This window comes from Zalophus californianus, chromosome 3 (genome assembly GCF_009762305.2).
Source record: "Zalophus californianus isolate mZalCal1 chromosome 3, mZalCal1.pri.v2, whole genome shotgun sequence".
NCBI classification, from domain to species: Eukaryota; Metazoa; Chordata; class Mammalia; order Carnivora; family Otariidae; genus Zalophus; species Zalophus californianus.
This window is the reverse complement of record NC_045597.1, coordinates 73861706-73932742: the sequence shown is the minus strand read 5'-3', so window position 1 is coordinate 73932742 and position 71037 is coordinate 73861706. Positions and strand designations below refer to the sequence as shown.

The 71037-nt window shown below is 45.2% G+C and overlaps 2 protein-coding genes and 1 long non-coding RNA gene across 5 annotated transcripts; 2 read left to right on the top strand and 1 right to left on the bottom strand.

Moving 5' to 3' along the window:
• Positions 1–20638: 20638 nt before the first annotated feature.
• Positions 20639–22400, top strand: LOC113920676. Its single transcript, XR_003519342.1, has 3 exons — positions 20639–20847; positions 20998–21120; positions 21564–22400. It is a non-coding gene; the product is annotated as an uncharacterized LOC113920676 (long non-coding RNA).
• Positions 22401–33272: 10872 nt separating this feature from the next.
• On the top strand, positions 33273–53707 carry GTF3A (general transcription factor IIIA). Its single transcript, XM_027589130.2, has 11 exons — positions 33273–33326; positions 40717–40894; positions 40943–41229; positions 43653–43753; positions 47463–47559; positions 47939–48027; positions 49490–49563; positions 50779–50859; positions 51644–51873; positions 53164–53223; positions 53448–53707. The coding sequence occupies exons 1-11, from the start codon at positions 33273–33275 to the stop codon at positions 53628–53630; spliced, it is 1434 nt and encodes a 477-aa protein (XP_027444931.2). The 3' UTR covers positions 53631–53707.
• MTIF3 (mitochondrial translational initiation factor 3) lies at positions 53658–67888 on the bottom strand. Of its 3 annotated transcripts, none has more exons than XM_027589128.2 (5): positions 67594–67888; positions 62272–62346; positions 57665–58128; positions 55055–55212; positions 53658–53910 (listed from the first exon to the last, which is right to left on the bottom strand). In XM_027589128.2, exons 3-5 carry the CDS (start codon positions 58125–58127, stop codon positions 53692–53694), a joined length of 840 nt encoding a protein of 279 aa, XP_027444929.1. In that variant the 5' UTR covers position 58128; positions 62272–62346; positions 67594–67888; the 3' UTR covers positions 53658–53691. The 3 variants fall into 3 exon arrangements, with proteins under 3 accessions (XP_027444929.1, XP_027444928.1, XP_027444930.1); XM_027589127.2 differs by having other exon boundaries at positions 67716–67887; XM_027589129.2 differs by lacking the exon at positions 67594–67888 and adding an exon at positions 63503–63648.
• Between the last annotated feature and the right edge of the window lie 3149 nt (positions 67889–71037).

Genomic DNA, 71037 nt, shown 5'->3' with positions numbered 1-71037 from the left:
TCATCCATGAGAAAATTTCACCGTCCCATATATTCTGAATGGAACTGGTTTGGGACGTTGGCACCCACCTTGTGCTAAGCACTGATATAGACAGTGGAGAAACAGAAACGCATGACATGGTTCCTAACCACAAGACAAATGAACACGGAAGCAAATATCTTTAAAGGCACAAAGGATTTTGGAGGAATGTGGCAGAGGAACATTTTTCTTTGCTTGAGGGTGAAACCGAGGAGGGGGGACTGGGGTTCCTGGTTAGGTGAATCTTCTCAAGAAAGTGGTGCCTCCCATGGAAAATAAATCTCTAGAATTTCAAGCTGTGTCAACCAATTTTAGGAATAGTTAATGGTAGATCGAATAGGAATTCTTTTCATTGGGCGTCTATTTTTAAAACTGCCCAGATGTGGAGATACAATGCAGAAAATAAATAAGAAGTGACCTCTTTCCCAAAGAAGCTTGAATTCTAATAAACAAGTGAAAAACTAACTATAACCCAAGCTGCTGACACTGTGCCTGGAGTACAGAAAAGGTATAACGAGAATGTATGGCTTTTCATTTACAAAGCTCCTAGTTTTTGAGCCCCTAAATTATTTTAGGGGCCACCCTCCTTTGCAGGCCAGTGTTCCTTTGCTGACCCTACATATGGACCATCAGGGCTACACCACTGGGCTTTGTGAGGAGGCAACGACATTTTTCTTGTGACGCACTTTGGACGCATGCTTATCAGAGCACTGAGGGTCTCTTCCTACAGAACTGACTGGGGAGTGGGTCCAGGATGAGCAGGTTGGGAGACAACTTTAGATATTCTTAAGGAGACTCGAGATCCAGAGGTGTTTCTTCAGGTTGGCCAGCTTTCTACCATGTTTTGCATGGTGATTTCTTTTCTTGAGCCTCCTCTGGGCAGGGTCCCAATCTGATGGTGCCTCAGCCCAAGATGAGCTCCAGGGGGAAGAGGGAAATGAAGAGATTCAGTATTCCGGGAGATTAATACTTACCTACCGCAAGCTGGATGTGATCCCGTTTAACTGTCCTGTGGACCCTGGAGATGGGTGCCGTCCCTCCTACAGTTGGGGAAGCTGGGGCTTGGAGAAGACCTGGTGTGTGAGGGGCAGCTCAGGAGTCAGCCCAGATCCCTCCTGCGGACTCTGCACAGCACCTGTCCTTTCTGAGCAGGGCACTGCCTACTCTTCAGGATATTTGCTCGATGGGGTGCTGTGCCAGGGACCCAGAACCCAGCTGGCACATAAGGGCTAAATTTCAGTGAAAGATCTGTAAAATTAACCTTGGATTCTCTTCATTCTGGCACATAATGTAAACCTAACTTTTATACTAAATCACACATGAATATGTTACGGATTAGAATGCAACATGAACGTGGATTTTATAAATGAAACATCATCTTCAAAGACATTTTACTTTTGCCTGGGGCCCTCTCAGTCTCTGTCCTTCCCTGCACCCAAAGCACCTTCGTGGTCTCAGCTCTGGGACCTCTGAGTCAGAGCCATCAGCCAACCCCCCCGCCCCCCACCCAGTGTGCCTCAAGCATCCCAGGACTCACACATCCGCAGAGATCAGACAGGGAAGTGACTTAATCAAGAGCTGTATGATGTGATCAGCATTAGCAATCCCCAGGGGGACTTCAGAGAGCAAGAGATCTGGCCGTCAGCACACCACAAGAGCATTTCCCAGGGGAGGTGTGTGTGATGGGCAGAGAGGAGCGGCGGGCGTTCTGGGTCCGAGTTGGTATTCTCATCATGTGGTGCATGCAAGGGACAGTAAGAAGCAGGCTGCAGTGGAGAAAGGACTGTTTTGCAAGGGACAGGGTGGGGGGAGAGGGACGGCTCAAGGCAAGGTGGGGAAGCTGGGCACGGAGTTTGGATTTGGTGAGGGCCGCAGTGGGGAGCCACGACGGGCCAAGTGTCGGGAACATGAACTCTGGAAAAAAGAGCTGGGTTCAAATCTTGGTTGGGCCACTTTCTGGCCATGCGACATTCCAGGACCTCACTGTGCCTTTGTTTCCTCAGGCATTAAATAGTCCCTAAGTGGCAGGTGTGTTGTGAGAGCAATGAGTGCCCCTTGCTCTGTGGGTTGGTAATTCAGTGTAGTAGTTACAGACGCAGGAGGGGGGCAGATAGCATGAGAGATGGGTGGTAGAAAGGCAGCCTGGAGGCTGTGTGGGGAGTTTACCAACTTTTCCAGTGGAGTCTAAACTACGTGACATACCACTTGCTTCATATCAACTTCCAAATCACGAGAACTTGGTCACCGTATTAGGCTGCTCGTGCTGCCATAACACAGCGCCACAGACCAGATGCCTTACACAACGGACACTTGCTTTCCGCGCCGTTCTGGAGGCTGCAAGTCCCAGATCAAGGCGCTGGCGTGCTCTGTTCACATGAGATCTGTCTCCTTGGCCTGTAGACGGTTGTCTTCTTGTTGTGTCCCATGTGGTCTGCCCACATCTGTGCCCACCCTCATCTCCCTATTAAGGAGACGAGTCACATGGGACTCATGACCTTGCTTATCTTAATCCCCTCTTTAAAGACTTACCCCCAAATACAGTCACATTGTGAGATACTGGGGGTTAAGACTTCAATGTATGGATTTCGGGGGGACACAAGTTAGCTCATGTAACCATAAGCTCTGTGGATTGCAGCCACCGGTGTATGAAGCCCAAGGAGCTGGGGCAGGAGGGCGGGGAGTGAAGTGCATTTGCAGTTGCTTTCTGCCCCTGTGCGGCCTGGCCAGGCTCCGTCTGCGTGGACGGCAGTGGGTGCCTGCGTCCCAGGAGCCAAGGGTGGTCGCAGGACCACATCCTCAAGGGCCTCACGCTGCTCCCTTGGAGCCCACACGGCTCCACTTCAAGTCTTGAAGCATCTCATGGTGGCTTTTCTGATCATTTGTAACATGCCCAGCCCAGCTGGAGTGACACCAGCAGCTTTATTTTTATTTTTTTTAAGATTTTATTTTATTCATTTGAGAGAGAGAACAGGAGCCGGGTGGGGCGGGCAGAGGGAGAAGCAGGCTCCCTGCTGAGCAGGGAGCCCCACGTGGGGCTTGATCCCAGGACCCTGAGATCGTGAGCCTGAGATCTTAACCAACTGAGCCACCCAGGAGCCCCCATAACACCAGCAGCTTTAAAAAGTAAAAGGAGGGGGCGCCTCGCTGGCTCAGTCAGAAGAGCGTGCCACTCTTGATCTCAGGGTTGTGAGTCCGAGCCCCACGGTGGGTGTAGAGATGACGAACACAAATACATAAACTTCAATAAATAAATAAATGAAAACAATAAAAAGGAAAAAGAAAGAAAAGGGAGAGCAGGGAACGAAGGAGATCGTGATTGTGCTGTGAGTTTGTTCGCACTGGAGCTTCAGTCTCCCACAGTCTAAGATATGTGTACAAGCGGACGCTGGAGCTCAGGGGTCTTCGTCAAATCATTCCTGACAGAAGAGTCCTTTCCTTTCATCTAGGATCCTCAGTGAAACATTCTAAGGAGAAACAGATACGCAGCAAGAAAATGACAGGCACTTGAACATTTTTCCCTGCTCCCACCTTGCTCAGGACCAGGATGTGGAAGAAGGAGGGGCGGGGGCTGGGCTATGGTGCCCTCCCTGCCATGGGGAAGGGGGTGTGACTAAAGAGTGGGGGGGGGGCCGGAGAGGGGAGAGGGGGACGTGAGGAGGAGGGAAGAGTGGGGGCAAGAAAGAGAAGGGGAAGGGGAGAGGGGAAGACTGCTATGGGTGGAGGGGGGAGGACTGAGGGGGGGAAGGGGAGAGGGGGGAATGGGGAGAGAGGTGGGGGGTGGGAAGCACAGCTGGGAGCAAAGGGAGAAAGTGCTATTTTTAGCAGATAAAAAATGAAACTGAGTTTTTGGCATCTCTTTATTCTTAAGGCAACTTTGACTTACTTTACCTCATCTCCAATCTGCTCTGGTTATCTAAATAATGTATCTCAGCTAAGCTAAGATTGTTATCCAGGTAGTTAACAATCTGTTATCTCCTGATCGGAATATGCTAAATGGGTTTCCCATCCCCCCCCCCCACCTCTCCCGTACCCTGGTACTTGGTCGTTCCTTCATCCAACTTACGCTTGTATGTGTATGGGCCGGGCTCCGTGCTGGGCCCCAGATAGCCACACAGCCTCCCTTTTGCAACCAAAAAAGGGAAGTAGATGCACCATCCTATTGTTCTGTCTGCCTTGCTTGAGTTATTGAGTCTTGAGGAGGAGGGCAGATTGGGTCTTCGCTGAACAAACTGGAATATTCTTAAGCACAGAGAATAGGATGATGACCCCCCTCTACCCATCCCCCAGCTTCCACATGGCCAAACTTGTTTTGTCTTCTTCGTCAACCCCTCCATGACCACCACCCAGATTGTTCTGAAGCGAGTCCCAGGTAGCCCATCATTTGTAAATATTTTAGTAAGTATTTCTAAATGATAAAGGCTCTCAAAAAATAAAGCTACAATAATATTGCACTCAAAATAATACTAATCCCTCAATATCCTTCAAATATACAGCCAACATTCACATTTCTCTGATTGCCTAATAATTATTTTACAGTTTGTTGTTTGATTTGGGATCCATGAGAGGTCAGTGCATTGACATATGTCTCTTGAGTATCTTTTAATCTATAGGTCCCGACAACCTCTCCTACCCCTCAGAAATTAAGTTGTTCCTTCTTTAGAGTTTCCTATAGGCTGAATCTTGCTGATGGTATTCTTATAATGTATTTTAACCTGCTCTCTATCTCTCATCTTTGCAGATCTAGAGGCTTGGTTGGGGCTGGTGGTGTTTGTGTGCAAGACTGCTTTATAGGCGGGGTGCATTTCTATTATCAAGTATATAATGTTGATTTTCCTCTCCTTGTGAAATGTTACTAACCATTGATGACCCCTATCCAAATGTATTTATTTACTTGGAGTTGCAAAATGGTGATATTCTAATTCTATCATTCCTTCTTCATCTATTAACTGGCATACTATAAAGTAAAACCTCCCTCATCAACTCTTTGGTTATCCTGAGGTCCAGATCATGTAGGAAACAATGGACCAAAAAAAATTAAATTAAATTAAATTAAAATAAAATAAAAGCGGGGTGGGGGGAGAATTAGCCAGTCCTGAAAGGGGGAAGTCTCTCTCCAGGTCTATAATGCCTTCCCGAGATGTTAAAACATCTTAAGATACAGAAAATAATAAATATGATTAATACAAACCTCAAAAAAAAAGGAAAGAAAGGATAAAGGCTTGGTTCTTTCTTTCTCATTTTTAAAGATTTGTTTATTTGAGAGAGAGAGAGCGAGGGCGAGGGGTGGGGAGGGGCAGAAGGAGAGGGAGAGAGAATCCCAAGCAGACTCCCCACTGAGCACAGAGCCCCATGTGGGGCTTGATGTGGGGCTCCATCTCACCCTGAGATCATAGCCTGAACCAAAATCAAGAGTCGGATGCTTAACCGACTGAGCCACCCAGGTGTCCCTGCTTGGTTCTTCCCCAGTTCAAAGGTGAATAGAGATTTGGTTCCTTAACATCACCCAAAGGTAATTATTTGAGTACTTCCTGCTCTGGTGGGCTTTTATATCTCTGTGAGCTCAGGGACTTAAACATATGGGACTTACTTCAATCCACTGCACTTTTCATGCTTACCAAAAATGTTTAAATGGTCTTATCTTTGGCCGATGAGAGCCTTCTCAAGCTTGGTTCCAAGAACTTTGAGGCCACCTGAGTAGACTGATAGCTTCCTTGTTTCCTGATAGGAGAAAACAGGCTATGTTTGAGCCCCCGACCCTGCAATGGACCATTTCTTCAAGGACTCCTGATTATTTTTCGAGGACGATGTTCCCTGGAGATCCTAGTCTCAGTGCTGGGAGTGCTAATTCCGAGTGGGAGGGTCATTGTGTCCAGGCCTTTCCCATGGACAGAGCTGGAAGACTTGTGCTTTTTATTGGAGATTAATCACAAGGTGATTTTCTGATACTTCAGTTCACATCAAGGATCACAGGGATTTGACTTCATCAACTACTGAGAAAAGTCTTCAAATACGCCAGCATAGTTACGCATTTGATTTAGCCCACAATACAGACACGAGTCTCAGAATGATATTACAAACACGACCACCAACAGCACGATTCCTGAAAGCCATTCATGGTTCTGTTTCCAGTTCTTTCTGTCCTGGGAGTAAGCCCACTGAGAATGTACCATCAAGTGGTAGCGCATCAGAGTCACCTGCAGGGGCACCTCTGGTCACAGGGGGGCACATCCTTTGGTCCATTTGTTTCCTTTTACTTGCAGTTTTCCGGCATTGCTTTTTGATTTAATTTTGTTTTGTAAAATTACCTAAAATATTTATGGCTCCAAAATAAATTCTGTAGAACTTGGTGTATGAAATAAGTCGACATTTATCCTTGCCTCCTATGGTTTATCCTCTCCCTTCCTCTACTTGTAAGCATTGAAAATTTATGGCTTATTCTTCCACTTTTATTTTTATTTTTTTTAAAGATTTTATATTTATTTGGCAGAGAGAGAGATAAAGAGAGAGCATGAGCAGGGGAAGCGGCAGGCCGAGGGAGAAGCAGGCTCCCCGCTGAGCAAGGAGCCCGACGTGGGGCTCGATCCCAGGACCCTGAGATCAGGACCTGAGCCAAAGGCAGATGCTTCACTGAGTAAGCCACCGAGGCGTCCCTAGTCTTCCATGTTTAAATGCTTGTATATATTTGTGTAAGAGCTGTATTGAGATATAATTTACAAACCACAAAATTCATTCTTTTATAATGTGTGTGTGTCATATTTTTTTTTAAAGATTTTATTTATTTATTTGACAGAGAGAGACACAGCGAGAGCAGGAACACAAGCAGGGGGAGTGGGAGAGGGAGAAGCAGGTCTCCTGCCGAGCAGGGAGCCTGATGTGGGACTCGATCCCAGGACCCTAGGATCATGACCTGAGCCGAAGGCAGACGCTTAACGACTGAGCCACCCAGGCGCCCGTGTGTCATATTTTCTTAAACAGCTGCATATAATAAACACTTCTCTCTGCCTGGTTTTTTGTGCTGACAGTATAGCCTAGGGATCCTTGCATGGGCATCCGTACAGAGCTTCCCTGCCCATTCGCACAGCTGCAGTGGCTACAAGTACCATATAATTCAGTCGACCAATCTCCCACGGGTGGACATCTCGGTCATGTTAGATTGTTGCTATTACAAATAATGCGTATGTATTTTCAGATTTTGGCCAGTCTACTCTTGGGATAGATTTGTAAAAGGGAAATTGCTGGGTCAAAGGGAAACACATACCATTTTTTTCTAGACATTCCCCTCCCGCCATACACATAGGAGAAGCTGTTTCCTCCCAGCCTTGCTAACATTGCATAGTGTCGAACGGCTGCATTTCCATGAACCTGTTAGCAGAGAAATTACACCTCAGCACAACATCGCTTTGAGTTTTTCTCCAGCTGAGTGAGGTTGAGGGCCTTTGGGTGACTGACAGCCACTCTCAGTTCTTGGGAACCATGTTCTCATTTCCCCTCCATTTTTCCATAGGTGGGGTGGCTTCTAGAACTCTCTGTGATAAGTGTGCCTTTTGTCTTTTGTCTTTTTACTTTATAATAGGGCTTTGTGCCATGTAAAAGGTATTTGTCGTCGTTATTTTATATAAGTAAGTTTATCAATACCTTATTACTTCTGGGTTTGAAACAGAGTTAGGGAACTTTGCCCCATTTCTGGTGCGTGCACGTCTCCCTAACAGTCTACTAAAGTCTTATATGTAGTTGGGTCTGTTTCTGAAGTTTCTTTCCTGGTTCTTTGGTCTGCCTATCTATACTTGGGCCCAAGTTAAACAGTTTTATTATAGAGGTTTTATAATATACTCTAACGCATGGTCAGGCTACCCTGTTTTCTCCCCAGTGTGGCTCCTTTCCAGGATTTTCCCAGTTATTATTGTTGGTGTACAAACCATATTTTTAAAGTTTTAACAAGGATTTACACTATCGCAATACGTGGATCTTCTTTAGATCCTCATTGAAACAAAAACATTATTTTAAAAAAAAAAAGTTGGTATCAAAACCAAGGAAATGCCCATATTGGGTATTTAATGAAATTTAAGGAGTTTTTGTTAATGTGTGTATGTGTGTGTACTTTTGATAATGGCATTGAGAAGTTGGTTTTTTCGAGTTCCTATCCTGTGATGACAGATTAAATCATGATTTTTATTTGCTTCCAAGTAATCCTGGCGGTGGTGAGAGGGGAGATAGATGGAATAAGATGGCCATAAATTGATAATTCTTGAAGCTGAGCGATGGGTACTTGGGGACTCATTTTATCAATCTATCGACTTTTATATATGTTTGAAATTGTCCATAACAAAAATTTTTGAAAAGATAAAGGGGCATCAGGTTCTAAATTTTTTGAAATGTGGAGCAATATGAGACTTTAAAAAAAATCAGATTTAGCAAAGAGTGGGTCCTTTGCCTAAGGAAATTTGCAGCCAGAGTGGGGACAGCAGAAGGCACAGGTAGGGAAAAAATGCTTTGCAGTGGGCAGAGTACTAGCGTGGCCCAGGGCCAGGTACTTTTGCTAATCCTTTTCTCCAGTAAACATTTACTTGTAACTGAACTACATCCTTCCCTGGGACTTAAAGTTCCCATGTAGGCGTGCCCGATTTATACACCAAGTGAGTTCCTGAAAACCTGGGTTGAAATATTCTGTTTTGTAACTGTTAGCCTAGCATATTGCCCAGAGTTTGCTTTGGACGGTCCCTGAAGTTCTTAAGCATTTCAAAAGGACAGAATAAATAAGATGTTATAAATGTCACTTTTATGGAGCTCCTTTTACTTTTGAACAATGAATTTTTTAGAAACAAACATTACAGACAGCAGACTACAGGCCCCCTCATTTGTCCTTTCCACACGTCAACACTTAGTAAGGTCATGTTTGTGCCATGTTTAAAACCAGCACTCGATCCTGCAACTTGGTACCCTCTATTGATAGCATAGCCTGAGGACGGGGAGATTGAGGTTTTGCTCACCAAAAGTTAGCACTTTCTCAGTCCTTCAAAACTGAAGAGATTGTGTGAGGAACAAAAAATACAGATGGAACTGGATCATTGGAATTAGGGAGGAGGGAAACAAATATATTCTCCTTGATTCCTTTTTTTTTTTAAGATTTATTTATTTATTTGAGAGAGTGAGAATGAGAGAGAGAGAGTACGTACATGAGAGGCGGGGAGGGTTAGCGGGAGAAGCAGGCTCCTCACTGAGCAGGGAGCCCGATGTGGGGCTCGATCCCGGGACTCCAGGATCATGACCTGAGCCGAAGGCAGTCGCTTAACCAACTGAGCCACCCAGGCGCCCCTCTCCTTGATTCCTTTTTAAATTTAATCCTGGCTACATATATTACCTGTTAAACATGAATAGATATAACTACTTTGAGAAATAGCTCTGTATTGACCGACAGTGAAGATATAGAAGCTATGATCCACACACCCCAGCTCTTGAGATATACTTCAGAGATATGAGCACCCGGGCACAAGTACAAAAGAATGTGCTAGCAAGATTGTTCACAACAGCCTAATACCAGAAACAATGCAAATGTTCATCAGCAGCAAACCAGTACCAGCCAAATACCGGAAGCAATGCAAATGTTCATCAGCAACGAAAAGGATAAATATGTAGTTGAATATTGACGTATTGGGTAATCATACAGCAATGAAGATGAATAAACCATGGCGATATTCTGTAACACGGATCAGTGGTACAACAGATCAGCGGTACGGGAGTAATGCTGATGGAGGAAGAAAGACAAATAAGATACAGTTATATTGTTTATAAATAAGTTGCTAAAGGATGCACACAGAGGTGTGTTAAACTCTACAATTCACTAAAAAGAATGCGGTCATCCTAGAAGACAGTGGTTATCTGATAGGGAGGGGGAAATAAATGAGAAGGGACACATAGACACATTTCGGGTTCTGGAAATGTTCTTTTGATCATCCTGGTTGGTAAATGCATGGGCAGACAACATTAAATGATTTAACAGCCTGAACATTTATTTACGTGCACCTTTCTGGATATGTTTTACATCTCTCAATTAAAAAGTTAAATAAAAAAGTTAAGCAGAGGAGTTTTAAAAAGGCATGGGAAACATAATAATAAACATGACAACATAACATAATAACCTAAACATTGTCTATACATAAAAATACATCACTTATCAAACAGTCACTGTGGACAGAATTATCTATAAAGTCACTTAACTGCTGAGTCATATCAATCATACTTACGTAAAGCATGTCAGAGAAACTAGAGATACATAAGGGATGCAAAACATCTAAATGTGTTAACAACAGTGCTTTTTGCTGAATTAGCAGTTTAGAAATATGCACCTGTGTGTCCAGGTTAAATAATGACTTATAAAGAGAAAACATACAAATGGAAAAAAAATAGTAGCTCACAGGGATAGATTGATATGTTTAGAGAAAAGAAAACCCTGAAATATACTGCTTTGTGGGGGGGGGGGCGGGGCATGAGGGCTTGGAATAAAACTGTTTTACTTTGGGGTGTGTATATGCAGGGCAGAGTGGAGGGGACTGTTTTGAGTCCCAGGAGGAAATGACCACTGTTCTTACCAGCTCAGCCTCTGGACGTCCTTATGGATTTGACATGCCGTCAGCAGCCAGCAGAACCCTTGCAAGAACCAAATTGTCCCAGCTATCTGCCAGCCAACAGCTCAGCTCAGGATGCATTTCTAGATTTTAACACTGATTAATACAGCACAGATTAGTGATGGATCATTACAAGAGTGGTGTATCCCTTCCCATGGCATCGGGTTTGAGAAATGAGAGCAAGGGGCAGATATAAGGGACAATTCCACAGACTATCAGCATAAGTAGCAGAATCACTCTGAGCAAAGAGAAAGGAGGATGGGAGCACGGAGTCTGCTGCATGCCTGGTCCCACGCTCGTTGCTCTTCACGTGACGTCATACAATCTGGCGGGCCGTGCCTCCCGCTAAGTATGTACAAACCGGGAAGGATGGACTGTTCTCCCCCATTTCACAGACAGGGACACTGGGATCCAGAGCGGTAAAGTAACTTGCACAAAGTAAGTGTCGGGACCTGGGGAAAAGTGTGAATTTCAATGAAAAAAAAAACACAAATTGTGATCATCCACAAGATGTCAAGAAAATGTAAATGTTTTAACTAATACATTTATTATGAATGAAGGCTAAGCATTTAGGGCTGTAAATAAATTTTCCAAAATGAAATTCATTGCAGGCTTCCTGATTTCAAGACTGATTATATAGCTACAATAATCAAGAGTGTGTGGGATTGGTGGAGGGACAAATACTGAGCTCCATGGACCAGAAGAGAGATCCCAGAAATAGACCCACGCGAATACACTCAACTAATTTTTGATAAAGGACCAACAGCAATTCAGTGGAGGAAGAGTAGCTTTTCAAACAATGGTGCTGGAGCAAATAGTCATCCTCTTAGAAAGATTAACTTCAAGTGGAAAATGAACTTAGATGTAAAAAGTAAAACTATGAAACTTTTAGAGAAAAAGTGAGAGAAAATCTTCAGGATCCAGGGCTAGACAGAGTTCTTAGACTTGATACCAAGAGCATGTTCCATAAAAAGAAAAACTGATACACTTGACTTCAAAATTTAAAATTTTGCCCGTGAAGGACCTCTGCTCTTAAGAGGATGAAAAAGCCAGCTACAAAGTGGGAGAAAATATTTATAAACCATATATCGTATAGAAGATTACTCTCTAGAATATATAAAGAACCCTTAAAACTCAACGGTAAAAAAAAGCAAACAATCTAATTAAAATATGGGCAAAAGACATTGTGCTGAAGAAGACATATAAATGTCGAATAAAAAAGATGCTCAACATCATTAGTCATTAGGGAAATGCAAATTAAAATCACAGTGAGATCCCACTCTGTATTTACCAGAGTGGCAAAAATAAAAAGCAGAGCCAACACCAAATGCTGATGAAGTTGCAGAGAAACTGGGTCAGTCATACGTTGCTGGTGGGAACACAGAATAGTACCACCACTCTGCAAACAGTCTGGCAGTTTCTTTAAAAAACTAAACACGTAACTAACATATGACCCAGCAATGGCACTCCTGGAAATGTATCCCCATGCAATAAAGACTTAGGTTCACACAAAAACCTGTATGCAAATGTTTATTTGTAATAGCCTCAAACTGCAGCTAACTTGGATGTCCTTCAATAAGAGAAGAGTCAAACGAGCCATGGTATGTCCACACCATGGAATCTACTCAGCAATAAGAAGGAACAAGCTACTGATAAACACAACTTGGACGGATCTCCAGAGATTCATCTTTTTTGCTAAGTGACATATCTCGCCTCTTTGCCATTTTCCTGGGCTCATGGGATTTCTGTGGTTCTTCGTTCCTTATACATCATGTGTCTCTGATCAAAGGCTAATTTAAGGCCCGGGCCTTCGTGTGCTCTAAGAGCAGTCTAAGTAAAATTCCTACTGTTTAGTCCTCAGTCAAAAATGGAGATTTAGAGCAATGAGCAATGTTTACAATGAAACATTCTCATGTCTTTGCAGTGCAGCAGTTCTGACACTTTTTGGTCTCAGGACCTCTTTAGATTCCTAAAAGTTACTGAGGACCCCAAAGACCTCTTGTTTATGTGGGTTCTATCTACCCATATTTACTGCATTGAAACAAAAACCAAGGAATTTTTAAAATATTTTACTAATTCACTTAAAAATAGCAGTAATAAATCCTTTACGTGTTAACATAAATATTTTTATCAGAAAGAGTTCCATTTTCTGAAACAACATAACATTTAGTGAAAAGAGTAGCATGGCTTTCCACTTTGCAAATCTCCTTCAGCACCTTGCTTTCTAGTTGGCGGATCTTGTCAACAGCTGATTCTCATGTCTGCTTCGATCTGTTCTCAGCTGTTAGTTGGGTTGAAATCTATAAGGAAGCCCAACCTCCCACAGCTCTGCAGCTGGAAAAGGGAGAACCAGGAGGACCCCCTGAAAGTGAGGGCTCCCCCAGGGATCCGTGGACCACGCTTTGAGAACTGCCGATCTAGTGGATTTCCTCAGATCTCATTTAAGTGCTTCTTTCCTCGAAGATGCAGAACGTGTGAAAAGCCTGACTTTTTGTCCAAGTCTTCAGAGGACTTTGTCCTTTTAGACAACCTAGGGAATAGTAAATGGAAAATAGGGTTTGAAGGAAAACGGCACCTCCAGAAGGCTTTTTGTGGGGAGAGGGTGTGATGTCTGTTTTTTTCTTAAAATGAATACTCGGGAGACGAGGTCTGAGTGAGCCCATGAGGCCCCAGCATTTGGCCGAACTGAACAATGAGAGGAAACCAGCCTGAGCCCCCGAGGATGCACAGGTGACCCAGTCCTGGGAAAACGGGGCGTTTTAAGCAGCTATGTAAAAGCAGCGTCCATCTTCGCTTTCCTTTTAACGAGATTAGTCTTGCTTTTCCCCTCCTCTTTATTTCACTGTCTGCAGGCCACCTCTTGGCTCTCATGGTAATGTGATTAGCTGGCCTGTGGCCCACACCGAGGCCACTGTCACAAAGATCTCTGCTTACTTGAGTGCACCTCTTTCCTGAATGCAACATCTTGTGTTTATAGTCACAGGGGTATTGTTAACTCTGGGATTCCAATAGAATGGGATATTTACGACCTCCTCTTACCTCCCCCACCCCCATAAAAGTTGATTCAGGGAGACATTTAGGGAAGAAATAGACAGAAGACAGATGTGTTTCCTTCCCCAGATGCTGAGGAGCTTCAATTGTTCTGCATATGTAATGACTTTTTATGGCTCCTTGCAAATGCCTCTTTTGACTTTTAAAAAGGTGCCAAAGTCAAATATAGGTAGTTACTGAAAACGTTTTAGTAATCTCACCGGACGCTCCAGCTGGCTAGAAACCCTCTCTCAGAGGATGTATAACAGGCACACATGCCTTTCCCATTTTAAGAATATAACCGTGATTTCTTTGCATTTATATTTAAGACTGGTAACATACATATAAAAGGCTATAGTGTCTTATTTGGGCACCAAATATCTTTCATAAACATTTAATGGTTCAATAAATCCTTTAAAAGCAGTTTATATAATTACAACAAGAAGGAGATGAAATTAATGGAGAATGTGGACCCTCACTTTTTTTTTTTTACAAATCTGTTATTATCATGTTTCTGATTTTGTATGGTGTTTTACAATTTACAAAACCTTTTGATGTACAATCAGCTCATGCGATCTTTACAACAACACTGTTTTGAAGAAACTTCTTTTCTTTTCATGTCAATCATTAAATCCGATCATCCCTGAAGGGAAGTGTGGTTTTAGTGATTTTGATAATTTAGGTTAAACTGAGCGGAAAATGTCCAGGATTGGGAGAATTTCTGTCCTCGGCACTGCATTTTTATCAGCTTTTTGCTGTGCTCCTCTCACTTAAAAGATGGTCTGCTCATAGTTGAAGGCACTTGGTTTGGTCCCAGCAAACAGGGTGTCAATGTACACTTCTGACTTGGTTTCAGAGGGATGCATATCAGAGTATTGGGTGCTCCACAGACCTGCTCCTCCTGTCATTTCTCCCTCAGAGCCTGGAGCTGAGATACAAATCCATGATTGATTAAAGAAAATGGCAAGAGAGAGCAGAGTCCATGGATTTCCCAAAGCACAGAAATCATTTTGCCTACAAGACACAGTTCAAGTATCTTCTCATCAGTCAAAGTCCTTGATATCCCCCAGTCCAAAAATGCTCTTTTTTGGGTTCTTCTTTCAGTCATGTGTGCTCAGCGGTAGGCTGGTAAATGTGCAACAACCAGCTCTTTGGGTGGAAAATGAGCCCTGATTTGTAGAGTTTGTGATTCCTGTGGTAGAAACACTCCCACCCTGGCTGACTTCGAAGCACCACCACGATGCACCCCACGGGCTCTTGCCCAGGTACCCCGGTTCTGGCACACCTCTGCGTGCCCGTCTGCATTTCTGCCCAAATGACGAGTCAGATGCCTACATGTTTGTCCCTCCAGGGAGATTTATAACCACGGTGAAGGCAAAGAGAGTGTCCTACAGGTTTTTACATCATCTACAGTGCCTGGCACAGTGTCCCACAATAAAAACTCCCTATAAATTGTCCCTGAATTGCATCATTACTGTTTTTATTGTTGCTCTTCTTATTGTTGGTTAATATTTATTGAATTTAAATGTACTCTTCTAAGAGCTTCATTTGTCTTATCTCATTTGCTGCTGATGAAAACAAGAATGTGTTAGAGACTATGGAAAACAGTATGGTGGTTCCTCAAAAAATTAGAAATGGATGAGCTCTTCTTCACTGTACACTTGGAAATTGTTAAGTGATAAATTTTATGTTATGTGGGGTTTCTCTTTTACCACAATTAAAAATTTAAAAAAATAGAATTACTCTATGATCCAGCAATTCTACTTCTGGGTATATCCCCCAGAAGAAGGAAAAACAGAGACTTGAACAGATATTTGTACACCCGTGTTCATAACAGCACTAGTCATAATAGCTAAAAACTGGAAGTAATTCAATTGTCCACTGACAGATGAACAAATAAACAAAACGCGGTGCATATACAATGGGATATCTATTATTCAGCCTTAAAAAGAGAATTCGGACATGTGGTACCTCATGGATGGACCTTGAGGACATGATGCTGAGTGAAATAAGCCAGTCGCAAAAGAACAAATTCTGTATGATTCCACCTAGCTAGGTGTCTGAATGAGTCAGAAATAGAATAGTGGCTGCCAGGGGCTGGAAGGAGGAGGGAATGGGGACTTAGTGTTCACTAGATAAGGGGTTTCAGTTTTGCGAGATGAGAAGAGTTCTGGAGCTGGATGGTGGGGATGATTGCACAACATCGAGAATGTGCGTAATGTCACTGAACTGTACAGCTGAAAATGATTAGGATTTAAGATGGTAAATTTTATTTGTATTTTCCCACAATTTTTAAACATAAAAAATGTTAAAAAAATGTATTAGAATAAATATATTTGTTGAAAGAGCTGTTACCAGAAATATACTTGTTCAGGGCGCCTGGGTGGCTCAGTCGGTTAAGCGTCTGCCTTCAGCTCAGGTCAGGATCCCAGGGTCCTGGGATCGAGCCCGGAATGTCCGGCTCCCTGCTGAGCAGGGAATCTGCTTCTCCCTCTCCCTCTGCGCCTCCCACCACTTGTGCTCTCTCTCTCTTTCAAATAAATAAATGAAATCTTAAAAAAACAGAGAAAACTCTCCACATCTGAACTTATTTATCTATAAACTGGGAATCATTCATTTTCTTATAGTTTTTTGGTGAGGTTCAAATGTATGAGGTTGTGTTTTAAAAGTACAAAGCATGATATATGCCCACGTGTGGAGAGTGTTAGAACCCAATAGTATATATTGCAGACACATTGATATGAAGTGTTAGATTTCTTTGGACCTTAGATCAGTGATCTCATGGCTAATATAGACCTATAGGCATCTTACCATACTGATCCAAATATAAAAACACTTATGGTTATCATTAGCATGAAAAATTTTTATTAAATATTTCTTAAATTTCCATTTTTGTTGTGTGTTGGTCCTTGTAGCCTGGGTGATTATTTGTCTTTGAAAATAGCAAAGAGTTATGTGACCAGGAATCCTAATCCTACTTAGGTACACCTATTGCTAATGTCTTAGGAAATGCTCTCAATGCCAGGTTCTGTAGGTGATAGCTCACTTTGCATCCCAAATTTCTGAATTCTGAAAAGTCACAGAAATTTGCAGTTTCCATTAAAGTTTTCACCTGTGCTTTGATTAATCAAGGCTGTTGTTAGTATAGTGCATAATTTTATCCTCAAAGGTGAAATCTGGCCAAAATATAGATGGGAATATTTCCGTAAGAATTTTATTCCAACTACTTTAGCCCTTTGTCTATAATTATCTGGGCCATATATTCAGAGGATGGTTTTCTACTTTGGGTTACGTATTATTGAGTCAGGGACTTCTTGTTAAATGAACGGTGTTTTGGGGTTCATGGCTAGTCCTCCCAAGGCACTGCTAGTAGACGGTTTCACTCAGTTCCACAGCTCAGAAAGGAGTTCCAGCTTCATCCCTTCCTCCTCCTTACCCACCAGCCCCAGAAGGGAACTTGGACTTCTGGTGTTTAAAGACAAATATACCAACTATGCTCCAATAATAGACACCTGCATAAAGACATACAAGAGTCCTTGGTTCAAAGAGTTAGTTTTACATTCTTGGCCAGTTGCAGAACCGCACCCCACCCCCCAGCCCCCAGGCTGGGGCGCGGGGGCTGGGGGAAATCGAGAAAGACTTGAGGTGATAGCACGGTTCAGATGAAGCATGCGCACGCAGCTTGTCTTACTGGGCTTACAACCTCTCCAGCAACAGGAGGGAAGTGACTGCTATGTTAGCGTACCCCTAAAACAGATGTGGAGATGGAGGTCCAGAGGGGCCAGACCCCAGATGGGTCGATACAAAGAGCCCCTGGGAGACGGGGGCACCCTGCAAAACCAGGCACTCCCTGTCCCCTGCTTCCTGCATCCTGGTCATTAACAATATGACCCGAGTGGAGAGCTAGATTTACTAGAAAAAAGGGGGACATTGAAACCTCATCAATTAAGCCCAACAAGGAATGCTTCCTCCTTCAAAAACTAAAATGCTTTTGTTGTCAAAAGACCTTTTCATTAAAGCAGTTATGTCAATACGCCATCTGGGCACAAAGAAAAGAGTTCATTCGAATGTACGCAAATGGCTATTGGTGTTACAGTTATTCGAACTGTAGGTGACAGTTGTGTTTCAGCCAATGCCGCCTGCATTCCTACTTCTCCAGGTGCCTCTTGGAAACCGGATCATTGTGGCTCAACATGGCCATTTCCCTAATGAAAAAGGAATTTATGAGGCTGCCTACTTTTGTCAGGCTTCTTAGTCAAGAAGGGTTGATCTTACTTTTGTCCTGTTCAACCTATTACTAAATATCGGTTCTGAATAGAAGGTGCTTCTAGAACAGAATTACTTACTAGTATGAGTTTTTAAATTTATTTTTCCTGTAGTGCCTTTCAAAGAGCAGATTTTAGCATTCAAAACTCTAGGATGGCTTCCAAATTAGTAATTTGTTTATTTGAACTCTTTCTCCTGAGAAGTTCACAGATGAGCGTTCTTCTGAGAAGAGAATAGTTTCAAAGTCTAGGATACTTCCTTACTGGAATGACGGTAGCAAGGGAGGCTGGGAGCCGGTCTCCGACGGTCCCGGATGGGATGAGGGCAAGGACGCAGCCTCCCCTGGGATCTGCAGGAGCCTGGTTCATTTCAGTAAAAATGCGGGACTGGAAGACTGAGAAATGCTTCTGTCTTGTTATCTTTTTAAACGAATGGACCCTTTTCGAAAGACAAGGAGACCTGTCATCATTGACAATTAGATATTGTGAAAAATAAAACTCAAAAAAAATCCCACACTTGACCAACAATCGCACGAATGCAGTTGTTCACACAGGGTAAAAAAAAAAAAAGAGCATTTTTAGTCATCTGATAAAGCATTACACAGTGTATGTCATCCATACATATCCTCGGACATGTCCTCTGACACTGGAATTTGAGTTTTATGATCTGCCTGTGTAATTGAAGAGTTTGGTTAAGTTTCTAAGGGAGAGAAAATTAAACACCTTAACAGCCAACACCTTGTTTCTCAAGACATAACCCGAGGCAGATTTTTATGGCTGCACTAGGCTTTTAGGCCCTGGCTGGCACTCTCTTCCTAATTCTCAAACTGCTCCTAGCACTTCCTCTTTATGGCGGGGGGCTGGGCTTCCGGCCACAAGTGCCGACCTGCCCAGCGCAGCTCCCCGCACACTGGCAGCCAGGGCCAGCCCCAGAGGGGGCACAGGGCCTCCAGGTGGCGGGCTGGTGCTGAAGGGGACGAGCCCAGGCCTAGCTGCCGGCCAAATTATAAACTGAAGGAAGTGACAATGGGAAATACAATCACCATGTCTGAAAAAATAACTAGTCTTTCTTGGTGCCTGACACTCAATGGTGGGCCAGGAACTGCTGCTACCAGCTTGCAAGAATCTCCCATACCTGTCATTAAACATACCCATTACTGGTAATTAAATTATGTAAAGACAAAGATAAGAATCCTCAAAGATGATCACGTCCTAATTTGCTTTTACTACATTTTACTATTATCTCTGTCCTGTAGGGTTTTTTTGTTTGTTTTGTTTTTGTTTTTGTTTTTTTAAGGATTTTATTTATTTACTTAAGAGAGAGTGAGAAAGAGCAGGGAGAGAGCGAGAGGGAGAAGCTCTCTGCTGAGCAGAGAGCCTGACATGGGACTCGATCCCAGGATCCCGGATCATGACCTGGGCTGAAAGCAGATGCCAAATGACTGAGCTACCCAGGCGCCCCAAGAATGCTGTATATTTTCTTATGTGTACGTTGTGTGTCACACATCTTCTACATCGGTAACATTTCTAATAAAGCTATATATATATGTGTGTATATATATATGAAACATATCTCACACACACACACACACACACACACACACACACACGGACACACACACACATACTACCCCTAAGAGCTGGTTGCTAAATATCTACTAGCACACCAATGCATACCTTGGTGCAGTGTAACTCCAGATTTCTAGGACAGTGAGTGGCTCGAGAAACTTTTTTGTATATGTGCTGCCGAAGCGAGCACTCGAGAAACTTTTTTGATGGCAGCCCACTTTCACAAGCTAAAAACCATGGCCTACCTACTTCAAACAGTTTCCATAGGGCATAAAAACAGACCTCCTCCAGTCCATTCAGCAGAATTATGCACATTTTGGATTTAGCAATAGGGGCACAGATGGATTACATTTGAACACAAGTGCATTTACGTGTTTACGTGTAATTACTGGGGAAGTAGAGGCAGATGCTTATACACACCACTGCACAGAGCAGGGCTAATCAAACAACCCACAGCAAACGAAATTGACAATAAAGAAGCAAAAGCAACGGCGAGTTCTAATTTAAAAGCCAGGGAATCCAGCAATTGTAAAGCATGACCAACTCAAGCCGGCACTGATAACAAAGTTCTCCTCCCCCAAACTGCAGGAATCCCAACCATGTGGCCTAGGCCACAGAGCTTAGCCCTGGCTCGGGCAGCCAGAGCTCTGGGAAGGAACCAAAGTGGAACCGTCAGGTTATTCCACTCCTGGGCTAATTTTGGTTCGAGAATAATAAACTGTACTGACTCCTAATGACTCACTGCTTAGGTCACAAATCATTAGGCATTAGTCATCTATAAAAATGTAAGTGTCTGGGGGCACCTGGGTGGCTCCGTCGGTTGGGCGTCTGCCTTCAGCTCGGGTCATGATCCCAGGGTCCTGGGATCGAGCCCTGCATCGGGCTCCCTGCTTGGTGGGGAGCCCGCTTCTCCCTCTGCTTGTGCTCTCTCTGACAAATAAATAAATAAAATCTATAAAATAAAATAAGTATCTGGAAGTGCCTGTCATTTACATGTGAGAAAGTTCTCTGTTCCTGGCTCAGCACGTGGGCTGTGCATCAAGGGAAGCCCAGGCATCCCACATCCTAGGGAGCTCTGTGGCATCCCGGACGTTTCACACACAGATGCTCTGTCCCCCAAACATGACTCAGACTTTGGAGTCTTTGTGCTAAATAAGATCCTTGCTGGTAGTTACTGGCAGTGAGGGAGGCATCTTCGTGCAAGCATCAGCTCCTTCGGGTCATCAGAGTCAGTTGGGGCTGGGGCCGAGTCAGCCACAGATCGTCTGCGGTCGGTCCGGGGCTTCCCTCCTCTGTAGGTGGATGGAAGGGCTTCGCTCGCTCTGGTCACTCCAAAGGCCTAGGTCGGTGCCAGGCACTTAGGCAGACAGGCCCCTATCATCCAAATGAGGGCGGAGCAGCCGGTTATCGCTGCTGGGGAAATCCTGGGTCTGCTTCGTGGTTTGCTTTAAAGAGCTTATCTTTCTGTTTATTTGTTCTCCTGATGGAAACAGCGTTGGCCCAGTGACAGACGGCACCCGGAACTGACCTGGCAGCCCGACCTCCTCCTCCTCGGTCCAGGCTTGATTTGGGGGTTAAAGGTGATACTTTTTGAGAACGGTAGTAAAACATTAATGGTGAGTAAAGTTCCTTCTCTTTTGCCCCTTAAGTTCACTGGGCGATCCTGTTTGCTCTATAAAGTGAACTGTATTTGCCAAGGGTAATTGGAACTCTGCGGCTCGAATGACCTTGATTTCCTCCTGCTGCTGGGCTGTTGTGTGGGGTGAGCGCTGCAAGGTGTTATCAGGCAGCTGGAAACAGCCCTGTGGTGCCCAAGACCACTCTCAATCAAGTCCCCCTGGCAGGACAGATGCTGCAGGTTTTGTGAGAACCACTGGCCTCAAGACCAGAGTACCCAAAATGTTAGCAAGGCACAGACTTCCCAGGGCCTGCCCCTCACCTGCAAACTCACCGACGGTGTGCATCACGTACAGAGGCGCCCAGTGACGTTGAAAGCTGGGGAGTCTGACTCACTTTCATCCTTGAAGGCTCTGATTTTATTCCCATCTCTTGCCCCCAGACTCTTGGGTGACCTTGGACTGTGCTTTGGATTCGACATCTAGAAATGTGATGTATTTCTTTGTTCGTTGTCTTCCCACTGGAGTCGAAGCTCTGTGAGAGCAGGACCTTGGCCCGTTTGTTCATTGCTGCCTTCCCAGGGCTTGGAGCAGAGCAGGTACTCAGTGCGTGTTTGTCAAATGACCAGATGGATCCCATCACCTGTCCTACACTTGTTGACCATTGCCTTTGAGGCACTTGCCATCTCCCCGGGCAGACGTGGGTGTTACGCAGCAGTCGTGAAATAATGAGGCAACAGCGTTAAGACCAACAGAGCCAGGAGCTAACACATGGGCAAGGCGGGCACGCCTCGGCAGGAAATCATCGGGCTCGGAGGCCCTCCTGGGCCAAGGGCTGAGGTCAGGCCGGCGCCTCTGTGTCTGCTGGGCAAAGATCAGGTTGGTGCAGGGTAGGGGCTGGGTGAGCATGAACGAGCAGAAAATACATTCTGGGTTGCCCTAAGGACATGGAGAAAACTGCTAGTTTTTAAAAATTGAACTCAATTCTGTCTTAGTTGACTTCAAGAGCATGGTCAAAGTCATTTCTAGCAGATCATACCCTATCTGGTTTGGGGCTGTTCCTTAGTGCCTGGAAACATCTATACCATGCTGGGGCTCTTACAGTTCCATTGTTTGTGGTCCTGAGACTTGGCTTTCCTAAACACAGCCCAGAAGTTCTCCTCTTCCCAACGCTGGGCAGGCTGCTGAGAAGTTGCCCATCTGCGGAAGCACATAGACAACGTGAGACAAACTTATCAGTCATCACATTTAAAAAAAAAAAATGTCTCTCAAGACGCCTGGGTGGCTATCCATGAAGCGTCCAACTCTTGGACGCTCAGGCCATGATCTCAGGGCCGTGAGATCGAGCCCCATGTGGGGCTCTGCACTCAGCACGGAGTCGGCTTGGGATTCGCTCTCTCCCTCTCTCTCCGCCCCTCCCCCTGCTCTCTCTCTGAAATAAACAAATAAAATCTTTAAAAATAAATAAACAAAATTTAAAAATGTCTCTCACAGTGAGTATCCAAGACGGGAGCGTGTCTTGAGCTTAGGCAGGAGGCCGTTTGCTTACATGGGGCCTGAGGTTCAAATGCAGAAAAGCACACGCACATCAGCAGTCACTGCTGATGCCTGGGCGAAACTCTTCATCACTGCACAGGCTGTTCAGAGGACTGGAGGCGCAGGGGAGACTGGGAACAGCCAGTGGCTGGGCTCAGACAGCAGCTGTTCCGCAGCACTCCGAAAGCCTGTCCGCAACGCCCTGTGTCACACTCTGCATGGTCTCAGAGGGCAGCGTGTGTCGCCGCTGTTTGCGGTGTGATAAAAGGCCCCCCGCGAAATGACTGAGGCTCCCAGGAGAGGCAACAGGAATCCATGAAGCAGACAAACTGATATTCCATGCCTTGCACCATCTCTGATGAGTTAGGTTTATCCTTGGCACAGAGAGGTGGCTGCACAGCATTTGGCAGCAATCGGGCCAATTTCTTATTTTCCAACAAGACAAAAATCAAAACCACATCATTGAAGCAAATAACAAATCTTTCAGGATCATGATTACCCAATTTGGCTGTTTACTTTAATCAAATCACAAACTAATGATCAAATTTGGATTGGATTATGTGCCTATAAAGATAACCAAGGATCCAACATAAGTGACTGTCAGTCAAAGCCTTTTCAGACAAAGCTAGCATTACAACATGCCAATTACATTTTTATCAGGTAGTTAAGATAATTACCTGTGGTAAATGTGTTAGTGGGACAAGTATAGATTGCTGTAAACATTTGCTGACCACTTTAAAATGCTGCCCGACCGTATGGGAGAAATCAAGGGTACAATAGTATGCAGATGTATTTACACCAGCTGATGTCATATAAAATCCAATAAAGTTTTTCCGCCCAAAGCCTGTGTGTCCTTTTGCCACCACAAGATGGCTCTGTACCGTTTCTTCTCAGAAGCAACATGGGCTCCAGAGCCAATTCCTCTTTGTGAAGCATCACAAGCCCTTGGGTGGGCTATCATCAAACCTGGACAGGCATCTTGAACCAGTGACTTCAGCCCCCTTCCTGGGCCAGTGAAGCCTCCTCGTCCCTCCCACTCTTTCAAGTCTCTGATGCCCTGGGCTTTCTTCCAAATGCTGGATCCATGTGTCATCAGCCTCCAAATGAGGGTGCATTGCCTGACATTCTCCCCCACATGCAATGCTGGTGAAACTGTATACAATTTTTAATATGCGACTTATCCCTTTGGCTCTTTGTGTTAAGATGATCATTTTCCCAACCCCCCAAACTTAATGTGATTCTATTCTTGCTTTGTCAGGAATGTTAGCCGCATCCCCATTCCTTCATCTCCTATTCCTAGATGGTACCAACTCCTGCTAGTCCTTTTTAAAGGAAGTCTGGGCATTTATTTCATTATCTCCAAAGCATCTTCTTTTTCTCTCAGCCTATGAGCCTCCAAAATGGTTTTACTGCATTTGATTGTTCTGAGTGTTTACCATGTATGAACTCATTAGGCTTCTTGACTCTGCTGAATCAGTTACCAGCCACATTTCTGCTTTGCAGTATCCAAAATTTTCTTGCTACAATCTTGTCTCTTCTTCTTTTGTCCTTCTGGGATAATAAACTTTTTGGGAAAATGTCCATTTAGTCTTTTTATTAGGGTTTCAGAAGCAAGCCATCAATGCTCATACTTCATCCACCATCTTAATTAAGAAGCCCAAAGTGAGCCCTCTGCATATAGGTGCTCATGTCCTTATGTACTTATCACAATAACCTTGTACTGTTAATGTCCCCATTTTTCGGATGAGAAGACTGAGGCACAGAAAAGTCAAATAACTTGCTCAAGTCCACACAGCTAGGAAGTGGAGAGGGAGCTAGAATCAACTCCAGGCAGCCTGACTTCGGCATTATGTCTGGAAGAAATAGAAGAACCGACTGACAGGCTGTTTAAGAATTGGTCAGACCGCAGGTACACTGAGGGTGTGCTCGTGCGTGTACAGGCATGCGTGCACATGCCCGCACGCACTGTACCCCATTGGGTACACTCCATTGGTGAGGGAAGAATCCGGCCAGTATGTGATAGCTGAACACATGACACTTGACACTGGACATGTGGGGTGATGGCAGTTGGTTTGTCACCTACAGTCACTGCATGGGGGAGGAAGACATAGCATGTCATGAAGGGCCGCACAGCGGTGCCCCCTGGTTCCCATGGCAGGATATGATTGGTTTGTTTAATTCATGGGCTGGCAAGGAGGGATCTAGTCAGGTGCGCTGTCCTTCTTGCTGGAGAACATATCTGGTCAGAGTAGGCGAACTTACAGTTAGGTCTTTGGGGCCCTGTGAGGCTCGGAGATGTCAAAGCAGCACATGAAATTTTAGGTATTACAACACACACACACACACACACACACACACACACACACACACACAATCCTTGCTGTGCACAGTTTCCCCTTGCCTCTCCCCATCAGAAGCTGAGAGTTATTCCCAGTGAAGAGGGTAAAACAGGAGGTCTCTGGATTGTTGGGGATCTAGCACAGTGGAGGGTAGGGGAGACGGAGAGAAAATGTATCTAACAAACGGGGAGGTTCCTAGTCTTGTCCTCCGTAAAGCTTCTGGGATTCTAGCAGCCAGAAGCATACCATCAGCAGAAATCTGGCACGTGTAACCAGCCTGAGAGAAAAGCCCTCACAACACTGGGGTTCCCAGTGACATGGTGCAGTTCTCAGTCAGCACCCATAGGCACAGGGATGCAACTGGTCTTGAATGAAATTTGAGCGGGCAGCCAAGGGTCACCACGCAGCCGAAGAAACTCTGTAACATAAGACAAGGCTCAACAGAAAGGGAAGAAAGCAGAGTAGAGACACTGGAATCTAGGCAGGGAGGTGAAGATTTCAAAACCACCATCATTAATATCCTCAAATAGAGAAGAGAAGATACCAGATGCATGAAACAGGAACAGGATGCTGGGTTTCTTTGTGTGTGTGTGTGTGTTTTTTTTTTTAACAAACCCAGAGAACAAATTTAAAAAATTTTAAAACCTGATAGCAGAAGATATAAAAACATACAGATAGTGTAGAATATTAAGAAAACTCAATAGATAGTTTAGAAAATAAAGGTAGGGAAATCTTCCAGAAAATCGTGCAAAAAGCAGAAGAAATGAAAAATAGGAATGAAAAGGTGAGCAATGAGGGCACTGGAGGGCATCATTTAAGAAGCAGTTAGGGAGAGGGACGCCGGGGTGCCTCAGCTGGTTAAGCGTCTGCCTTCAGCTCAGGTCATGATCTCGGGGTCCTGGGATCTAGTCCCGCACCGGGCTCCCTGCTCAGAGGAGAGCCTGCTTCTCCCTCTCCCACTCCTCCGCTTGTGCTCTCTCTCTGTCTCTCTGTCAAATAAATAAAGTAAAAAAAAAAAAAAAAAAAACCTTAAAAAAAGCAGTTAAGGAGAATCTTCCGACTACAGGACACAGGTTTCCAGAACATGTGAGCCCACTCTGCCTGGTCCAGTGGTCAAGTAGACCACACCAAGATGTAGCACTGCATATCCCTGGGAAATCTCAGGACAGCAAGGAGACGGAGAGGATGCTGAAAGCTTCTTGAGTCCTCGAGGAAAAAACAAAATCAATTCATAGAGGAGATCTCTATATAGATCTAGATGACATATAATATATAAAGGATCAGGAATCAAAATGTCTTCAGACTTTCTAGCACAATGCTAGAGGTGAGAAGTAAATGAAGCCATGTCTTCAAAATCCTGAGGAAAAAACATTTCAAACTTGGAATTCTATACTCAGCCAAACAATATAGTGGGAGGGTAGACAAAAGATCTTTTTTTAAAGATTTTATTCATTTATTTAACAGAGAGACACAGTGGGAGAGGGAACACAAGCCGGGGGAGTGAGAGAGGGAGAAGCAGGCTTCCGGCGGAGCGGGGAACCCGATGTGGGGCTCGATCCCCAGACCCTGGGATCATGACCTGAGCTGAAGGCAGACGCTTAACGACTGAGCCACCCAGGTGCTCCAGACAATAATTCCCAGAGTGCGGGCCTTCACGGGTCATGATCCGGACTCCTGGGATCGAGTCCCACATCAGGCTCCCCGCTCAGCAAGGAGCCTGCTTCTCCCGCTGACCCTACCCCCTCTCATGTACTTTCTCGCTCTCTCAAATAAATAAATAAATAAATAAGTAAATACTTCTTGAGTACTCTTTCCCAGGAAGCTACAGAGTGATCCAACAGGATGACAAGCAAACCAAGAAGGAAGACAACTTGGCTCCGGGGGACAAAGAGGGGTGAAGGGAGCCCCATGGATGACGAAGAGAAGGGACCCAGGACGATGGCCCTATAGCAGATCCTGGGAGCAGCCAGTATAGACGAGAGCAGGTTGCAAGTAGTCTGGGAGAAATTTCTCCAAGGAGGTAAACCTGACCGAATACCCGAGGTGCTTGAGCACATTGAGAGGACATTGTGATAACTGGGGGGAAGTTTAAGTTGAATTAGATGTAAGTACATAAGACACAAAAGACGAGGTACACCAGAAAAAACAGATAGTCTTTAAATTCTGGATAAAATTAAAAGCTTTGCAAGAAGGAAAGAGAAATCACAGTTTACCACCTGGGTCTGCCATTCATCGCATTGATACAATCATGTTAGTATAAATCCCAAAGACTGGTCTAACTAAAGTTCCCACTCAAGCCCAGCAGTAAGACGTGGTGGCTGAGAGCCAGACTGCCCACCTAATCTGTAACCCCCGCTTATTAGCCGTGTGATTGGGCCACTTGCTTAACCACTCTGACTCAGTTTCCTTATGGGTAAAATGAGGATCATAGCAGAACCTAGGGTTTGGGGGAGTATTAAATGAATTATACATGTGAAATGGGTAGAACAATACCTGGCATGTAATAAGTTCTACATAAGAATAACCTAGTATTTTATGATCGTTTAGGAGTGTGGAAGAAGTATGTGCACACATGTGCATGTTATGTATTCATCTCCATATTGTTTGGGAAAATCAATAGAAAAGGATACAACACTGTAAAAATGTGATTTGGGGATGGAAGTGAACATACCAAAAACAAAAACAAAAAAAAGCTAAGATGAACATAGAATAGTTGCTTCTGAAGAAGAAGAAATTGGAGGGAGCCTCGGGTGAAGGTGGGAAAGGCAGAGGTATGTTGTTTTTCGTAATAAGCCTTGTCAAATGATTTGACTCTCGGTTCCCCAGAAGCAGACCCTGAGACAAGGATTTGTGGGCAGGATTTAGCAAGGAAGCACTCCCAGGGGAGATAGGAGGGGAGGGCCGGACTCAGACTGACCCTGCTGCAGGCAAGGTTGCTGGGGCCGGCCTCTCCCACACCTCTGGCTGGGGGCCAGGCGCTCCCACAGGCCCACAGGCATGCCGCCTCTGGAGAGGGTCCTGGGTGCCGGCCCCCAGAAGGCTGGTGTCAGGCCTCAGACATGTAAAAGGACCTGGGTGGTGGCCTTTAGATAGCTAAAGGTCCTAAAAATAGAGTTCAAAATGCTCCAGTTTGTATCTCCAGCCAGACTCTTCCAGACCTCACTGGGTTGGGCAATAAACCCAATTTGTTCAACTACAGGGACTCTTAGAGGTCTGTGGCTGGAGGGTGCTCAGATAGCCTTCCAGGGGATTTTTTTTTCCTAAGGTACCTAAGTACCTCAGTGTGTACGTTTAAGCATGGGATGGAGTTCTTCCTTGAACCCCTGAAATCCTTCCACATAGACCCCACACCTGCCTTGTCAGTCTCAATGCTATGCTGCTCAAGAAATATAACATTATATACTGTCATCCCCCACAAAGCAATTTATTTTATTTTTTTATTCAAATTCAATTAAATAACATATAATGTATTATTTGTTTAAGGGTATAGGTCTGTGATTCATCAGTCTTATATAATGCCCAATGCTTATTATATCACATACCCTCTCCAATGCCCATCACCACGGTACCCCATGCCCCTAGCCCCCTCCCCTCCAGCAACCCTCAGTTTGTTTCCTATGATCAAGGATCTCTTATGGTTTTTCTCCCTCTCGGGTTTCATCTTGTTTCATTTTTTCTTCTCTTCCCCTATGATCCTCTGTCTTGTTTTTAAATTCCACCTATCAGGGAGATCATATATGATAACTGTCTTTCTCTGGTTGACTTATTTCACTTAGCATAACACCCTCTAGTTCCATCCATGTCGTTGCAAATAGCAAGATTTCATTCTTTTTGATGGCTGAGTAATATTCCATTATATATATATATATACACACCACATCTTCTTTATCTATTCATCTGTCCATGGACATCTGGGCTCTTTCCACAGTTTGGCTATTGTGGACATTGCTGCTATAAACACTGGGGTGCAGGTGCCCCTTCGGCTCACTATATTTGTATCTTTCCCCCAAAGCAATTTAGATAGAAACAATAGTGTTTAAGTAAATTTTAGTGCAATTATAATATTCAAACAGCATTTCTTGGCAAATACAACCAGCAACAAAAGATCACCAAAGATTCTTAATTGCTCAAAATAACTTTGAAAGAAAAAAAACAGTCCTTCAGTTTTCTCCAGAGGACACTGCCCTACATTTCTTCCAGATTTACATACTTTCATTGATTGCTAAATGGAAGCTTAATAAAAAGTTTGTATGTGATGACATGATTAAAATTCACAGAAAATCTTTTTTTTTTTCAGCAATCCTGCTGTAAACAAGCGGGCATTTCACACTCGTGTTTTTATATTTTTTACCACCAAAATGGCACTAGCCCAGGCATCCTGGTGGTCAGCGGGAAGGCTCTGTGGGACACACCCCAGCATCATGTGGGGCTGGCACAACATCTCACACAGAGACTCCCAATAAATATCTGAAGGAACCAACCTGAAGCCATTACATGCAGGCTCCCTCCCTTTATCACAGGTACCATAAACACATGTCGCTCTGTGGTAACCGCACCATAATAAATGGTAAATCGCTGTGGGAGGTGAATAAGCAAGCCACTGGTTTATGGACAAGATTTATTGTCATAAATGATCACACAGGAGAACACACTCCCTTCTAAATTGACAGTGCTTCCCCTCCTGGGCTCTCCACCCTTTGGGATGTTGGAGGACACCACTGAGCTGGAGACAACCCATTCAAAATCATCACTAACTCTAGGATTTAAAATGATAACAATAACCACAGCAAATCAACCGAAAGACCTAAAATTCCAAACCAAGTTGCTGGCTCCGTTTCATTTTAGCTGCCTTAAGCGTTACTTATGAAAAATCTTTTTCTACTCACCTTCTGGAGCAGGAATTCTTTCTTTCTTTCTTTTTTTTTTTTTTTCTTAGAGAGAGAGTGTGCGCACACAGGGGGAAGGTGGAGCAGAGAGAGTGGGAGGGAGAGAATCTTGAGCAGGCTTTACGCCCAGCACAGAGACCATCACTGGGGCTCGATCTCACAACGCTGAGACCATGCATGAGCCGAAACCAAGAGTCCGATGCTTAGCTGACTGAGCCACCCAGGCAGCTCTGGAGCAGGAATTCTTAACATGGGGTCCAAATCCATGAGATTGTTGGGCAGTTTTTTTTTTTGCTTACATGTGTATTTTCTGGGGAGAGGACCCTGGAGATGACCTCCCAGTTGTAGCGGTAGGCAGGAGAGTGACAAAGGGAGAGCTTCTGGTGTGCAGTTCAATATTTTTTTTTTTTTGTACATTTGGTAGAGGAAATACCTCCATTGGGGAAGGAATGACAAAAGGCTGGGAAAACAGAAAAGTCAAACAGAAAAAGAAAAGAGAAGAAAAGAAAAAAGTCAAACAGAACTGTTTCATTGGCTCTAGCTGCAAACAGATGAAGGCATTTCTCCTTTTATACAGGGGCAGGGGCCTAGATAAGAGGGGCAGCAGCTGCTCTTATACCTGCTCATATACCTGCTCTTATACCTGGTTTGGGAAGATTAACATTAAGACCAGCTATTTTCTCTTCTCCCTAGGTAAGTGAACATTAATAGAGGTCCCTTTGAGATTCCGGGCCAAGTTTATACCATCACAGACACTGGAATATTGGTTTTCCAGGATGCATCCTGCACATTCTCAAACACTCCTTGGGAACATTCCCAAATGTTCCAAGGAGTACAGAGACCCTCCCCTTCCCACCCCGATGTGCACAACCTTCCACCTGAAGAGAGATGGCTCCCATCTCCAAAGCTGGCCCAGAGACCCAGGAGAAGGGATGGAGTGAGAGCAACCCCATGCTTTTATCATTGGCTTGTGTCTTGTACTGCTGGTCAGATCAACATAGCAGCTGGGAATCCCTTGAACATGAACTTTGGAATAAGACAAGCCCAGTAGTTTGAAAGGTCCAAGAGAGAAAGAACCTGCCTCCACTTTAAAACCCTACTCCTCAGAGGCTGGAGGCCACGAGGCCATGAGGCTTCCTCATCCTCTGTAGGAGGGCTGCTTTGGAGAAGATACCTTGTCATATCATTGTTCTAGTGATGTCTTGTGTCTGCAGAATTTGGGGCTTTATGATTGAGGGCACGTCCAGGTAAAGCATCTGCAGTTGGCCAACTTCATTTACCCATCTGTCCTCCATTTCTCTTCTTTCTTTAATTAACCCACTCATGCAGCAGCTATTCAGAAAGGGCTGTATAACAGGCCCCCCTTGGCATTTTTAGCAACTGGATTATAGAATTTCCCTTTGCCAAGGTCTCACCAGGAAGAAGGACTTAGTGATGTAAAGAGAAAAGAGGCCATCAGATCTGCATGTGACTCATATGGCCAGGGTGAAGAGGCAGTGGTGTTTGTGGAAGGTCGGATAGGCTGGACGTCATTGTTCACATACCCCAGTGAATCTAAGGAAAGTGCCAGTCATGACCCCACCGTGGAGGAAATAAAAACACAAAATCTTGAGTTCAGAAACACAAGAGAGAGCCTGGAGCGCTGGCCTCAGACAGAGCACCGTACCCACAGTTGTGCCCAACTATCTCGGCTGTTCCCCATCTCTGTAATGGGGCTGCTCTAGCCCCTGGAACCTCACTTTCCAGGGAGATTTAATCAATCTTTTTTGAGTAAATGAATGTCACAAAGAATATTTTAAAAGTTGCCACCTGCTCTGTGCCGAGGTAAGAAGTACAAATGATTCTCCAGCCTCAAGAAGGGTGCAGGTGTCACTCTAAAATGTAGGTGATAAATAAACATCTCCACTATTAGTAAAAGGGCTATTTGACAGGACTGTATGGAACCCACGGGTGTGGGGACAAGAAAAGGTCATATAGTGTGGGGACCACAGGGATGAATGGGCAGGCGTGCGGCCATCACACTGCCTGCTGATGCAGAACCCTGGGGACATGGAGCTTCTGCACTGGTGAGTTCGAATAACAATGTCTGCCTCACCAACATAGGGGAAGGATGAAAGAGATAGTGTATTTAGAGTTTTGTAGAGTTTTTGACTATTTCTATGGGTCAAAAATTGACCTCAGTGATTCAGAAGGAAAGGGGGGAATGGTATTTCAAAGTCAATTCATAGGATACAGGGACCCCATGAAGCATGTGAGAGAAAGAAAGGTAGAAAGGAAAAACATCATCAGCATGCTAGAAGGCGACAGTTATATCCTTTGTTCAAGGCAAAAATTCATGTTTTATATAAAATGTTTTCAGGACCAATAAATGTTTGACAAAGTGGAATGTCATAAAAACATCCACTGTTATTTCCACTACTTCTTGGCGGTAGTAGGAAATGTGCTGATCTAACCAAGAAATATTTATTGGCACCTACTATGTGCCAGGCCTTGTGCTAGATGCTGGGGTTACAGTGGTGAACAAGATCCATGGAGCCTGCCCTACAGAGGTGGCATGCTACCAGGGAAGATGAATTGAAGAATTTCAGTGAGGCGCATCCAGTGCCAAGAGTGGGGACATGCCAAGTACTGTGGGGTCCGAAGCAAGGCCACTTGGCCAACTGGAGCAGGTCTGGCAAACTCTTGGGAGGAATTGACCCTAAGCTGCCACCTGATGGATGAGTTGACATTTGCTAGTTTTGAAGGACAGGAGGGAGCAAGAAGGAATGATACAAACTAAGGGAAGAGTATCCGGGGAGGTCTAAAGGGAAGTGAGAGCTGGGCAAGTGTGAGGAATGAAGGAAGCGGACATTTGGGGACAGAGCGGAACTGGCGAGGAATGAGGCTGGAGATAATACCAGCTTCTCTGAGGCCTTGCAAGGGTATTACTAAAGAGTTGGGACTTTGTCCTAAAGGCTATGGGGCACTGTTGTGATCCCTAGCATTTGGGAAGGACCCCTTGGTGGTCATGTGGAGAAAGGATTGGAGAGAGTGAGCCTGGATGCAGGATGCACCTGGAGAGCAGGTGATATGATGGGCTGGACCGCGATGCTGGCGGTGGGGGTGAAGGGAAAGGGGTGGATTCTGCCCCTCATGGAAACCAAAAATCCATTCAGAAATGGGGCAAGGACTCCCTAAAGGTGCCTGCTCACCTCTGCCAGTGGTGGTGTCTGGTGGCTCAGTGAAAAAAGCTAGCGGAGGAAATTATCAAACACAAAAATCTCGTACGGGCTGTGGATAGAAACTGCGCATTCAAGCACCTGCCCCTGTGGGTAATCAGAGGGTAATTAGGCCTTGCTCACTAGATGGAATCTGGCCACTCCAGACTAAAATGAATTTGAAGTGGGAGGGAATGACCGAAGTCCAGGCCTGTGGCGGTGCCCTGGTGGGGCAGTTACAGCTGCAGGTAAATGTGATGGTCAGACCGAAGCTAGAGAAGGGCTAATTTGAGAAGCCAGGATGGAACTGCATGGTGAGTAGACAACCAAGAAGGAGAATGGTACTGGTCTAAGCACAGTGCACTGGATGATTCCAGGGGAAGTCATGGGGGACATTCAAAGAACAGGTGCTGAGAGAGGGCAAGAAATCTGCTGACACAGCACAGCTGGGAGCAAGAACAAAGATACAGGTGACAGCCTGGGGGACATCCTTTAACTGGACAATTAGACAATCAGTGACTCCTCAAGGCTCCTTGAGAGATGGGCAGTATAGTGAGAATGTGGCCGAGGGGTGGAATCTCTCTTGCTCAATCTGAAGGCAAAGTGGAGGGAACTTTGCCTAACCATTGTCTTCCAGCTCACTTTGGGCTGACCTTGGCCAATGTAATTTTGCTCTGCCATTCATTCATTCATTTTTTTTTTTTTTTGGTTTGAGCCAATATTTGAGAACCCAGCGTCAGTAACAGTTTACAAATGTATAGCACTTCATGATGTTCATGCACATCACAGTAATGATGGCGACAAGAGCTAACATTAACCAAGCAGTTCCTCTGAGCCATGCACATTGCTACATGCTTTACATGTGTCTTCTTATTTAGTCCTCACAACCTGTGAGGTAGGTACTAATGTCCTAAACTGACTGATAAAGAAACTGAGGTATAGAGAGTTTAACGAGCTTACCAATTTCCTACATGATGCCCACAACAACTCTGTGAGGGAGGTAGGGCAGGGTCTCCTCTGTTTTACAGATGAGGCGAAGCAGGTTGGGAAGATTTGCCCAAAGTCATCCTCAAGCAGTGGTGATTGGGTCCCAATCCCAAGCTCTTTCTATCACATGCCTATAAAAGAAGAAAGAGCATGTGGTTCTGCTTCTTTTTTTTTTTTAAGATTTTATTTATTTATTTGAGAGAGAGAATGAGAGATAGAGAGCACGAGAGGGAAGAGGGTCAGAGGGAGAAGCAGACTCCCCGCCGAGCAGGGAGCCCGATGTGGGACTCGATCCCGGGACTCCAGGATCATGACCCGAGCCGAAGGCAGTCGTTTAACCAACTGAGCCACCCAGGCACCCCGGTTCTGCTTCTTTAAGTTAAAGGTGTGTTTTGGGGATGATGTCCTGGTTCCTTGCCCGATTCTGAAGGGCAAAGGCTCTAGCTAACCACCTTGCTTGTGCTGGACCAACCCAAGAGAAGTAAACATTGGAGATAAGAGTAAAATCGGGATGAAAGGAACCACATGTTGAAGGTCTTCCAGAGCTGTACACATTGGAGCTATTTTGTCCAGTTATCAGCATAACTGCACTGATTCTTGTCACACTGTGCATCTGACTTGGTTAGGAAGAGACTTGCATAATGGCTGGATGCTGTGTCAGGGTCCCCTCTCTTGTTAGAACACTCCTTGTTCAGATGCTCTCCCCTTACTGTGAGTTCAGGATCACCAGGTCTAGAGTTAACTTTGTGTAATGAAAGATACTGACTCTATGTATTGCTTATACTGCATAACAAATTACCCCCAGACTTAATGGATTAAACCAACACATGTTTGTTATCTTACAATTTCTGTGGGTCAGGAATCTAGGCATAGCTTTACTAGGTTGGCTGCTTCAGGGTCTCTACCTGGCTGTGATAAAGGAGTCAGTCAGGGTTAGGATCTCATCTGAAGGTTCATCTGGAGAAGGATCCACTTCTAAGCCCATATGGTGGTTGGCAGGATTCAGTTCTTATTCAGTCCTGCTGGAGTGAGGGCCTCAGCTTCTAGTTGGCTGTTGGCCAGAGGCCACCCTCAACTGTTTGCTGTGGGCTTCTCCAATATGGCAGCTTGTTTCATCAAAGTGTACAAGCCAAGAAGAGGAAGGGAGTCTGCTAGGAAGATGGGGAAATCCCAATATTTTGTAACCTTATCATAGCCCATCACCTTTGTCTTATTCTATGAGTTAGAAGCAACTCACAAGGTCCAGTCCACACCCAAGGAGAGAGGTAATTACACAAGGACACGAATACCAGGAAGTAGTGATTACTGGGGGCTATCACAGAAGCCTGCCAACCACAACTCTATAGCTTGAGAATGAAAGGCATAAGGCAGCAGCAAATGGGGAAAAAAATAAAGGCTACTATTTTTTGATTATTATTATGTCCTGAGCCTTGTGCTGAGCATCACACAAGAATTAATTGTCTCATGTAATTCTCACAACAATCTTGTGGCATACATATTATTATTCCCATTGTACAGATAACACAAAGTTCGGAGGGATTAAGTAACTATCTCAAGGTCAAATAGTAAATGGTAGAGCCAGGATTCAAAGTTAGATCTGCCAGACTACAAAGCCAATCCAATACCTGTGCATTCAAATGTCTCCTACTTGCCTCCTTCTCTCTGGTCCCATGGTCACCCCCTTGAGCCTGGACCTCCCACTCTGTTGACAATAATGTACCTTACTGTGCCTCTCTGACTTTAGGATCTGCCCTTCTAATACTATTCTCTACATTCTTTTTCTTCAGTACCATATTTGTTAGTGTTAGAAGGTCTAAGTGGGGGAGGACTGGGGGGATCTGGAGCAATTTTGGGGAGGATCACTCTGAGCAGAATTCTCTCCAAATGGCTGGGGAGTGGCCTAATTTGAACACTGCTTTTCTGATGGGATCACAGCCCACAATGGCACCTGGAAGGATCAGGGCCTTCCTCGGGTGTAACAGAAGACGGGGAGGTGAAATCAAATGCAGGAGGTGAAAGAAGGGAAGAAGCCATGGGTTCAGTCAGCTGGGTGGATGGCGGCCACACTCATTGGGACCAGAAAGCCCTGGAGGAGGAGAGGGAAAGAGGAGGGAAGTTTTAAATGTGCTGAGTTTAAGTGTCTGTGGGTGTTAGGGGATTTTAAGGATCTACCGTTCATTTTGCGGGGTCTGATAATAGAATGAAGATATGATTATAGAATTAGAATCAGCAGTTAGAGCTAATTCTCAAAATGAGATGATGTAGGAGACTGCTTTAAAATACTCTTTAAAGGAGGGGCTCCTGGGTGGCTCAGTCAGTTAAGCATCGGCTCAGGTCATGATCCCGGGGTCCAGGGATCGAGCCCTGCATTGGGCTCCCCGCTCAGTGGGGAGCCTGCTTCTCCTTCTCCCTCTGCTGCTCCCCCTGCTTGTGCTCTCTCTCTGTCAAATAAATAAATAAAATCTTTAAAAAAAATACTCTTTAAAGGAGTATTTTGCTGGACTTTAAAATAGTCCAGCAAAAAAAAAAAAAAAAAAAAAAAAAACATGGGGAAAGTTGGGGATGGAGGCATTTAGAATGAAAACAAATTGATGGTTGTCACAGTGGAGTGATGGGTCCATGGGGTTTCTCTGTACTATTCACTCTATTTTTAAGTAGCCCTAAAATTTTGAAGATGATGATGGTGGTGATGATAAGAGCAAGAAGAGGCAAAGAGGAAGAAGGGCACAGACTATTCCTCTCAGACTTGGCTGGGAAGGGAAGAAGTGAAACCATGCAATGGATAGCAGAAGCACAGAGACATAAAGGAGTTTTTTGTTTTTGTTGGTTTTTGTTTTGTTTTGTTTTTTTGTTTTTGTTTTAAAGATGAGACACTAGAGCACGTTTATTGGCTGAGGCAAAGCACAAGAGAAGAGAGTACAACTTAGCCATTGACACAAAACTGCTTCGTAAGAAGTTATCCACAATATAATGGCTCCCAATCATTTATGGTCAAGATGTGTAGATAGGTGGACGGTCAGCTGATGGTAGACTGATCGACACTGGGCTCAGGGGGGATGACTCAGCTTTGTTCTTCACGTCTCTCTTCTCCCTAGCACAGACTAAAGCAGAAATGTCCTCCTGGGGGCAATGCCAGAAGCCTAAGAGAGCAACACACAAATTCTCTTGAGGCCTAGGCTTGGAACCAGCATACTGTCACTTTTAACTGACAAGCCAAAGCAAGTCACACAGCTGAGCTTAGCATCAAGGAGAGAGAAAATATCTCCAGCTCCCTTCATGGGGAGAACAAAGTGGATAAAAAGCTGAGGCTAGTAAATGCAATTTTCTAGCTAGAAGAGGCATATCAGAATTCTATGTTAACCTTTTGGCTTGACTTACAAGATGCATAGTTTTTTTGTTTTTTGTTTTTTTTTAAGATTTTATTTGCTTATTTGTTAGAGAGAGAGAGTGACAGTACAAGCAGGGTGAGTGGCAGTCAGAGGGAGAAGCAGGCTGCCCGCCGAGCAAGGAGCCCAATGTGGGACTCGATCCCAGGACCCTGGGATCATGACCTGAGCCGAAGGCAGACGCTTAAGCGACTGAGCCACCCAGGCGTCCCACAAGATGCATAGTCTTATCCTTTCCAGGCTAAAGCTCTTTGGGCTTGGGGAAAAGAGCTGGAACCTCCGGTGGGCCCAAGATTCTCTTTCAGGAGTCATTAGCCATGGGGAGTTAAGGGGCCAGATTGTAAAATCAGGGCTGCTTGGGCTGAGCCAAAGCCCTTGGAAAACCGCAGACACAAGGGCAGAAACTCAGAGTCTCATAGAAGCAGCTGATCTAGAGAGAAGAGTGGAGAAACAGACAAGGATGACCAGAGACCTGGAGCTGTGGGGGCATGAAGCCTGGGAGAGAAGGGGAAGGGGAAAAACGTATGCACACGCAGGCACACATGCACTCATACGCATACACACATACATACGGGTACACACCCAGGCATACACCTACACAGGAAACAAGTAGTTTCCTGGAGTTGTCTAAGAGATGCCCGGAGAGAGGCTAAGGAGGGCAGCAGACCCAAGTAGCGTCAGTCAGACTGAGAAGAGGACTGTCTACGGACGACTGTGATCCTATGAGGTCTTTCTGCAATCAGTGCAGAGAGGTTCCCTTGCATGTCTACCCTAAATCTCTTTTCAAGTAGATTAGTTTGAGTGTTCCTTGCACAGAAAGATTCCTTGATGAAGACATTCATGTAAAACTTTTAAGGTTTCACACAATACTTCATAGCTGTGCTCATTTAACTAACAAATAATGTGTGCAAGTCACCTTGCTATTGAGGATTCAAAATATGATCCAGTCTCTGCCCTTATGGAGATTAAATCAAGATCGGGGAAACAGGAAATTATAGCCTGAATAGTTAGCAGGCAATTATAGCCTGAATAGTTAAAGATAACCCAGACATTCGAAAACTTTCTACTCAGTGCCATAGAAGGAAAGGGCTACAGAAGTTCAAAGGCAGAAAAGATGGGTGAGGGCTGCAGTAATCAGGTAAGGCTTATCTAGAGGAAACAGGACCTGATCTATCTAGAGTAGGAAGGAGCCTGGTGGGGGGCTGAGCTCAGGGTCCCCATTTCCCACCTGAGTGCTGTTACCCGAGCTGCAAGGCATAATAGTCAAGAGGACTGAAAATGCTTTGCAATGACCAGTCTTGCACACTTAAACCTATAAAATCTCAGATGTTTTAGGGAGGTAGGCTGGCAGCTGCATGACAGGCTGTTTCAGGTGTCTAGGTCCCAAGTCCAGAAAAACTAGACAGAGCGTGAGAAGGAGAATGGATAGGACAGGCATAAAAGTCAGCTAGGCCAGTGATGGGCACAGGAAGGAGGAGGAGCAGGGACTCTGATTTCACTGGAGGCCCCAGGTGTCATCATTTTCAAAAGTGACTCTCATGTGTGCAGCCAGGGTTGAGAACCACTGTTCTAAGATTTTATGAGTGGGAGACAGAATTCTACCACTGTTGACAGGGCAAGAGAGGGAAGGAGGTATAGCCAGATGGAGGAGGTGAGATTAATTGCTTGGTGTTAAAATAAAAAAAAAATCCACTTGTCATTTAGACATGTGGGCATTGGAAAAATACACTGGGGAATAAACTGCAGAAAGGAAGAGTTGGAGCAATGGATCTGTTCCCAGGAAAGAAAGAGACAGAAGGAAAAAGGCATGGCCTGGATCCTATTAGCTGCTTTATATGAAGTGTTGCTGGCGGGAAAACTGAAACTTGGTGGTCAATGGGCCTAGCACAGTGGCCTGTAATAAATGGGAACTGTTGGTTCACATAATCTCCTTCATTCCAAAAACGATTATAAGAGATGGGTATTAATAGTCCACTTGAAAGGTGAGAAAAGAGATTCAAAGAACCTATCCAAACTCCTACAGTTAATAAACTTGGAACCCAAAGTTAGGTGTAGTGGGAGGCTCTCCCACCACAGTACACCATAGCAGAAGGCTGAGAAAGAGAATGTGGGTACTGAGCTAAGAAGGTGGGAAGAACGAAAGAGAACTAAAGAGATGGGAAAAGTCAAGAAGGCAGGAGGAGAGCCATGGGCGCACTGTATGGGGTCAGGAGGCTAAGGGAGTATCTCGAAGAGTACCATATCCAGGGTGCAGGGGGCATGAGCCAAAACCAACACAAAGGACACCATTTAAGACTCTCCGAGTTGTGGGAGGGAGGGATGTGTGCGGACTTGTCCCATGGAGCGGGGCTAGTGCAGCAATCAAGAAAAGCAACAGGTGCACCCACATCCCAGACACCCTCTCACAGTCCTCATGACCCCCCGAGACAGGCATTATTATCATCATCTTCACTGTAAAGATGAGGGGACTGAGCTCAGGAGGGAATACTATGTGAGGATCCCAGATCAGGGCTGGCCAGTAAGCCCTGGTTTATTTTCCAAACTGCACTTCTCTGCAGGGACCTGTTCGTCACCCTCTGACAAAGACCTGTTTCATGATTTGGAATGATGCAGGATGTGAAAAACAAAACAAAACAAAACAAAACAAAACAACACGCCTGGCAGAACATCAGACAATCCATCCCGTCATTGTTACTCTCATTCAAGGACAGCCGTTAAACATGTGATCCTCGTAAACCAAGACACCTATATTCATTCAAGTCTGTAAACAGCGCTTCTCAAATTTTAATGTGCATCGTACCACCTGGAGATCTCTCTGATTCAAGTAGGTCTGTGGTTCTGATTTCTAATGGTGCTGCCGGTCCGCAAACCACACTTGGAGAAGCAAAGACCTTAGCTTAGGGCAGTGGTTTCCAAACTTTCTTGCACACCGGAATCCCTGGGCGCGTTTCCAGAACTTCTGATTCCTATTTCCTACCTCCAGAAATTGTGGTTTAACCGGTCCGGGGTATGCTCTGGGTTTGGAATTTGTAAAAGAACGCCACATGATTATCTAAAGTGCAGCCAAGTTTAGGGAGCACGTAGAAAGCATACGACCAAACATATCCATAAAAAAGAAACCAATAATGTGAGGACAAGTTAGTTTAAATTATGCACGGCTAGTGCTTTGCAGAAGGTGGTGGCGGGTGGGAGACAGGTCACAAGCCAGCTGTGCCTCCTGCTCTGTAGTGCGGGTTAGGTAAAGGTGACTCTTGCTCGGGAACAGGAAGCCACGACCCGCAGAGCCGCCCGCGGGAGGGGCGCCAACCCACAAGCGGCTTCCCGGAGCATGCGCAAATACGGCGCCGGCGGGGGCGGGGCCTGTTGTTCGCGCGCGCGCGCGCGCGCCGGCGCTCCCGTCCCGCCTCGCTGGGGTCGGTCCCGGAAGTGCGGCGGGGTCGCGCGTAGAGTTCTCCGGGTTCGCTGCACTTGCCTCTCGGCACGTGGCTGAGCCACGGCCCCGGGCGCCCTGGAGCCGCCGGCCTCGGTCGCGGAGGCTGTGTCATCCCTGACCATCGCCGACGCCTTCGCCGCGGCCGGCGAGAGCCCCGCCCCGCCGCCCTCCGTGCTCAATAGCAGGTTCATCTGCTCCTTTCCTGACTGCAGCGCCAATTACAACAAGGCCTGGAAGCTAGACGCGCACCTGTGCAAGCACACCGGGGAGGTAACCGGGCGCCGGCCAGGCCGCGGAGGGGCGTGGCGTCCAGGCCCAGGGACTCATGACGCGGTGGCCCGCCAGGTGGGCTCTGTCCGTGAGGCCCGGGGCGGCACGTGGGTGCACATGCCTATGCAAGACATGTTCAGCTTTGGCACCCTGGATCACAGAGGCGAACCAGCTCAGCATTAGGTTTGGGAGGAGCTGAGGAGAGGTAGACACGTTCTGAGACCGAGACATCCTTGTCGTGGGCTGGGGGCTTACCAAACCCCCACTTCCCCTTTGATCTTGAGTCTTGGCCAGTCATCACCTCCCGATAATCTGTAAATACGTGCAGAGGAAGGATTCATTTACTCTCGTACTTTCTACATCCCCTACGCTTACTCCCAGCAGACACCTGACTTAATCCCTGGCCTCCTGGAACTGGAATGGAGGAAGACTTCTAAGTACTGGAGGTTTGGCAAGCAGCATGCGTTCATTCCTCCATAATTAAGTACCTTTCTAGCCCTGAAGAGAGAGTAGTGAACAAAACAGACAAGGCATCTGCTCTCACCGACCTTATGCTTTAACTGGGGCAAAGGAATAAGGAATGAGATGCAGTAAATTGAGAGCTCCTGGAGGATGGTCAGGAAAGGTCTCTCTTGACCCGAATGAGAAGGGAAAGATCCAGTCATGCACACATAAGGGAAAAACAGTTTGGGCAGAAAAGGAACCTGCGATTGGGTGTGATTGAGTTGGGGACTATCCAGGAAGAGGTCTCAGAAGCAGGTCTGGTGGGATCATTTGTAGGCCAGGGTAGAAATAGGGTTTGGAGTTTGGGTTTTACTTTGAGGGCAATAGGAAGCCTTTGGAAGATGACCCCTGGGGAAAGGGAAGCTCATGGAGGCCAAGGAATCTGCCCAATTTCCCAATGTTTGACAGAGCCTGGCTTGACACTGTCTCATCAGGAGGCCCTTAATTTCTTTCCTTTCCTTTCCTTTCCCTTGACCTTTCCCCTTCCCTTTCCTTCTTTTAGAGATTGGTTTATTTTAGAGAGAGAGAGAGAGAATGGTGGGGAGGGGAAGAGGGAGAGAGAGAACCTCAGGCAGACTCCAGTGCGGAGCTGGATCTCACAACCCTGAGATCGCAGCCTGAGCTGAAATCAAGAGTCGGATGCTCAACCGACTGAGCCACCCAGACGCCCCTGAAGGCCCTTAATTTCTTAAACCAGGGACCTGCAGCCCCTGCCTTTGCTCCTAGCACCTATGCAACTTAGGGGCCATTCCTTCATGTGTCCTCATGGCCCCCATCCTCCTTATCCTCTCCAGCATTGGAAGGTTGATCATTTCCTCCCAACTCTTTTTCTCTTCTTCACTGACTGTTTTCATTGCTCCTTTGTGCCCTTGACTTTACCCATGCCCCCCAGCTGTCTTGGCAGTCTTACCCAGTAACTGTCTTCACTCAAAACACCCATTAAGTTCTGCCACCCTGCGCTTTCTCTTGCCCATTCTGTCCCTCAAATTGTGGGTTCTGAAACTTGTATGTCCCAAGTAGGGAAGCATGTGGTCACTTTTGTGTCCCTCCCTGAGAACCCCTGGGGCAGCATGAGCCTCGTCTCCCTTCTGTGGGTCACCCCCAGAGCCATGGCCCAGGGGAAAGATAGATTGTGTCCGGGGCATGGGGGAAGTAGCTCTGCAACCCCTCCCTCAGCTCTGCCCTCTAGACAATAAACTGCCCTCTCTTTAAAACAACAACAAAAACAAAAAAAGACAGACTTAGAAATCCTGTGCAAAGTTCTGTGGAGCTTCCCGCAGTCATACAACTCTTCTGTCTTCCTGTCTTGCTTGCTTTGCTACTAGTACTAACATTTGAGGCCTTGGTACCTCCCTCTTGGACTGCCGGGGGTTATGTTTTTCATAGTTAAGTAAACAAAACTAGTAATTTGGGGGATGTTTTTGACTTTTCCTGTAGGTTCAGAATGGAGACCCTTCCTCCTGGGTCCTAAGTATTGGTTGCAGTTAGGCTGGGAGCTGATTGCTTTGCGCGGACATCTGTGAACATCTTCCTGGAGGTGTGCCAGGCATTCTGTTAGCACAGATACTGGGCTTGTCCGGGCTGAGACCGAACCTCCACGTTCCTCTGCCTAGGCTTCGAACGGATAAAAACACTCTATGGTGGAGATGCGTGCATATAGGCCACGCTGTACCTGCACGTAGGACATGCAGACAGGTCATCTTCGGGGGGGTGCCGTTGCAGCCTGTTGTCAGGTTAGGAGCAGGTTAGCAGTGCTGTCGCTTACTGTGAAGGCTGCCTGCTTATTTCATACGCTATTCATAGAACAAAATCTGCCGCACCGCCTTTGTGAGAAAGTTGCAGCATTTGTAAAACATTATCTAGCCACGGTGCTCCGCACTTACTGAGTTGGAAACCATCTCTGGAGGCAGCATCCACATTTTAGGTCTTTAAATAATGCCGGCGTTACTAACTAGGGCAGGATTGACATGTTTTTCTTCTTTCCTTCCTGCTAGAGACCGTTCGTTTGTGACCATGAAGGGTGTGGCAAAGCCTTTGTCAGGGACTACCATCTGAGCCGCCACATCCTGATTCACACTGGGGAAAAGCTGTTTGTGTAAGTAGAGAAGAGTTTTGAGGCCTTTGAAGTGGTTGTGTTTGGCATATCGACCTGGTAAGAAAATGGATTGTTCACTTTCAAGACCAAGAGTGTGCAGCTTCTCTCATTTGCATCTCTTGGTCCAAGGGGAGACTGGGTTTGAATGTGTGGAAGAGAGGAGGGGGTTTTGTGCGCCCTTCATGTGTGATAACTTCAGGCATGAGTTTATCTGAAGTTCTCTTGAGTTTGCATTCTCTCTTTTCCCTTTAAAGTATATACTAACTGGGAAACCCACCCCAAAAAGACACTTTGTTCAGACGAGATGGGATAATGGTTCCCTGGCAGAGTCTTGGCTCCACAGGTACAGGGTCTTTATGAACCAATAAATAAGCTGCCGGGATAAGAGACAGAAGCATGAAGAAGTAGAGCTTTTAATAGCTTTATCTTGTATTTCTTCACATTAAGCCCCTGCACCTCTCCCACACCAGGCTTTATTTTATTCTTCTTGGAGTTGCTGGTTATTTCTGAAAGGATGGAGGTACTGCTTGTCTTTTAAATCAACTACTTCTTTAAAGCAGTGGATCTCAGATTTAGGGAGCATAAGAATCACCTGGAGAGCTTGTTAAAAACACAGGGTGCTGGATCCCACCCTGGAGTTACTGATTCGGTAGGTAGGGGATGAGGCCTGAGAATCTGCATTTCTAGCAAGTTTCCAGGTGATGATGCTATGGTCTGGCGTCCACACTTGGAGAACCACTGAACAAAATCTTCCATGGAAACACTTAGTTTTCATGAAAAAAATAATTTATTAGATATCCAGAGCTACATATAGGAGACTATGTTGAGAACTAGCTATGTGGCAGGTTTTGCAGATGTTAAGAATTTGATATCATAATTGTGTTCTGTGAGACAGTTCCTCGCGCAGTAAGGTTTTCTAATGATCTGAGTTGATTTATTTTAGTTTAAGATGATGGTGAAGGTGAAGTGTCTCGTGTCTCACTAGGGTCCAAACAGTCTGAGGAGGTGAGTTGTCAGTTGTTGATACGGGATCACCTTCGCTGTCATTTTCCACATGGAGAGCCACCTCTCTGTGTGACCAGTGTGCTAGCCAGCAGGAACGGGACAAACTACCGAGGGGGCAGATGTCCTTATCTCAGCCCCCAGTCACGAACACAGTGTATCATCAAAATAAATGACCCCAAGTGAAGCTTAATGGATTTCAAAATGTAGTTCAACTAGCCCAGCAAAGAGTAACTAAGCGTCACTGGAAAATAGAGCTGGGCTATGGTCTTTGACATGGAAGTTTCACTTTGGGGAATTTATTCTACAGATACACTCGTGCCTGTATTACATGCATGTACGAGGTTACGTGCAACACTATGAGTAGTCACAGAGCATTGTAATCAACCCGCCTGCTCGTCACGAGGGACTGAAGAGCATACCAACACAGTAGAGTACTCTACAGCTGGGAAAATGTATGCACATGTTGTCTGGGAAACAGAATCTCCAAGGCATATTCACTGAAAGACCAAGGTTCAGAAGAGTGTGTGCAGAGGGCTGCCGTTTTGTGTGTAAAAAGGAGAGAGAGGTGGACAGGAAGAGTCTGCATTTATATTTGTTTCTGTCTGTATAAGACTCTAAAGGTTACTTAATAAAACCAAAAACATCGCCTGGGAGTGGTGGGGAGTCATGCAACTGTGTCCCTTTTTATGCTTTTTGGTTTCTGAGCTAAGTTACTGTATACTATTTAAAAGACGAAATCTTCAAGGAACACAGGCTGGGTACAGATGCACAGGGTGAATGGGAGAGCTGAGGGTTCTTCCCTCTGGAACAAGGCAGCTCTGTGGTAATCCCTGCCGGCACTCTGTCTCGCCCGGCCTGTCTTCGGCTCCAGGTCCCCAGCTGGACAGTGTTACTGGGCTGTCTCTCTGGCTCCTTAAATTCCCTGTGGCCAGAATCCCTCCCAGTCCAGTCTGAGCTCTGCTTCCTTTGGTCTTCTTCTCCCTCCTTCTTGTCGGGTGGCATCCCTGTCTACCCGACGACCCGCAGCAGAGGCAGGGCCGCTCCCCTGGGCGCCTCACCCTCACAGTCGTCGTCTACAGCAGGCAGCTCGTCAGGTTCTGTTACTCTTCCCTCAGAGCCTGTCCCTCCTCCAGCTGCCACGATCTTACTCCAGGCTCTTACTCCCACTTGAATGGTGTTTTCTCCGCCTCCAGACTGCTTCCTTTCTTAAAGCTGGGCACGGGATTTCAGCGTGGCTTTCATACCAAAGTCCAGGATCTTAGTATGTTGTGTAAATGACCTTGGTGATCTGGCCTTTTTATGATCTTGCCCCATTTGCTTGACTCTCCGACATGAAACTGTGGTCCAGCAGTGCTTAACTGACCAGCAGCACCTCCTGCAACTCTGCTTGCGTCTTCTGGGTCCCTGTGCTTCCTGTCTGCTTCCTGTCGGGATGTTTCCGGGCCCTGTCCTCTTGCCCGACACGTGGGTTAGATGCCTGGTCAGGATTCAAGTCCAGAGTGACAGAAAAAGTAGCGCCTCAAACAAGACAGTCTCTGTTTTTCTTGCTTAACTGAAATGCAGAAGTGCAGAGGTGGACAGTTGAGGGGTATTCCACAGTCAGGAGGTCCTGGGCTCCTTGTAACTTGTCTCTGCCATCTTCATCTTGGGGCTTTGACATCATGCTCCAGGAGGACTGCCGGAGCTCCAGCTGTCACATAGGCGTTCCAGCCACCAGGGTGGACGAAGGAGCAAAAGCGGTGTGCCCCCTTCCCAGACACTTTGTGGTTGCTTAACAGGATGGGCCCGAAACAGTCATGTGGCCACCCCTAATTGCAAGGAAGGCTGGAAAAAGCTCTTATTTCTGTTGATCGCATACCCAGCTAGAACTGGGTTCTGTTCTGCATTCTGTTCCTGAAGCCAAAGACAACACCTGTTGGAATTCCTAGTAGTCTCCGCCACAGCGCCCCTCCCGTGTGCTTCCAGGGGCATAGCTCCACGGCCCCTGCGCACTGTCAGCCTGGGTGTCTCCGCCTGTCCCTGTGGATAGCACAGTGCCCGACAGGACTATTATCCAGTGTTTATCCGTGAGTGATAGCTGAGATTAGGGCTCTCAAGGAAGTCCTGCTTCATCCACCAGGTTTAGGAGAACTCATCACAAGAAGAGCACACATTAAAAAAATGCAGCTGCACAAAGAATTTAGATAATTCAAGGGCAAGATATAGAAACGCTCATTAAGGGGGACTAAAATGACTTGATGATATGCCAGAGGGCATAATGGTTTGTGGTTTTGCTCTAAATATCTGTTTTTACCTCTGATGGTAAGCTGAAACTAGTGTTTTTGAGGGTTTTTTTGGAAATTCAACTTATTGTGACATTTCAAGCAAAATTAAGGTTATCAGATTCTAAATTGAGAACAGTTTAACTTAAACACGATTTAAGCCTAAGCAGGGTTTGGGCTTTTGGAACTTTCCCTCTGCACAGTTCATTAAGCATGTCTGATGCACTGTGCTTCATTTCAGGGCCTGACATGAAAATGCATCTCATTACATGGTAATCATATAAGAGTTGAGAGGCTGGCACTGACTTAGCACTTCGGAATTTGTTAAAGACTGTTTTATACTGTACTTTGGAAAGTATTTTTAGAAAGTTGGAGGATAGAGGCATCTTAAAAACCCTCTTCCTTTGGCTTGTTAACATTGTGATTTACACAATTTCTTACAGTTGTACAGCTAGTGGTTGTGATCAAAAATTCAACACAAAATCAAACTTGAAGAAACATTTTGAACGCAAGCATGAAAATCAGCAAAAACAATATGTAGTAAGTATGAATGATTTTCTATGCTTAAATTCTCTGAATATTTTTATGCTTATTGTTTATGTTTCTAAAATGCTCATCAACCAGATTTTGTCTGCCAAATACCTGAATTTAGCCCAACTACTAGCTGTCATAATAGCAACTTATTTTGAAAGCAAACATTTTTGTGCTAATGTAGTTTATTATTGGTAGACTGCCCCAAAATGAAACACTTTCGCTGTTTCAAATGTGTTCATCTTTAAAGCCGCCTGGCCTGGAATTTGACAGTAACTCGATGGGAGCAAGTAGCAAGTAGAGTCTCCACAATATGTTTATCTTGAGGGAATTCTCTTGTGAACGGTTCTTTGATTTTTCTCCAGACTAATGAACCTTTATTAAACAGTGCACTTTTGAAGGTTGTAAGAAGGCCTTTAAGAAACACCAGCAGCTGAGAATCCATCAGTGCCAGCACACCAATGAGCCGCTGTTCAAGTAGGTGCTTCACGTGGCTGAGATCTCTTACAGTTCAGGTGGGAATAAGATTGAAATGCAAAGGTTGGGTGCAAGTGTTCAGAAACCGTATCTTTTTTTTTTTTTTTAATATTTTATTTATTTATTTGGCAGAGAAAAAGAGAGACAGCAAGAGAGGGAACACAAGTAGGGGGAGTGGGAGAGGGAGAAGCAGGCTTCCCGTGGAGCAGGGAGCCCGACGCGGAGCTCAGTCCCAGGACCCTGGGATCATGACCTGAGCCGAAGGCAGACGCTTAGCCCACTGAGCCACCCGGACGCCCCCAGAAACCATATCTTAATCAACACTCTTCTATACCGTGAATGCCCATTTATATAGTGGGTCATTTCAAATGTTTGCTTTTGCTTTTCTTTTCTAACAGAAATAGTCAATGTATTTCTAAATGATTTGTGAGATTAGTACAATTGTGGTTAAGCTTGAAGGGAAAGCTAAGAAATGACTTTATTCAGTGAGAGCCTGTTTATTTTTATTAAAGATTTTGTCAGAGAGAGAGAGAGTGTGCACAAGCAGGGAGAGCGGCAGGTAGAGGGAGAAGCAGGCTCCCTGCCGAACAGGGAGCCTGATGTGGGGCTTGATCCCAGGACCCCCGGGATCATGACCTGAGCCAAAGGCAGACGTTCAACCGACTGAGCCACCCAGGCGCCCCAAAGAGCCCGTTTATTTGTGTGAACTGTCATTACGTAGACACGAAGTATTCCTTTCCTACAGAGCAGAAGTCATGGGGCTTAGTGTGCTTTAGAGCGGCCTATTCTGAGGGACAGGAACAGTGACTGGACACATGAGGGTGGACTTGCCGAGAGGGTCGGAAAGCCCCAGCCGCCTGCTCGGAGGGGCATCTTGAAGGGCACTGGCTGGCCGCTCTGCGTGCTACCGTCCTGCTAAGTGCCTTCCTGGCCCCCCAGAGTTGCGCCTTGCCTGGGTTCACTGCAGGGCCTGTGTGTGTCCTTGCTGGCAGGCCTGCCACCTCTTGTGCCGCTGGGGCCTTTCACAAGGAAGCGGCCGGTGCCCCTATATGGCTCACCAGAGCCGACACGTCTGCCGCTGCTCTCCTTCCACACCGTCTCCAGGCAGCAGCGTTAAACCCAGTAGATACCATTCAGAATGCCTCAAGGGTTTACCTCCCCATCTTGTTTTAGCCAGGAAAACAGTCCATTTTCAGAAGGTTAAAGATGAAAGTTTTAATTTGATCACAATGCAAAAAAAAAAAAAAGTCATCATGACTTTTCTTTCCGTTTGTTTTGTCTCAAGGCTGGTCAAGTAACTTGAATTTCACTTGTGATTCAGTCTCAATTTTAAATCTCCTCTTTATGATTGGTTTGGTTGTGGGGAGAGACTTTGGTAGCAGAAAAGGACAGAGTAATATTCACCCTCAGCAGATGCTCCACAAAAATGGATTGGCTCATGCGTGACGTGTTGTTAACCCAGGTGTGCCCATGAAGGATGTGGGAAACACTTCACCTCACCCAGCAGGCTGAAGCGACACAGCAAGGTCCACAAGGGTATGTCTGGTGCTCCCTGGGGGCCCCCCCCCGCTTCGAGTAGACCCCAGTAGTGTGTGTGTGTGTGTGTGTGTGTGTGTGTCTAGTTCTTTGACTATAAGATGCTTTCTCTTCTACACCGTGGGCACGCGGAAAAACTCAACGCTGTCTAGGCAGGGGCAGCATGCTGCTGGTTCAGGTTTTAGACCCGACCAGAGGCACTGCACATCCTTGTCTGTTCTTCCACTCCTGTCGTTGCTGTTCAAAGCGAGTGTTTCACCGTCTGTCACAAGGGCCTGGTGGCACTCTATGCTTCTGAGAGTGTTAGCGCTCTGGCCTCGGTTGGCTTTTCACCACCGTTTACCTCTTTACTACCTGCGACTTCCGTCTCTTTACTGGCATTCACAGGGCTTGGATAAGAGTTTGAGGTTTTGGAGTAATCTGATTGAAACTTTTTCAAAAAGACTTGATTAAATTACTTGAATCCATTCACTGTTTCCATGAGGGATTTTATATTGTTTTCCAGTTTTCTAAGTATCTATGTTTTTGTTTTTGTTTTATTTTAACAAGAGACTAGTAGCTGAAGAGTAGGAGGTAGCCTCGTTCCTTTTGGTGTCTCTCTGCTATTTAGTTGGTGAAACACAGGTTGGCTGTTACAGTGACAGATTCTTCCAGTCCTGGCACCTCGCATGATGTCCATTTTTGTCTGCAGCATTTCCCCTGGGTTCTTATTTTCTCCCTTAATTGCACCCTGAGTTTTTCCTGGTTTGTGGAACTTACCAGATAGTAAGACTAGAGGCCAGGGGTAGGCACACAACCCCTGAGACTTAGTGTTGGTGGTCGGCCAAGCACAGAGGACCACAGCGCTCTTTCACGGAGGAAAACGAGGCAAGCATAAAGCAGGGAGGGCAAAGGAGCTGTGGGGCATGTGGGGCACGGAGGCGGAGAAGCACAGCAGCTGGGAGCCCGTGGGCAGTACACACAACGTACGGGGAACAGCGTGCTTCTGTCAAGTCTGCAGACGTAAAACTCTACGTGGAATACCTTGATACGCGATTATTTGGTTTCCCTGTAGAACAAACTTAGTTTTTATTCCCACCTCTAAAGACTAACAGAGTATTATTAGGAGACTGGAGAAAAACTATATAGGCTTATAAGTTTCCTTTGTAATTACAATTGGTGTTTACACTGAATATTCACAAAAGGCAATGCACCAGTGTATTTTTTTCTAAACAGGCTATATGTGTCAAAAAGAATGTTCCTTTGTGGCAAAAACATGGACAGAGCTTCTAAAACATGTGAGAGAAACCCATAAAGGTAAAGTAGACATGTATGGCACAGTGTAAATATTTGTCGCTATAGAACTGCTTTTAAAGAGTGAAATATTAAATATGTACCTTAAAATAATAACCTTTCTGTGTGATGTTTTGTCACGTGTTGGTTACCTCAGTTGTTTGACAAATGAGCAGAGTTGTGGTCCCAGATTCGGGAGGAGCTATGCCGGGAGGTGCTGTGCACGATTAGTTTTTTTTTTTTTTTTTTTAAGATGTTATTTGAGAGAGAGCGACTGCATGAGTAGGGGAGGGGAGGGGCAGCGGGAGAGGAAGAAGGAGGCTTCCTACTCGGCGGGGAACCCAATGAGGGACTCCATCCCAGGGCCCTGGGATCATGACCTGAGCCAAAGGCAGATGCTTAACCAACTGAGCCACCCAGGCGCCCCTAAATTAGTAGTTTTAAAGGCTCTGGCAAGTCAAGAACCTTGGGAGGCACAGGTGTTCTGTGGGACAGTTTGGGAAACAGTGCTTTATGTATTGGAGGAAATACACACAAGGAAGGAAACTGGTCTTTTTAATCTCCCCTTGCCTGCAGCCACCATGCTGAGAACCCCTGCTTCCTCGTAAGGGAACAGAGTGATTTTCTGTAATATAAGAACATGGGAAAGAGACAAACTTCTAAGCAATAAAAACTGGAGTTAGTTTTCTGATGTATGATAATCATGACATTTTCGGCATCAGATACATTACTTATATATTCAAATTCATTTTTTTCTGTATGGTGATACCTGGGGAAATTGGTTAAGTTTGTCTGTCTACTCCCCCAGAGGACATAAAATGTGAAGTATGCCAGAAAACATTTAAGCGCAAGGATTACCTTAAGCAGCATATGAAAACTCACGCCCCAGAAAGGGATGTATGCCGGTGTCCAAGAGAAGGCTGTGGTAGAACCTACACAACCGTGTTTAATCTCCAGAGCCACATTCTCTCTTTTCACGAGGAAAGGCGCCCATTTACCTGTGAACATCCTGGCTGTGGCAAAACATTTGCAATGAAAGTAAGTAGTCATGCTCACAAATGCAGTCCTTTAGGTCTGTGGCTTGCCAGCTGAGTTCTTGGGAGCCCTAGATTCCAAGATGGTGCCCTAGGGCCTACAGATGGGGAAAGCCGGGTGCTCTAGCCCTTCCACTCTGGCTTCAGCAGGAGCGGTTCTTTTTTTTTTTAAAGATTTTATTTATTTATTTGAGAGGTAGAGAGCACGAGAGGGAAGAGGGTCAGAGGGAGAAGCAGACTCCCTGCTGAGCAGGGAGCCCGATGTGGGACTCGATCCCGGGACTCCAGGATCATGACCTGAGCTGAAGGTGGTCGCTTAACCAACTGAGCCACCCAGGCGCCCCAGCAGGAGCGGTTCTTAACTCAAGTCTGCAAAACAACCAGATTTGCCTATGCCAGTGGTTCTCTAAGCGTGGTCCCGGACCAGGAGCCTCAGCATCACCTGAGAACTTGCTAGGAATGCATATCCACAGTCCCCGCCCCCCCCACCGAAATCAGAAACTCCAGAGATGGGGCTCAGTAATTTGTGTTTTAACAAACCCTCTCGGTGACCGTGTCTAACTTTGAGAACCAGTGCCTGTGGTACCACATGCTTATTAATTGTAAGAGTATGCTGGTACTTGGGTGTCCTTTTAGACTGTCATCTTCTAGGGGTTGAGAGAAGTGGGCAGCAAGGACATGAGGGACCACAGCACTTGGGAATCTAGTCTGGATCTTGGTGTGATTTGAATAGGTAAGAACGGGGACAGGCCTGTGCGGCTCTGCAGACTCTCACTCTGGCAGGTGCTCTTACAAGTGCGAACCATGAGTTATAACCGAGACTGAAGAGACACTGAGGCAGGCGCAGCGTGCGTCCAGACCATTAGAAAACAACCGGGCGCTGATGGTGGGCAGCATTATCGAGGACAGCAAGACCTTGGTCAAATTTTCCACTGGGGTTTGGGAATGCTGCTGACATAGTTTCAGTCAAAAGAACCTTCTTCAGCTTGGAATAGCTCATTCAGAACTGGTTTCCCCTCCTCTTACTTATGAAACAACTAAGAAGCCACCAGAGGTTGAGACTGTGTAAGTTCCTAAGCTGGGTCTTTGGGAAAGGTAGTGATTAGGTCTAGGATTTGAGGAAGAATTCTGCTCTGGTGGGACAATCTTTGTAAGCAGAGGCCATATCCTTCAATGGTATGTAACAGAAAGAAGGTTGAGTTTATTTAAATAACTCATGGAGTTTTCATATTAAGAGATACCAAAATGGCATTGTTTTAAAGATGTAACTGTTTTTCTTTTTCCTTCATTGTAGCAAAGTCTCACTAGGCATGCCATTGTGCATGACCCTGACAAGAAGAAAATGAAGCTCAAAGTAAGTTGAGTTAGGCAAGCTGTTAATTTGAAACGTCAACTACCTCAGCCAGATGCAATCTAGAATGTTTTCAGCTCCTTAGTACCATGTGAGCCCGCACTGCTGTGGAAGGGATGGCGTGGCCTTCACTTTCTTCCAAAGGAGTGTTGTGTGCCTGGTGGGGGGTACAGCTATTAGAAGATCAGTTTCTGAATGCCCATTATCTTGTTTTCTTATTTCCAAAGGTAAAACCATCTCGTGAAAAACGGAGTTTGGCCTCTCGTCTCAGTGGCTATATTCCTCCTAAAAGGAAGCAAGGACAAGGCTTATGGGCACCTGAAACCGGAGAGACACCGAACTGTACCGAAGACAAGGTGCTCTCGCCCGTTGCGCTCCTTGCCCTCAACCAACCCTCCCCCTTTGTCTAAACGAGACCACAGCATTCAGCTCAATTATTTCCGCTAAGAAGCACACTTTTCTTTATTAAAATCACTGATGCACAACATCCGATTCTTGATTGTTTCTGTTTTCTTTGTTCAGAGTGTCCCCTTTCTGGGTTCCTTGAGTTTCTCTATACGCATTCTCTTCCTTTGTGCTCAAATGACGAAGAACACACATTACAGCTTTTCCTCCCCGAACAGGCTGTGGCCGGGATGAGAAGGTAGCTATTCCAGGCATAGTCTGGAGTATTTGATTACAGATCTCCTCCTAGGAAGGGAAAACAGCCAAAGATGAATTTAAAACCAATGTCTTTGATGCTTTCTAGTGTTAATGCTCTAAAACACATAAAAATCAGCATTCCTGACTTGCTGTTATTTAAGTGACTACATAAATCAAATTATGCTTCTCTGGTTAAGCTGAGTGAAACCTGTACGACAACCAGGCAGTTTTACAAATGCCATGTAACTAATGCACTAAAGGATGATAGTTTTAAATTCCCACTCTGGCATGACATTGAGGGACTACGTTTGGCTCCAGCTACCGTCTCAGAAAAAAGAGGTACAAAGCAGTGGGTTTGGGCATTGGCAGAGGACCTCTTTATCCCCCAAATTGCAGTTCCTAACATTACTAACACAGAGTCACTGGGGTGATTAGAAAAATACAGACACCCAGTTCTAGAGATTCTGGGCTGAAACCTAGGCCTCACGATTCTAACCTGGAATGAAGGTGAAAACCACCAGACTAAGGCTGCCTTTTAGCTGCTAAGGTCTGGGACTCTGAGAGCAAAAATGGATATTCTGTAAACCTATCCTGGGAGTGTAAACTGGTCCTTTCCAGAAAGACAATTTGACTTTATATGTAATACTTCTCAGGGGCATTATTAAACAGGAGACAGACTTTTAAAAATGAATCTTTTTTTTTTTTTAAAGATTTTATTTATTTGACAGAGCGAGCGAGAGAGGGAACACAAGCAGGGGGAGTGGGAGAAGGAGAAGCAGGCTTCCCGCTGAGCAGGGAGCCCGATGCAGGACTTGATCCCAGGACCCTGGGATCCTGACCTGAGCCAAAAGCAGACGCTTCACAACTGAGCTACCCAGGCGCCCCAAAAATGAATCTGTTTTTAAATGATAGATATTATGCAATTTGCAAAAAGGAAAAGTATATAGCCCTGAAATTACGAAGTGCAATGTTTTCAGGTGACAAAATACTTAATTATGCTTCAGTGGGAAAAGTGATGTACATAGAGTATGCTTACATTTTGAAAAACAGAATTGGAAAGCTACTGTCATCACTGGGTAGAATTAGCAGTTACTTGTCTCTGCCTTTGCTAAGTATCCAGATTTTCTACAATTGTATCTTTAGATCAGAAAACAAAAACCACGAGCAGTTCCTCATACCTGTGTGTACTCACCATCTTATGTTCTGGCTCCTCTGTGTTCTTCCCTTTTTTTATGGTAATTTGAACTTTGTATTTTTTCTCAATCCACTGCTGAATCTGTTTATTCTTTGTGTCCAAATCATGTTGTCCAATAGTTGAAGAAAAAGTGAGTTCCTTTGTCAGGGTAGGCCCTAGTTTGAAACAGACTTGGTGCTAGGACTGTTTACTGGTCTCTTCACAACACCTGAGCTGTGTCACACACTTCCTGAGAGATCAGGTTGGCACAGGGGCCCAACACTCCTTTCTTAGTTTCAAATGTTTTTTTTAAACAAGGACACAATGGAGATGGACAAACTTAAAGGTACTGATTTTTTACCTGCCAAGTAAGAGTATTTAGGTCTCAGACTTTAAAAGCAAAATAGATATTCTGTAATGTATGAAATGCTTCCATTATTATTACCCTCATTTGATGAAAGAAAAAATGGTCCTTTCAAAGGAACGAGTCTAGCTTTATGATAAACTTGACTATCCTTATTTTTCCTTCTGATGAGAGCAGTATCTGGGAAGTACTCTTTTCATCTGACTCCTTTTGTGATGGCCTCCTAGTGACAGTGGGGTCATCCAGATTGCATCAGACAGGAGGGAGCTCCCTATGTCCTGTATTGTGAAAATGGAAACCCTGACCATGCAAAATTATTTTACAGGGAAGGAACAGACTATTTAGTAAAAGTGTTGGGACAATTCAGAGTTTTCATATGGGGAAAAATTAGGTCTCAACCCATACGACAATCTCCCCAGGAGGACTGACTAAATGTGAAAAAAAATACAACTTTAAAACAGAAGAAAAGAAAGTGGATGTTTGTGACCTCAGGATAGAAGAAGGATTTTGTTAAGGAAAAAAGCGGTAATTTCCTCTATCAGAACACTACTGGGTAATTAAAAAAGGGCAAAAAAAAAAAAAAAATCTGAGACAAGGTTTTTGCATCACACAGAACAGAGAACTCTCTAAATGGGGGATCGGGGGAGGACCATGAAAGAAAAACAGGGACTACAAATAGGCAAGTCACAGAGGAGGTAAGTCACATGGTGAAAGGAAGTACAAATAAATCGTAAGACAGGCCTTCTCAGCCATCAGCACGGCAAAAATTAGATGAGAGTACCACGTAGAGGTGGGGTGTAGGAAGAGAAGTTTCATACATACACTGCTGATGATCTGCCCCACAGGCCCTGGAGACACTGACAGACGGGCTCCTTGTTCTTCATAACGAAAGACTGGAAACGAGCCCGATGTCCATGCAAAGGGACTACAGCCATGGTATATGGTATATTCTTAGGATTCCATTTAGGAATTATGATAAATTAGCTACAGCTGTTCTATAAACATGGCTCTTGAAAACAGCGTGACATCATTTTTGTGTGTATAAAATCCTGCTATATACTGTTTATATGTAACCGAGGTTTAACGACACAGACGGACCTACACCCCGAGTCCATGACGGTGGGGAGGGAGGACAGCACAGGGGAAGGGAGCACGGACAACCTCAACAACTCGGTGATGTTTTATTTTGTTTACAAATCTGAAGCACAACAACGTTCATGTTTGTTCATTCTGGATGGTGGATAGCAGGTGTTCATATTTTTCTGTATGCTAATTCCCCAAATGAAAGTAATTTTTCTTTTAAAAAAAGTCCTTTTATCAATACCTCCTTGCTTCCTTCAAGCCCCTGCAGCGGGTCCGAGGTCTCTCTCAGAAAAAAATAATGCCTTCAACACCTTAGCCTTTCAACTATCACAACAGCAACGTGTCTTCTCCAAGCTTCTCTGGGCTGTTAACTATTTTTCTGTGATACAGTTTGAAGTCTGTATCATCCTAGTTGGCCTCTGAAAACTTTTTGTTTTCTAGTCAACATCCTTGTTGAATGTGCTGTTACAAAAGTGAGCCACAGATAGTGTATGATTTTCTTAAGACATACAACCTCACTGTGGCAGCTTCGGGACCAGTCTCCTGGTCCCTGTCCCAGGCTGTTTAACAGAAAACAATCTTTCGTAACGATCAGCACTCAGTGGGAATCATGAAAAATCTTCACTCACTATCCAATTCATGGTTCCATGAAGGCATCAATGACAAGGGCATTGTAAGGTGACCGGCAAAATGTGTACATGGGCATTCCTTACCAATACTGTAACAAGACACTGGGGTGTGAGAGGTGCTCTGTGAATCACCTCGGAGATTGGAAAGTGCTTCCAGGCAATTAGCCAAGCACCTCCATTTCAGAGATGGGGAAAGGGTGGCCCAGGCCTGGAACGGGCACTCCAAGGCCTGCCGCCAGTGGCTCTGCCACCCCCAGATCAGAGACAGAGCTAAGGACCAAGGGGAAAGAGGTTCCCTCACTTTGGGGTGTTTACCTTATTTTCCCCTCCTTTTACACAGGCTTAAAGGAAAAGAATGCTGACCACAGGGCATCAAGGGAAAAAGAAGAGGAACGGAAATAAGGGAGAGCTGAAGTTGTGGGCACTGGTGGTGAGACTGTGAATGTCCCTGTTTTTTTACATCCCCACGGTCATGAGCACCTTGGCAGATGCTGCTCTCAACTGCTGGTCTGTGGTCCCGAGGACTCGGTTTGCAGACAGCACGACACCTACCAGGTTTGGGGCGGGCCTTTTCCAGTTCCCGAAGTCTCAGCTGCTCCTTGTGAATCTGTGCCCCCGTCAGGAGCTGGTACTGCGGAGGCTCCACGCCGCTGTCCCGTTTAACGAGCCTCAGGTCCCGCTCATTCATGAGCCTGATCACGTCTGCTCGGTGCATGTTTCCCAAATCATTGCCTGCCTCATCCAGCACGTGAATGACTCGCTCATGAATTTTTCTGCCGATGTTGCTAAAAGCTGGCTCACTCTTTTTCTTCTTCTTTCTTTCATCCTGGGTGTCCGCAGCAGTACTGAAAGCTTTTGCATGAACCAGGTAAGACAGTCTTGGGACAGAAGCTCCAAGGGACAGCTGCGCTGGTATGGTCTTGTGCAGGATGTATTTACCAAGACACCTGCTAATGCAATTATTTTCAGTCTTTATGGTCTGTAATGTTAGCCTCTTTAGAAGAAGAGCAGCCATCCTAAAAGGCAGGGAGAAGGTTTGTTACGATTCAATCAGTTCATCTTTGATGAACTGTGGTACATAGAGGGTGTGTGTGAGGCTGCAGGCCTAGGTCATCTATGAACATTGTGGATCCATGCCTGGGGAATTTACACCAATGACGTGGACTGTCAGGTGACTGTGGTCACACTAAGTCGCAGAGGTACTGTCCCCAGCACAAGTTATTGTCAGAATAAACCATATTAGCACAGTGCTGTCGTTTCCCATCATTTCTTCCCCCAATACTATCTCATTTGACTCTATTTCCCAAGGATCTTGTAGTGCCAACTCCAAAAGCAAAGATCATCCTAAAGGTTTACTTAAGAGAAAGCAGCATATAAAATCCTTAGTGATTCATAAAAACCAATTCATAAGCTTTTAATACAATCAACTGCTAACAATTTATCAATACATCTGCTGGTATACAGAAGACAAGAGCACTATTCTGGGAAAGGGGACTCCCCATGAAGGAAGCTGACCCCTGGGAGCACTAACTGAGACTCTCAGAAAGGAAATACGCTGACGTGAATCAGAGTGCCGATCTCAGAAACTCTACGATGACTCACAAGGTACGGCGTGACAAGTAAACGCTAATGACGCGTTAGGCACACATGGTGATCCTGGTTTACTTCATGGGACTAACCGCTGCTCTTATAAATGGCATTCTGATTTTGTACTGGCTTCTCTCCCCCGATAAGTGTCTTTCTCCTTCTATGCACATGTCGGGCCAAGCCTAGAGGTGCAGGCTGGAGGAGGGATGGGAGGACCCACTCATGTCATCTGGGGTGAGCAACACAAGAACTCAGGGAGGTGGGCCTGTCCACGACCAAAGAGGAAGGGATGAGGGACCTTCAGCAGTGCTTCTCAAGGAATGGTCCCTGGGTCACCTGCAGGAGAGTCACCTGGAGTGTTTGCTAAAACCAGAAATGCCCTCTGGTCCCCAGCTTTGATGCCACCGGGTTGTACAAACGCTGGACCTAGCCCCATCATCACACTGCCTTAGGCCTCTAGTGACCAGTGAGAGGGAAAAACCAAAACAGACACGGTAGCCTGAACGGAAAGCAATGGGGCGCACATCCTCCCACTTCCGTCCTCACGTAGCCGGGCAACACCCGTGTCTGCTGCTCCAGCCTCCTCCCCGAATCCCTAACTTGTAGGGCTGACGGCCAGCCCGCGCTGTCCACTCAGACGGCTAATGTCGCCCAGAGCGAACATGTCCCCCGCCGGCTCTCCGTCTTCCCCCTATGCTGCCTCCTCCCTCAGTCTCTGCCAGGTCATACAGCACACGCCCTCCCAGCGGCTCAGGCCCAAAGCAGCAAAGTTATCCTCCACTCTCCTTTTTCTCTTAACAATTTAGCAGGGCATCTGGCTGTTCAGCCTCTAAAAACAGCCAGGATCCAACCACCCCTCACCTCCGTTGCTATCACCTTGCTCCAAAAATATCACCCTCTCTCACCTGGTTTACAGTCAGCCTCCTGACGGCCCTCCTGCTTCTGCCCTTAGCCCCTATAATTTATCACCTACATGGCACACACAGTGATCCTTTTAAAATATACATGGCAGAGGACGTCCCTCCTCTGCTCAGAGCCCTCCACTGGCTTTCATCTTGCTCGGGGGAAAAGCCAAGCCTGTGAAGGGGCCCACAGTGGCCCCCGCCCACCTCTGCCCACCACACCTACCCCGCCTCTTCCAGCTCTGTTCCAGCCTCCCTGGACGCCAGGCTGTTCCTCACAAACACCAAACAGTATTCCTCTGGATCCTTCTACCCAAGAGTTCCCTTCCCTCAGCTGTGTGGTTCATTTACCTCAGGCCTTGGCTCAAGTGTTACTGCTCAGGGAGGCCTCCCCATCCACTCTGTAAAATACTGTACACCCCATCATTTTCAAATCCATTAGCTTGCCTTTGAAAAAATCCCTGCCGGACATATTATATGGTTATTTGCACACATGTCCATAATGTTTCTCACTAGAATGCAAGCTTCACAAGAAAATGTAATTGTCCATTTTGTTCACTGCTGTGTTTCTAACACTAGAGCCCAGAGCCCGGCTCGGCACAGACATGCTGAGTGAACATTTGAGCCAAAGGGAACAGCCGGAGGGAAGGCAGCGTCTCCTGGCGTCTGACCCCCGGGTCCTCAGATGTGTCATTGCCTAGCAATACACACAGACACTGGTTACCCACGCTCTTCACATTCTGGCTGGCCCTTCAACTGCCCACTGACCTTAGTGAGATCTATGGCCAGATGTTCCGCCCACAGCGAAGGAGATGAACTCACTTACAGTTGCTACCTGGTTGGGACTCCAGCTGCAGATGTGGCAAAGGCTCTAGAATCGGAGCAGACTGGATTTTAATAGCTCAGAAGATGTTTAACAAAAGAAGTCAGATATTTGTTGGTGGAGGAAGCCCCCAGACCAAGAAAGCAAGAAAGCCTGAGGAGACCAGAGAAGACTTTTTTCCATTTATCATCAGAAAAATAGCCACAGCACCAAATTTCACTATGAGTTAGGATGGCACTGACAATAATGGATGAAAGCTGGCTGCGTCCTGGGTAGTGAATCCTCAACACATTAAAACAGAAAATATTTCAAAATGTAGGATTTTTTTTTTCAAAATGTAGGATTTTTAAAAACAAGTAAGCATATGAATAGACTAGGCATAGGAAAAAGATGAAAAGAAATTTATGAAAACCCTGGTTGTTTGTAGTCGAGGACACAAGTGATTTTTTTCCCCTATCCTTCCTAATGATCATTTTTTGCCCAATCTTTTACATGGAAGAAGTATTTTTCATACAGTAAATAAAATATATTTATTTATAAAATAAAGACTATTTCAGAAAAACTATGTAGAATTTTTTCTTAAAGCTTTAAAAACACTTTCCAGGAAAAGGTAAAGAGTAGAAAAATACTGTAACTGTATTTTTAAGTTCTGTACCATTATTTAAATTTTAAAAAGTTTTTTGGGGCACCTGGGTGGCTCAGCCAGTTAAGCGTCTGCCTTCGACTCAGGTCATGACCTCAGGGGTCTGGGATCGAGCCCCGCATCAGGCTCCCTGCTCGGTGGGGAGTCTGCTTCTCCCTCTCCCTCTGCGGCTCCCCCTGCTTGTGCTCTCTCTCTCTCTCAAATAAATAAATAGTCTTAAAAAAAATAAAAATAAATTTTCAAAAGTTTTAAATTTTCTTGACTTATAGAGCAATTAAGCTCCAATACTAGCTAAATTTTGGCTTTATGTCAGCAAGGCTGAACATATACATATTTCTTCAAAATAAGCTTTTCATAGCTAAAATATAAATACAATGTTAAGAAAAAGGCTGTGAGATTACTAAATTTGAATTGCAAATACCAACTTAAATTGTAATAATTAAAAAGCTTTTTAAAAAAAGATTTTATTTATTAGAGAGAGGGCATGCGAGTGAAAGCGGGATGGGGGGGCGTGGGGAGAGGGGCAGAGGCAGAGGGAGAAGCAGATTCCCTGCTGAGCAGGGAGCCAGAGGCGAGGCTCAATCCCAGGACCCTGGGATCATGACCTGTGCCGAAGGCAGATGCTTAACCAACTGAGCCACCCAGGCACCTCTAAAAAGCTTTTTCTTAGGAAAAGTTTCAAACACGTATAGGAAGAATAGTATAATAAAGCCCTAAGCACCCATCACGCAGCTTCTTAATAGCACGTAGCCAAACCTGCCTCCTCTCTGCTTCAACTACTCTCCTACACCCCCAGCCGCCCATGAACTATTTCAAGGTAAATCCTATCTTGCCAGCAAATACCTCAGTAAGTCATCTCTCAGAGGTGAGGCCTCTTTTGTCTTTTTAATGACCATAATAACATTACCCTAACTAACAATCATTCCTTTATATTATCAAATACCTAGTTTTCTGATTTCCCCCATGTTATTATGATTTTGCTTGTTTACATTTCATTCACAGGTTGGGAGCATGGACAGACTCCCACTGGCCAAATGTGAGGTAATTTCAACATTAAAGAACAATGGCTGAAAGTTGTTTTAACACATGGAATATGCAAAAATCTATAAAAAAGAAAGATCATTTGCCAGAACTGCATGTGACTCTTACCCAGACTTCTTACTGTGAAAATTGGTAAAGAAAAAGGACTAAGCATTCATCCTACCTTTTTAGGAAGAACTGTAATCAGCAATCATCCCCAGGTGGTGAAGAAAAGCTCTTCGTTAGAGGAGAATGCCAGCTAATAAATGGAGAAGAAAAGTAATTTAGAAATCACCATTTTGCCACCTTCAATCAAATCACAGATCCAGGCAAGGGTGGATGCAAAAACCATTAGGTAAAAAGCTAATGAGGAAACAAGGTATTCATATGGTGCCAAAGGGTGACTCAAAGATGACTTGCAAACTGAAATGGGAAAAACACACTTTGGCTGTCACCCTCTTTAACCTAAGGTCAGACTCAGTATTCCAGCGATGGGACAACCCGACATCCTAGCGCATACCTCCTCCTGTGCCATGGCCTGGGTGCGGTGCCTTCTGTGAAACAGTCCTGCCAGAAAAGGTTTAACCAGAACCTGGTCCGGCCTCTAGACCGGGTTCCCAGTCTCCAGGGAATTCAAGGGCCAGACTCGGGAACAAATCAGGCACCACCACAAGGAAACAATCTGACAAATACGGACTGTGAGACAAGCCAAGTGGCTTGATGTCAAAAAAAAAAAAAAAAAGTGTTAGGAGGAATTAAAAAGAGAAGGGGTTTATTCTTGAATAAAAAGACAGAGGAGACATAATTATAAAATGCAATGTGTTTGAAAAAAGCAACTACAAAGATGTTGAGATACAGGGGACAAGCTGAATAACGACGAGATTCCTGATGGAGCGGGTGCTTTCTGAGAAATACTGCGAATTGTCTTAGGTGGGAAAATGCCATCACTGGGAGGGGACTCTGAAGTATTTAGGGCAGAGGACCATGACAACTGCCACTTGCTCAGACAGGGTTTGGCAGAAAATACGTGTGCAGCATGGCAACATCTGCTGAATCTATGTTATGGTTACACGGATGTTTGGTTACTGAGCCTTACAACTGTTCTGTATGTTTAATTTTGTTCATAATTAAAAAGTTAAAAGAGAAGCCAGCTGCCCACAGGAAGGAAAAAGTTCCCTACTCGTGCCAGTATGACTGTTCCAATCTGTGTAAGTTATAGACATCACTATAATTTAATAAATTGGCATTCTGGCTTTATAGATCTCCAAAAAATGTTTTCATTAGTTTCAAGGCTATATCTAAATGAAGCCTATGTCTAGGGAACTTTACAGATTCCAGAGTCTGAATTGTTTGGTAATGCAAATCACCTTTATTCTCCATCTAGTTTTCATCAGAGCAGTCTATAAGTGTCTCACCTTCATTAATGAAGATGGTTTCAATTCGAAGTAGAACTTGTGCAATGTTTGGCTAACTAGTAGTTAAAAGTGAGCATGTTTTGGAGTAGCCGTTCTCAGAAACTGGAGGCCTACCAGCATCATCTTTTTCAAACACAAGATGTCTCCCTGTTCCTCTCTTGTTAAGAACCACTGGGTCAAGACCCCCTCAAAAAAGAAGACATAAGAAAATACATGATAAAACATTATAACATTAGTGGGTTCAAGTGCTTTAAGCTAGGCTGTCTGGGAGTACAAGAGCAAAGGTTAGGAAAAGGTTAAGAAAGCTTTCCAAGTGTGTGCAAAATAGAAAGCCTTGCTCTTTCATGAAATTTCTCCAACTAAATGTCTTTGATATCTCTGTCAAACAAATAGTAGGCCGAATGAAACAGCAGTCTAAATCGAAATAGGTTCTCATGTTCTTAGGACAGTATGGGTACCTTTAGTCACTTACTTCCACAGCTGTCCCTTCTGAGACATCCAGAACTATTTGAAAAGCCAATTATCTTAAAATCATTTACTTAAAGTACACAATCGTATAGTAAGAGATAGCCATGTCTCGTTTCACGGTAACTCAGACCTTATTGAGATCATCCTGTGCTGCAGCTATCTGCATCTGTTGGGAGTTTAAATTCTGCACTGACTCCACATTGTAAGGAGAAAACATATAATTTCCCTTATTTACGTGAGACTGGATCACTGAAAAACTCCATATCCTGCAAGCACTGGAGGATAAACTGACAAACGCCCTCAAAGCCCCTTCACTCTTCTGTCTTGGCAATTCCCCCTAATTTCAGTCCTCACTCCTCTGCTTGGACCTCTTCAACACCATCACAAACTTGCCTGGGACCATGTAAGAAAAATGACAATTGCACTATTCCAAATGCACACAACACAGAATAATTTTAATGTCTGATCCACATATTTCATAAGAAATTGAAAGGATTTTAAACAGTAAGCCATAAAGTGGGAAATTATGAAATAAATACATGGTTACTTCCATACACTGTGTATTTCAGGAGAGCTTAGGGTTGTGTTCTTTATATTTTCACATTAAGTCTACAGTTGTTTAAAATGAACAATATTCTTTGAGGACTATTTCTCCCCACTTTTATTATGGAAATGTTTAAATATACAGAAAATGATACAGTGAACACCCCAATACCCCTTCATCTAGATTCTACATGTTGCTATCTTTGTGTTATTTATCCATCTATTTATTCCTCTTTCTATCCATTTCATTTATGTTTTGATGTATTTCAAAGCAGTAGCAGACATTGGCATCCTCGAGTCCTTCATCCTCAAATACTGCTGCATGCATTCCATTAACTAGGGTTCAATATTTGTTAACGATTCTTTCCATTTTGAGGCAAAATTTACATATAATGAAATGTACAGGGGCACCAGGGTGGCTCAGTGGGTTACGCGCCTGCCTTTGGTTCAGGTCATGATCCCAGGGTCTTGGAATCAAGTCCCATGTCAGGCTCCCTGCTCATCGGGAAGTCTGCGTCTCCCTCTCCCGCTGCCCCTCCCCCTGCCTTGTGTTCTGTCTCTTGCTTTCTTTCTCTCTCAAATAAAGAAAACCTAAAAAAAAACAAAAACAAAAACAAATCTTAAACATATCTTTTCATTAGTTTTGACAAGTACAAACACCTCTGTAACCAAAACTGTCAACATGTAGAATGTTACCATCACCCCAGAAAGTTCCCTCATGCCTCTTCCAAGTTAGTCTCCAACCCCACCCAGAGGCAACAACTGTTCTGATATTTTTCCATCATAGTCTGTTCTCAGATTTCATATAAATGTAATTAAGCAGTATGTACTCTTTGTTGTAAGGCATCCCAGCATGTTTTTAAGATTCATCTGTGTTGTTGCATGTGTCATTAGTTTGTTCCTTTCTATTTCTGAGAATCGTCCCAGTATATGAATACACTACAAATTTTAAATCCAGTTTTCTGCTGATGAACATTTAGAATGTTTCTACTTTGGGGCTGTTATGAATCAAGTTGCTATGAACATTTTTGTACAAGAAAAAAAAAGTGATCAAATGATAACTGCCCCCAAAGATGGCTGCATTCCCCTTATGATACATTATTTTGCATTACCACGTACCTCTTCAGGAGGTACTGATAATGTATTTGTAATGAAAGTTCTAGGAATATGATTTAAATATGTGGTTATGAGGGATTAAACTGCTTGCATGCTCACCGCTCTTCTTTCCTATACAGCTGATATTCACAAGCTCATACTTACTGATATTTGTTATTTCCAGGGAGGCTGGATCAAAGCTACATAGATTCTAGTGGACTAAATATTTCTGAAACTAATTTTGCCAATTCCTATGACTTTAAGAATCCTCTCTCACACCTTTCAAAGGAGTTTCACAAAGTCCTTGCTTTTGCCTGCAGACCTGCCAACAGTCCATCTGCTCTGTTCCAGTGGGCTCTGCAGCCTTAATACCAGAGGACTGAACCATGGTCACTGAGCCTTCATGGTGCTCTGCCTTGGCTCTGGTTTTGCTCTTCCATAAGGGGCACATACCGGGTACAAAGTACTCTCCATACTCAGGTTGGCTTTTTAAGAGCTGTAACACCAATTTACAATACTGGAAAAAACCAACATGTATCTGTGGCCAATTACTTAACCATATTTCTTTACCTATAAAATTTTTAACTTATATTTTAGTTATTTTACTGAAATAGCTCAATGACCATCCAGGAAATGTTTTTTTTAAAGCTTTTAAATCCAGAGCTACATACTCAGTATTAACGATGGACTTATTCCTGTACATGAATCTTCCACATGGTCACGTGCTCTTTCAGAACTTCCTATCTCACTGCCCGGCATCACAGTTCATCCAGAGCACCATCTTTAGCGTCTCTGCTCTCCCTCATCCTCCTAGCTAACCCAACACCAAGTCTCATAAATTTTACTTCCTACTTCCACTCAAATCCAACCACTTCTCTCCATACCCATTGCCACCACCTTAGTTTAAGACATCTTCCATCTCGTGTGTATTCCCACCAGTCTCCTAACTAGGATTTACCAATTGGAACACTGCAATCCGTTGTCTCTGCGCTACTGTCACCACACAGCCCCACCCTCCCCACCATAAAACTGCCCAGATTCCAGGCCAACATCTTTCATGAAGCCTAGAGGCTCGTGCCACCTCTCCGGCCTCATTCTATACCAAACTTCCTATTTGCCTAAACCACACTGGCCGTCCAGATTCTTGAAATGCTCTTCCCTTAGGTTTAGGAAACGCCAGACTGTTGCTTAGTGCTCCCTTTCTCCGGGCATTCTTCTGATTACCTTCCAAACTAAGCCCCCAATCCCCCTGCTCCCTCATCTGTTGAGCTCGGCAACTTAATGCTCAACAGTAAATGCTCCCGTAGTAGTTTATCTTTCCCTTTTAGCACTCATCACAATTACAATTTTGTGATTATCTTATCGCTGTTCCTCTCCTTCACTAGACGGTAAGTTCTCTGAAGCGGGGAACTAATCTGATTTATCTGTCCCGTCCCTGGCACAGTAAGCAGCCGCTGACTTCAAACGCCCCTCCACTCTCTGTACTTTAATCCTAGACTGAAGCTTTTCACTACACGAATGTGCAATTGCGAGTTTTCAGTAATAAAGTTTGTTTACTTCTTTCGAGAGTCTTATGCCACGGAGCCTATTAAACGATAAACAGGGAAAAACAGAAATCCCGCAATCACTTAGTAACCTTCCCCACTACTCCTCCCGCCGCGGCAGCTGCGGGGAACAGGACGGTCACGTGTGTCAGCCGCGGCCACGCCCACACCGGGAAAAGAGATCCCCCCGCACGCCTCGGCCAGAGAGGGGGCGTGGGGACGTACGGCGAGCGTGCACGCGTTCCTGTACGTGCGCCGCGATGGCGGGACGGAATGTCCCGGGGATCGAAGGGCCGGCGCCGGGTCTAGGTCCTACGGTTCCCGGATGCACGGGCAGCGTTCCGGACCCAAAGACGGCTACAGACCGGCCGAATCCCCGAACCCGCGGCAGGGTCTGTGGTGCCTCTCTGCGCTCCGTCCGGCGGCAGGGGCGGCACTGACCTTCCAGGGACACAGCCGAGGTGAAGCCGCTTCCTCCGTAGGCCTGTGCCTAAGCCCACGTCCTCCCGCCGCAGGCCCCCCCCCCCTCACTGGCACGGCGCCCCTCGCCCTTAGCTATATACCTTTGCCGGGTCGGCGATTGGTAAGCTCTGGCGGAAGAAGCCAGGGAGCGGCCCCCGCGGGCAGCCCCCTTCGCCTGCCGTAGTGGGCGGAGCCCGCGTCTTTAAAGGAAAGGTGACGCAGGGAGGAATGCTGTCCAGCTGGCAGGCGGAAGTCCTCCGACAGAAAGTGCGAAGGGCGGTTCCTGCGGGCTCTTTTAATTTAATGTTGAATAAAAGATTTCATAAATGTTCTTATAGTTCCTGTGACTTAAGGAGCACTGCCTCCGGTCTGCAGGTGAGCAGACTCTAGAAGTGAAAGACTGCCCTAGATTCCCAAGCGCGGGGTCACCGGAGACAGATCCGGAGATGGGTTCGGGCGTGTAAGATTCAAGTAGTGTAACTGGGAGAGTTTCGAACAGGCCGTCAGTTTCACGAAAGCGAAAACGGGCCCGTGGTAGTGAAGTGGTTTGTCAAGAGTCAATAGGGCAGTCGCAAACCTCGGGTGCTCCCTGCTGTCACGTGCCTGTACGGAGTGGGGGGCGGCGGCACATCCCTGCCTCGAGGGCGCTGTGCGCTCCGTCGTCGCACTCCTGGTGTCAGTCACCTGACCTCTCACTTCGTCTTCAATAGGAAATTCTTAAGCGACCCAGTGGGAATCAGCAATCGTGACGTAGTAAAGCCACCTAATTAGAGAATTTACCCTATGGGAGGAAACTGCATCTACAGGATATAGTCCCGCCGAACATATTGCTTTATTCTCCTTAAATAGCTCCTTGAATCAGTTTTTACGTGCTTTATTACAGATGTAAACACTAGTTCGGCCTTAAGAGCTCCTGGAGAGCAAAGGCCCGGGTTTCCATTTCCTCATCAAATCCCAGTGTCTGGCACATTAGGTGCTATTTTATTGAAATAGTGAAGTGGTAAACCCAGAAAACAACTCATCTGTATGTGGCTCAAAGTCTAAGATTAGTATTTGTGTGTGGGCCATTTCCCAGTTAAACAAGAATTAGTCCAGCCAAATTATTCCTTAATACCAAGATAGAAGTTTGTTTAGATACGGGTGTAGAGTGACTAGCTGATGCCTTGGGAATGGTAGGTGCTCAACAATTACAAATGCGCACGTTTCCAGTATTTACCTATGTGCCTGCCAGTCACCCTTCTAAGTGCTTTATTTCTTTTTTTTTTAAGATTTTATTTATTTATTTGAGAGAGAGAGAATGAGAGACAGAGAGCATGAGAGGGAGGAGGGTCAGAGGGAGAAGCAGACTCCCCGCTGAGCAGGGAGCCCGATGTGGGACTCGATCCCGGGACTCCAGGATCATGACCTGAGCCGAAGGCAGTGGCTTAACCAACTGAGCCACCCAGGCACCCTCTAAGTGCTTTATTTCTATCAAGTCATTTAATCCTCAGGACAAGCTTCTTACCCAATTTCACAGATGAAAGAACTGAAGCATAAAGAAGTTTGGTAACTTGGGGCGCCTCCGTGGCTCAGTCGTTAAGTGTCTGCCTTTGGCTGGGGTCATGATCCCAGGGTCTTGGGATCCCTGCTCAGCGGGAAGCCTGCTTCTCCCTCTCCTTCTCCCCCTGCTTGTGTTCCCTCCCTCACTGTGTCTCTCTGCCAAATAAATAAATAAAATTAAAAAAAAAAAAAGTTTGGTAATTTGCCCAAGGTCACACAACTAGTAGCAGAATCCAGAATAAAATGCAGGCAGCATGGAGCCAGAGTTGGTGCTCTTAATGCTAAATGTTTCTTACACTGCTACACTAAAGTAGTGAAGCAGTGGAGTTACAAGTCTGTGAGGGTATCTGGTGAACAATGTGTAAAATTGAAGAGGGTTAATACCCAAACTAAGGACTTGAAATTTGGTAAGATTGTAATTTGAATGAATTGTTGGTAGATGGAGCTAGCACCCGTTTGGTCACCCCTCTTTGAAGGCATATGTGTCCCGAGTAGATGATTTGGGAAATTTTCTAGACTGCCATCATTAGGTATCTCAAGAAGGAGGTGATTTGCTGTTCCTGGAAGGAGATGAGCAGAGAAAGGTGCACATTGAAGACATTCCCTCAGAGAGAAGACTTTTTTTTTTTTTAATCTTAGATCTTGAACCCTGCTTTGACCTCCAGCTGAAATAGGACATGGCAGCTTTTAAAGAGTCACTGAGAGTATTGGATTTAGCTCCATTGTGGTGGATTTTGAAGACCCTTGAATAAAGATAGTAAAGCAGGCCACTGGCTATTTTGGGCCCCCTTCCTGTATTTGTGGCCTCAACTTCTTGGTTTAGGGAAAGTATTATACTATGCCACAAATCCTCTGTAAACTGAATACATTCATAGAATAGGATGCTTGGAAATTTACAGAGCTTTCCCAATGGCTATTGTTTCTACCGATAATTTACAAAAAACAAAACAAACCCCCGAAAATATCAAAGTGTGACTCAATAAGACTCAAATCCAGGTGACGCTAAAACTTCTACATTTTCCTCCAGAGTAAATTCCATGTTAATTTCCATGGCTGGTCCCAAATCCCCGTTTCTCACACAATGCATATAGTGGTGTTTTGCTCTGATGAAGGATTAAAGGAAATATTCTGTCTCTTTGCCTTGCCTGTTAGCCTCCAAAGTCCCCTCTCCCCACAGCATGGGGGGAGCCTTTGGACCAGGGAGGCCCATGAGACACAGTCTCAGCCTGAGGTCATTGAGATGCAGTATATCTGCTCCACAAAGTCATTATTCTATGGGTGATTTCTTTAAAAAGTTATTAACACTAGGCTGTATCTTCATGATGCCACAGTCACTACACCAATTACTTTAAGAGGCTAATCTTAACGCTAATCAAGCACTGTGTTTATTTTGAAGTTACATTGATGAGTCAAAGCCTGTGTGGCTTCACATCTTCAGCATATTCTTCAACAACTAGTTGTTAATGGATTATAGCTAGTTTATATGCCCTCTCCAACATTAGATCGTAAGCTCTTATCAGAAAAGTTCTGCTAAAATAGGGGAATTGCAGTCTATTATGTGTGAGATCCTATGCGGTACCAACCAAATCTAGCTGGCAGCAGTTGTCTTGAGTGGCAACAGCTTGCTCCCTACAGTGCCTTCTAAACAGCCGAGAGGGTCCACGGTCCCCTTAGTCTATGTTTACAAGCTTGTCAGAAGGGACATGGAAAGCAAGGTGTGCGAGGGGCTATGGCGGAGTGTGAGGTAACTCGTCAAAAACATCCTGAAGATACCCTCAGCCCAATACCATGTGTCCATTATCATAACACACGAAAGCTGGAAGTCTTCTTATGGAATCTCTACTGTTTACCCTCAGGCAGAACTGTGATTAATCTATTCCAAAT

Bases quoted from the DNA above. Each gene is read 5' to 3' on its own strand.
- GTF3A (XM_027589130.2), top strand. From the start codon at position 33,273: ATGACCGAAGTCCAGGCCTGTGGCGGTGCCCTGGTGGGGCAGTTACAG. The intron at 41,230-43,652 runs GTGGGCTCTGTC...CCTTCCTGCTAG, and splicing joins ATGACGCGGTGGCCCGCCAG to AGACCGTTCGTTTGTGACCA. The intron at 47,560-47,938 runs GTAAGTATGAAT...TTTATTAAACAG, and splicing joins ATCAGCAAAAACAATATGTA to TGCACTTTTGAAGGTTGTAA.
- MTIF3 (XM_027589128.2), bottom strand. From the start codon at position 58,127: ATGGCTGCTCTTCTTCTAAAGAGGCTAACATTACAGACCATAAAGACT. The intron at 55,213-57,664 runs GTAGGTGTCGTG...GTTTCAAACTAG, and splicing joins AAAGGCCCGCCCCAAACCTG to GGCCTACCCTGACAAAGGAA. The intron at 53,911-55,054 runs GTGAGTACACAC...TTCCCTTCCTAG, and splicing joins AGGAGCCAGAACATAAGATG to GAGGAGATCTGTAATCAAAT.